General features: G+C 32.3%; 1 non-coding gene across 1 annotated transcript; it reads right to left on the bottom strand.

The window, feature by feature from the left end:
• Nucleotides 1-51,637: 51,637 nt before the first annotated feature.
• Nucleotides 51,638-51,744, bottom strand: LOC126019907 (U6 spliceosomal RNA). The gene has a single exon (XR_007499517.1). It is a non-coding gene; the product is annotated as a U6 spliceosomal RNA (small nuclear RNA).
• Between the last annotated feature and the right edge of the window lie 18,256 nt (nucleotides 51,745-70,000).

Raw genomic sequence — 70,000 nt, 5'->3', positions numbered from 1 at the left:
GACAAAAATTTTTATTTGTAAATATTTTTTATAGAATTTGGAGAGTTAAGGAACTCAATACTTTATTTTTAATATCGATTCTGAAGTTATATCAAGGTTTTGACTTAGTTACAAACTGGGTGGGCATTTTATTTATTTGTTTCTACTTAGATTTCTTTTCCTTTTGATTCAGGATTGAAAAAAAATGAGCTAATGTTTAAAACTTTTGATATAACAACTTTAAGTTTGTAGTGGCTTTATAGAGTTTTTAAAGTCGATATCAGATATCTTATCAAGAATGTTTAGCAAGATTATTTTTTGGATTCAATATTTATCCTGAGGCTGTTTATTATCTTTAAAGCACTGACTGGTTTGAGAGAATCACAAGAATTATTTCCACTTACTCTGAATTTATACAAACTAAATAATTCCTTCCTTCCTTTCGTCCTTCCTCTTTCTTTTTTCTTTCTTTCATTCTTCTCTTTGTTTCTTTCTCTCTCATCTTTCTTTTTTCTTTCTCTCATTCTTCTTCCTTTCTTCATTCTTTCTTTTCTTTCTTTCTTTCTATCTTTCTTTCTTTTCTTTCTTTCTTTTCTTTCTTTTCTCTTTCTTTCTCTTTCCTTTCCTTCTTTCTTTCTTGTTCATTTTCTTTTTCTTTCTCTTTCTTTCTTTCTTTCTTTCTTTCTTTCTTTCTTTCTTTCTTTCTTTCTTTCTTTCTTTCTCTTTCTTTCTTTCTTTCTTTCTTTCTCTTTCTCTCTCTCTTTCTTTCTTTCTCTTTCTTTCTTTCTTTCTTTCTTTCATTCTTTCTTTCTTTCTTTCTTTCTTTCTTTCTTCTTTCTTTCTTTCTTTCTTCTTTCTTTCTTTCTTTCCTTCCTTCCTTCCTTCCTTCCTTCCTTCCTTCCTTCCTTCCTTCCTTCCTTCCTTCCTTCCTTCCTTCCTTCCTTCCTTCCTTCCTTCCTTCCTTCCTTCCTTCCTTCCTTCCTTCCTTCCTTCCTTCTTTCTTTCTTTCTTTCTTTCTTTCTTTCTTTCTTTCTTTCTTTCTTCTCTCTCTCTTTCTTTTTGTTTTTCAGTCACACGCAGCAGTGCTAAGGACTTACTCCTGGCTTTATGCTCAGAAATCGCTCCTGGTAGGCTTAGGGGACCATATGGGATGCCTGGATTCAAACCACCATCCTTCTGCATGCAAGGCAAATGACTTACCTCCATGCTATCTCTCCAGGCCCAACACTCATGAAATTTATAAATAATTTACTCAAAGTTTTTTAAATTACAACCCAAAAGTCAGTTATGTACATCAGCAGTTTTTTCTTTCAGATTTATAATTTTTGTTTTTGTTTTTTTGTTTTCTCCCCTAATTGCTCCGAAGACTGAAAATTGGAGGAATCAATGTGATCTACCTCACATACTTCCTTTTTTCTATAGGCAATAGCCTTTTGCTGTGTTAACATGCTGCTATGAGTATTTGGTTCCTTTTTATTTTTCAAGATTACCAAATATATTTAGAGTGCAAATCCTATAGTACTCTAATTATAAAGGACTTGTTCTATCACTCTTACTAAAACTCAAACTTGTTCATTTATCCCAACTAGATAATTAGGTTACTTAACATTTTTTGGGTATACCCAATAATGCTCAGGAAGTTACTCCAGGCTCTGTCCTCAGAAATTATCCCTGACAGGCTTTGTCGACCATATGGGATGATAGGGATTGAACCCTGGTAGACTTGTGTGCAAGTTAAATACCCTGCCCACTGTGCTATTTCTCTTGCTGGAGAGTTATTTAATTTTTTATAGCCTATGGCACTCCAGAATTAAATATCAGTCAACTTATAACTTCTTTAGGGCAACATAATTCTACTACACCTCTTATAGAAATGTCCTCTTTAGCAGAGGATAGGAAAACCCCCAGTTCTGCAATCTGTCCTGGCCTGCAGGACAGGTTATTTTGTGGGTATAGAGGGGTCCCAGCCTGAAAAGAGAATGGGGAGAAAGAAGGGCCAAGCAAAAAGAGGCTTGTCAAGGCTCTAGTTTATTGATAGGTACAGGCTCTTTTTAAGCACAATTTTATAGGGGGTGGAGAGAGAGGAGGATAGAATAGCCTGCATTACAGAGGTAATCTTTACATGCCATCTTTACATAAGGAGCACAGGAACACCTCAGGATTAGTGAAGTTTCAAGGATGTTACAAGCTTCCTGGAATGTATGTCTGATAGGAAACTGTGATATTTCTTTGGGCTCAGAGGCTAGCCAATGCCTTAGGTTATATATTCTGGCTATACAAGACTGGTTTGTCCTGCTGAATTCCATATTGGTCTCTGACAGCAATCAGTGATGTATTAAGCAACACAAAAGATATTTGGTTTCTCCATCTAATAAGGCTTTATGCAGTTATTAGAGTATTACATGAAGTTCTTAGAGATGAGGGCAAATCCCTTTGCAGATTAGATAAACTCTCTACAATGTTTTTCACAGGAGCTTAAATTCTCTTGCTTTGGAAAGTCAGTTGATTTTCCACGTTGCATTTTATATACCCTAAGTACCATATAAATCTTGTTATTGGGACAAATGTATGTATGTTTATCAATTTCTGTTGTGAATCCATAGAACCTATTTAACATTAAAACACTTATTTTTGCAAAGAATTGTTATTTAAACTATAATAATAATAATAGTAATAATAATAATAATGAAAATAATAATGCTAAATATAATAGGGCTTTGGAAAACCAGTTGTTTGATAGCTTCTGGAATAGAATCCTGACTTTATCTCATTTTCCTCCTCATTAAACCCAAAATACACAACTTACATACCCCATACCTACACAGTTAAAGGCTAATGATGTGTGCAATTTGAGCAAGTACATAGACTTTAAATGCACACACATTTTTAGTACTGCCCCAACTGTGTTACTCATGTCAAACTACTTAAGAAGAAATCTGTATTTAGTTAGCACTTGACTTTCTATTTTTTGAGACTTCTCATTATCAAGATCAGTGATAATTTTATTGCTTCTTTTCATCTGTGATTTTTAAGCAAAATAACCTTGTCTAATTCTTCTTGTTATGAATTTCAGAAAAGTAAGTAAAATATAAGTGCCCTGTGAAGTTAGTTTACAACTTTGCTACTACATTAGGAATTTTAGGGAGCTCTTAAACATGTAGTAGAAAATGTATTGCAGACAATTAGTTAAGGGGCTCTGGCAATGTGTATTGTAAAAAAATCCAAGAAATCACTCTGAAGACATGAAAACATTTAAAGTTCAAGACATGTCAGAAAAGTCGGAGATGGAAAATTCCAGACCCAGAGCATCAGTGTGAACTCTTGGGAGGTAGAAAGGACAAAGGCTGAGATAAAGGACTACCATAGGTTCAAAGTTTTTCCCCACAAAAAACCTTTAATTAACTCCTACTGCTGATAAGAATTACAGACCAAGGCAGTTATGCAAAATATCTCTATATAACCCATTTCCATCCTCCAACTCATTAACTGCTCTCTTCTCTCGAGAGAAGTTCTTATTCTTTCTATGTAATTCTTTATCTACTTCATTTTGTTGTTGTTGAGGACAGGAGATGGGCACGACAGAAAGTGAAATAAATGAGCAGATATTAGTACATACTTTTCATTTCTTTTTTAGGGTCACACCCAGTGATGCTCAGGGGTTCCTCTTGGCTCTGCACTCAGAAATTGCTCCTGGCAGGCACAGGGGACCATATGGGATGCCGGGATTCTAAACACCATTTGTCCTGGATCGACTTTCTACAAGGCAAAAACATCGTACTGCTGTGCTATCACTCAGAGAACTGGATAGTAGGGATTAATTTCTAGCATAAAGATTAAGTGGAATTCAGAGTCTATCTACTCCCTGTTGGAATTGGTGAAAGGCAGGTGTCTGAACCACAAAGGATACTTGTAATATATTTATCATACTACTTGCAGTGATTTCCTAGGTGTCTGAGGTGATGTTCATAGTTTTCACTGGTGACTGCAGAGTCACTTAAGTACATTATATTTACAATGGCATTAAACTTGCATAGTTATCTCTGTAGATACCAGAGGCCATACAATGCAAATAAACCTTTTCTTTATAGGTAATACATTAAAATTAACAATATTCATTTGCATAACATTTTATCTAAACACAAAAATCTTAAAATTGGTGTTTAAATGTTCACATGCTTAGTGATGTGTTATAATCCAAATATCACACCGATAAAAATCTCTTAAAATACAATATAATAAAATTTTTTCAAAGTTAAAGAAATGACATATAACCATAAAATCCCCTTTGTCAATTAGCCAATTCAAATGTATTATTTTGGCTTGCAACCTTCTAATAGGGGATCAGACAGGGCATTTACTTAGATATATATCTTTGGCACAAGGTTTAGGTAGGCATTCATCACACAGATGGGATGAAACTGCTTTCTTTCATTAATCAAACTGTCTTAGGGCTTCATTTTGACTTATATTTTGTGGTGTCATATTAGATGATGCAGGAGGCCCAGTTGGGAACCATAGAAGAAATAACAGAATTGATTTTTGGATCCTTTCCATTTATTAAAAGTAAAAGACACCAGGGTCAGTATATTCATCACATCAAGAAATGTATAAGACTATAATTACTTGAGAAAGTTTTTCTTAGAAAAGACATCTCTCAGGAATTACATTTTTTCTAAGTTAATATAAAAATATAATTACTGAAGCATTTATGTTTTCCTTATCTTTGTATCTCAGTGGTTTAATGTGTTTCAAAGGAGATCTTTTCTTAGCATGACTAGCTACAAAAGGACAGTGAATTTATTATCAAGAATATAATCTAAGTGTTAGAATCTACATCATTTTATATTAAATGTACTTTGTAATTTATATTTAATAATATATATCAAACATTAGAATTAAAATTGAGAGTATTAATTTTCAAATAAAATTTAACATATTTACATGTGTTTACTAAATCATAGTAGTTATTAAATTGAATGGCTAAATGATCAACACAGTAACAAGAGATGTCTGTGACAAGATATTAGTTTTTAAATTTATAAATTCAAGAAATCAGTATTTAGAAAAATTGCTGATTTTAGATATAAGGGATATTAAAGTTACAGATTATTTAGTCTTCCTTTGTAAATTTACATCCTATTACTCATGTATTTTTAATCAGCACTAGTTGTGAATATGTTTATTCATTATTTAAAATTATGAATTATTTTCTTGGGTGAACAAGTGAATATTTTTGTTTTGTTTTGCTTTTGTTTTTTTGGGCCACATCCAGTAATGCTCAGGGATTACTCCTAGCTATGCACTCAGAAATTACTCCTGGCTTGGAGGACCATATGGGAAGCTGGGGATCAAACCAGGGTCCGTCCTGGGTCAGCCACGTGAAAGTCAAACACCCTACTACTGAGCCACTGCTCCAGCCCCAAAAGATGGTTTTATGTGAAAGCCCATATAAAGCCTTTTGTGTAATAGAGACTAACATATTTACAAAAAAAGGTGATTCACAAAATTTTGTTTTTTTTTTGAATGTTAATTGAGTGTATTTATTTAGTTGCACATGTAGTGTTAATGTCACCATTAAAATGTAGTTCTAAATATTTGCCAAAACTCAGAGGAAAAGAGACATTAAAAGATAGCTATTTTACTAGAATAAAGATCATAGAGTACTATCAATGATTTGCCTTTAATTATTATTTATAATATACTTTGCTTAGAAATTTGAGCATAAGACAGTGGATGGCTTGCTTTATATGTGACTGAACCCAGTTCAATCCCTGGTCCTTCATATGTTCCTCCGAGTACTACCAGCAGTGATCATATATATATAAAGCCTTGAGTAAACCTAAGAATTCCTGGGTGTGACCAACAAACGAAGACTATTAATAATTGCATTTTGATACTTTATAAAAGCAGTTTTGCATTTTTATAAACTGTACATTTTTACATTATTCTACACATCTTTTTTTTTTTTACAAAGTGGTTCAAGATTGAATTCAAGTCATCCAATGGTCCAACATCCATCCATGCAATATTACACATTTCCCACCACCAATGTCCCAAGTTTCTCTCGTGACCTCCCCCTTTCTGCCTCTTATATTCTCTTCTCTTTCTTCTTTCTCTCAGGCACTGTGGTTTTCAATACTGTTACTAAGGAAGAATCGTGTATATCACTTTATCTGTGGGGAGTCATGCATATCACTTTACCTGCTTTAAGTACCCAGTTCTTATCCAGATCATCAGTTCCAAGTATCATTGTCATAGTGGTACCTTCTCTTGCCTAACTGTATTTATCCCTTCTGTGTGGCAAGCTTCCTACCATGTACTAGTCTTACTTGCCCCAATATTGACTTTGAGTATAATTAACATTTTATTTTTATATATAATTTAAATATATATATAAGTGTATAAACATATGTATAGATATTTCAAAAGTATATATATATATATATATATATATACTTCAAATGAATGTGATCATTCTGTATACCTACTCTTCTGACTCACTTTTTCAGCAAAATCCTCTTCCTATTCATCCACATATAATCAAATTTCATGACTTAATTTTCCTAGTAGTGGCACAATATTTTATTGTGTGTATACATACAATATTTTCATTATCCACTGATTATTTCTTAGATTCTTTTCAGATTCTGGCTATTGTGAACAGTGCCGCGATGAATCTAGGGTGGAGATGCCTTTTCTTTATTGTGTATTTGGGTCTTTAGATTATATTTCCAGGAGTGGTATTGCTTGATCATATGAGTTCAATTTATAGCTTTTCAAAAAATATTTTTATAGTATTTCAAAAAGGTTGAGCCACTCAACATTACCACAGGCAGTAAATGAAAAGTGCTTTCTCTCTACATCCACCCAGCACTGATTTCAAGAAATTTAATGTATTTTGATTCGACTATGCACACTAAAATAAGGTATTAAATTTATGTTTTTGCATGTAGCTGACTACTTTTCCCTGGTTTAAGAGGCTTTCTTTGCTCCACTGCAATTTCTGGCTCTTATATCAAAGATTGATTGATCTGAGGGTCATTCTCAGAATATTCAAGTCCATTCCATTGATTTGAGGGTCTGTCTTCATTCCAATACCATGCTGGCAAACTCTATTTTGATGACAAATTTCTATCTAAAAGCAATTACAAGTGAACAAGGATTGTAAATGTTTTATAAAAAAATTGATGAGCTATGTCAGTAAGTGGAGCATTCACTGTCAGGTACAAAACAGAATGACTTTCCTAAGAGAACAATGTGACATTGGGTGGCAGGACTTATGCCGAGTGCTGGGAAAAGAGATAATTATAAGAAATATTGGTCAGTCAATTATCAACTAAAAAGCAAAGCAGAAAGAAGAGATGCATACACATACATGCTGTGGGCAATGCCAGGATATATCAGATCATTTTTTGTGGCTCCTATTATAGCCCTTTTTTTGTAGTGAAAACTGACAACTGGATTCTGTTACTGCCAAATGCAGTCAATTGGAGTTTGGGAAACTTTTTGATAAACAATTTGACCTTTAAAATCTTCAGTATAAAATATACCCTGGATAACTGGCCTTGTTATAATAACAAGATATCTGTTATTTCTGCTCTTGGAGTCAGTGACTGAAATTATAACTTTGTATGTCTAGAACACTCAAACAGGAAACAATTTACAGGGCATGATGGCTCAGTAAAAAAAAAAAAAAGAAAAACACAAACCTTTCTCACTAACAGAATGAGGCATAATTTTTAAAGTTTCACATGTGACTCCAATACGAACAGAGTTTGGAAACAAATGTACTCTGTGTTCTCTTTTGAGTCTCACAAACTCCAGAAAATATGTCTGAATGTGTATCTGTCTTTTCAGATGACTAAACAGATGTTTAAGCTATGTGTAGTGCTGATGCATTATATAAATAAAAATTACTAAGTCAGAACTTACCTATAGGTGTTTTACCTCGCTAGGACAAAAACATAGCACATTTTAATTTTAGATCAAAGTAAAAAATAAAATGTTTAACTATTTTCACCATACAAATTGGTGTGAGTCTGACTCTTTAGCCCTTTCCTCACTTACCTTTGAAGGAGTGTTTATTTAACAATTATTGCCTAAGGACAGTAAATATAAAATACCTAAAATTTAAAGTATGGGACAAAGAACAAACATTATGCCAGACTTTTCAAGTTAAAATTAGTGATAATTTGCCAAGATATTTGTAAGATTTCATTTTTTTTATTTCCAATAGTTAATGTAACTGAAGCTTGGATGAATTTTGGACATAAATATTTTGAGTTGCACTTTTTTTCCTTCTTTGTTCAAGTGTGCTCTGCTATAATTTGACACAGTACACATATATTCAGAAATGTCACTCTGGCTGTAGTGATTTCGTCTGTCAAAAGAGGTTTTTCAGTAAAAGCTTTATATATATATATATATGTATTATGTATATATATGTATTTAATTTGTTGCTTTAAAATAAGTTTCTACATATAAATAGCAGACCTGAAGTTTTCTTTTTATTATTTTTAAACTAACAAGTTGTTTTGCCTGTTAGATATCTGCCTTATGTGATTTTATATGCCACAGAATTTATTGTTTTGATATTACTTTATAAATATATAAAGAGGGGCCAGAGCGGTGAGGCATCTGCCTTGGTCAGACTGCAGTTTGATTCCCTGGAGTCCCAGATGGTCTCCCAAGCCAGGAGTGATTTCTGAGTGCATGGCCAGGAGTAACCCCTGAGCAACTCTGGGTGTGGCCCCAGAACCAAAAATAATAATAATAAATATATAAAGAGAAGTTAAGCTAGTAATGAAGCTACCAAATCAATGAAATACAAATAGAGATATCAATAATTTTATAAAATTATTCCTTCAAAAATAGTTTTTCATCTATGGTCCCAATATAATATATTTTATATTATAAAGTTAATTTATCACAGAATAATATGAAGATCTGTTACCGTGATATTATTTAATATTTCCAATATATAAGTAATACAATACTATATTGCTTTCAATATTTTATAAAATAGGTTACAAAAAGGTTATATTTGTTTAATAAATTATGCCAATTTCAATATATATATATGTATATTGATTTCAGATCATTTTTAAGTTTGGGATTTGAAGAAAATCTAGGAACAGACCAAAATAGTATATATAACATAGGACAGGATATCAATTACCTTAGTAAAGCTTTGCTTTGCACATGGCCAATACTATGGTCTATTAAACCACACCAGCTATGATTCTAGAGCACAAATTCATAAATAAGTTGAGTACCACTCTGTGTGGCCCAAAACAAACAAAAGTATTAGTTTGTAGATATATTTAAAAAAATTTGTTTCCCTGTTCTATCAATTAATGAATCACTAGTACTTAATATATATTGCTAAGAAATTTTCTACTTTTAGTTTTATAAGCTTATAAATGCATACATTCTAAATATAAAATCATTTTATATTTTACTATTAGATTTAAATTATTTACTAAAATCATAAAATTTATTATTAATACTTTATTCAATATTTAAATATTACTTGTATGTTATCTTGATTAATTTGTTGTTTACTATTTTACTATTAAATAGACTTTAATATATATATTTTTGGAGGGTCACACAGGCAGTGCTCAGGGGTTACTCCTGGCTTTATGCTCAGAAATCACTCCTGGCAGGCTCGGGAGACCATATGGGATGTCGGGATTTGAACCACTGTCCTTCTGCGTCTAAGGCAAATGCCTTACCTCTGTGCTATCTCTCCGGCCTCAACTTCAATATATTTTAAAAACTTTATTCTAATTATTAGTGGGGTTTATGTCTTAACAAGATTGTCATTTCTGTTGGCAAATGACTCAGAAAGTTTTATTTATTGTATCCAGATTCACCCAATTGTTGTCATTATTATTTTTCAAGAACTCACTCTTGACTTTTCTTTACCTAATACATAAAAAGATACCTAGTATGACTGGGGGCCATACCATGCTGTTTTAATAACTATTACTTTGTAATTCAATTAATATTTGGAGAAAGTGATGCTTCTCATCTTTTTCCTAAGGGTATCTCTAATTACTCATTTCTAGTTTCTCTAGTTACTTTACTCATGGGTTTTTATTGTTCCAAATGAATTTCAGGAGTGTTTGATCCACTTCTTTGAGAACGTCATGGGTATTCTTAGAGGGATTGCATTAAATATGTACAATGCTTTGGGAAGTATTTCTATTTTAAACATACAATTAATTAATTTTTGATAAAGAGGCAAGAAAAAAATGAGACAAGAAAAGCCTCTTTGACAAGTAGTGTTGGGACAACTGGACAGACACATGCAAAAGAGGGAACCCAGATCTCCATGTACAAAGGTCAAATCAAAATGTATTAACTAATTTGATATCAGACCTGAAACTATAAAGTATATAGAAAAAAATGGAGAAAACACTCCATGACATTGAAACTAAAGGCATCTTCAAGGAGAAAACTTCATTGCCTAAACAAGTAGAAATAGAAGCAGAGATAAATAGGACTACATTAAACTGAGAAGCTTTCACACCTTAAAGGAAACAGTGACTACAATACAATCACTCACAGGATGGGAGAAACTATTCAACCAATACCCATCAAATACCGGGATAATATCTAATATATACAAGGTACTGACAGAACTTAACAAGAATAAAAGCAACTAATCCATCAAAACATGGAAAAAAGCAATGAACAGAAATTTCCTCAAAGAAGAAATACAGATGACTAAGAGGCACATGATAAAATGCTCCACATCATTAATCATTAGGGAGATGTAAACAATGAGGTATCTTTTCATGCACAGAGACTTGCACACATCACAAAAATAACAAGAACAACTAGTACTGGCATGGATGTGAAGAGAAAGGAACTCTCATTTATTACTGGTGGGGACACCATCTAATCCAGCATTCTGTTAAACAATATAGATATTCCTCAAAAAATTGGAAATTAAACTCTTATACAATACAGCAATACCACTTCTAGACACATAACCTAGGAACACAAAAGCACAATATAAAAATGCCCTCTGCACTCCTATATTAATTGCAGCTCAATTTACAATAGGCAGAATCTGGACACAACCTACGTGCCAAACAGTAGATGTGTAGCTAAAGAAAACAGTCCTATATCTACACAATAGAATACTGTGTAGCTGTTAGAAAAAATGAAGACAGGAAATTAATCTATTCATGAATGGATTCACGATTATGTTAAATCAAATAATCAGAGGGAGAAAAATAGACTCAGAATAGTCTCACTCATCTGCTGGATATAAGGAAAATAAAGGAAAGTATGGTAATAATACTGAGACAATAGATATGAGGGCCAAAAGGACCAGGTCCTGAAGCTTATACCCAAAGAGTGGTGAACACAGAGAAATAACATTAAAAATTACCATGACAATGATAGTGAAGGGAATAAAAAAAAATGCCTGAGACAGGCAGGGGACTGGTAGAACGGAAAAGGGGGACATTGGTGACTGAGAAGTTGCACTGGTGAAGGGGGTCTAACATTTTTAGACTGAACCCCAACTATGAACATGTTTGTAACCATAGTGTTTAAATAAAGACATTATTAAACAAACAAACAAAATGAGAACTAGTGATATTTATTAATTATTTAACATATATTATAAAATGACAATATATAGAGTATAACTGTATTTTAGCTGCCTTTCTAACCATTTTTATGAAATGGTTAGTTAACATTAATATTTACATTCTTTTTTGGCATGCTCATAGAAGCAATATAATGCTCTGACCATCTTCTGAACACAGAAAAAAAAAAAACTAAACTATTTACAGTCTTTAAGAATGGTGGTGTAGGGGCCCGGAGAGGTAGCACAGCGGCGTTTGCCTTGCAAGCAGCCGATCCAGGACCAAAGGTGGTTGGTTCGAATCCCGATGTCCCATATGGTCCCCGTGCCTGCCAGGAGCTATCTCTGAGCAGACAGCCAGGAGTAACCCCTGAGCACCGCCGGGTGTGGCCCAAAAACCAAAAACCAAAAAAAAACAAAAAACAAAAAAAGAATGGTGGTGTACAAAGAGTGATGAATTTAGTTAGAGAAATAACTACATTTTGACCTGTCCTAATAATGAGAATGTATGAGGGAAATGGAGAGCCTGTTTAGAGTACAGGCGGGGGTCGGGTGGGGAGGAGGGAGACTTGGGACATTGGTGATGGGAATTGCACTGGTGATGGGTGGTGTTCTTTACATAACTGAAACCCAAACACAATCATGTATTGTAATCAAGGTGTTTAAATAAAATAAATAAATATATAAATAATATATATATGGTGGTGTAATTGTTAACTATTTTCCTATCATTTCTCCCTCATTTCTTAAATATATTTTGTCTGTCTTGAGAGATCGGTGTTGAAACTATACAGGACTTATTCTATTTTTGTTCCCGCCCCCTTCACTCTTTATTTTATGCTTAGAAATCACTTCATTCTTGGCTGTGCTAGGTTTTAGGATTGAACCAGGATTGGTTCTGTGTAAGCAACATGCTTTACCCACTGTACTATTTCTTAGGCATTTTCATTGTTGTTTTTTGTTTTGTTTTGTTTTAATTGGTGTTAGTGGTCTAACTAAATATTTCCATTGTTGTATACTTTATTTTGGAAAAAATCACTGGATTGTTGTTATCGCGCGGTATAAGTTGGGAGTGGTGCTCTCAGAATACACATCTTGCTTTGCTCAGGATTTACTCCTGTTTCTGAGTTGAAGATCAGTCTTGGCACAGTTTGGAGAGCCATAACTGATTCTGGGCATTGAATTCAGACTAAAATTCTAAAATACTAAAATCAGTAGCTTTGGCACAAGAGTATTTCTCCTGTTAAAGAATTATTATGTTAGGAATCTATTATTTTGCCACATTATAAAATTTAAAACTGTACCCATATTGTAACAATATTGACATATTTTAATAAATAATGAATTATATACATTATTTTATTATTCTTTTTCAAATTCTGTATTTTTTAAGATAAAATGAATAAAATTAAAATAACTCAAGGTGTCTAAAAATGAATCATCATGTTAAATGATTGAGAGATTATTACATGGTAAAACTAGTTAAAAACTTATAAATAATAAATTCTAATCTACACTTCTTGTAACAAAATCAGGATAATATACAAATGACATTGCTGTTTGGATTCTTTGCCATTAGAGTTTTTACCAAAAATGTTTTAAAACCCTTTTCCCATTCTTGGCATGTCTTTGATTTGTTATTTTCTTGTCTATTTATGTGTGTTTAAATATTATAATTCCTTTCCATTCTCTGTGATTACTTTTGCTCAAATATACCTATAGACTTAGGTCATTTTTAAGCACCTACAATGAAAACTTACTCAACATAATTTATATTTTAATATACAGTGTTATTTTCTCTATAGCAATTTCTTATATGGAATATATCTTTCTCTATTGATTGCTATAAATTCTATAATTTTATTTTGCTCACTGGTATATTTGACTATTCTTTTGTCATAATATTTTATAATTTCAGAAACATAGAACATTATATTGTGGGGAAGGAATCCCACTTGGTTATGATTAATGGTCATTTTCATGTGCTGTTGAATTCACTTGCTTTAATATATTGAAAATACTTGCATATTTTTTTTTTTTTTTTTTTTTTGGTTTTTGGGCCACACCCTGTGACGCTCAGGGGTTACTCCTGGCTATGCGCTCAGAAGTTGCTCCTGGCTTCTTGGGGGACCATATGGGACGCCGGGGGATCGAACCGCGGTCCGTCCTAGGCTAGTGCAGGCAAGGCAGGCACCTTACCTCCAGCGCCACCGCCCGGCCCCTTGCATATTTTTAATCACTATTAATTTGCAATTTTATTTTTCCTGATGACATTTTCTGGGTTAGGAAATAAAGTAACTTTGGCCTCCTAGAATATTTTTGAAATCATTCCTCTAGTATTTTGGATATATTTGAACATTACTGGCATTGTGTTCTTTAAATGTACTGCAGGGGTAACTTCTGAAGTCATAGGGTTCTTTGTTTTTAGGAAGCTTTGTTTTTATTGTCTTTTGGTTACTGTGTTGAGTTCTGTTCAAGTGCCTACATTTTTTAGTTTAGTATTAAAAAGTTGTATGTTCAAAATGTGTCAATCGCAACTTTTATTTTTATCTAGATAAGTATAGTTTTATATTATTTTACATTATCCATTCTAACTTTTCCTCTTTAATTTTTAATTATTACTTTTGCCTGTTTGTGATTTTTGATTCATACCTGGTGATGCTTAGGGATTACCTATATCTCTGAGCCCAGGAATTACTTTTGGAGTGATCTGGAATCTGGAGACCATGGCATAGAGGATGTCAAGGATTAATCCTGAGTCTGCAGTGCCCCACCAATGTACTATCAGTCTAGCCCCTCAAATTATTTTCATCCACATTTTTGTTTGTATGTGTGTTGTATATGTTTGTGTGTGGGAGAGAGAGAGAGAGATAGAGAGAGACAGAGACAGAGACAGAGACAGAGACAGAGAGTGACAGAGAGAGACAGAGTCAGTTCTTGAAAGTGAGCCCAGAGGTGTATGTAGGACCTCAGGCCACTGCAAGTAAAATTTATCCTGGTGACATGGCATTGATGATGTGATGTTTCAGCCTGCTTGTGCTAAGGAACAGTAACACTATATAGCCTTTGTTACTTGGGTGGGAGGGCATACTATATATCAAATATCAAAATTCATATCCTTACACAAGCTATCTCTCTGATCATATTTTTGGTCTCACATTAATTATATCACTCTATTTCCAAAATAATTTAAAGATTTTTAATGTGTTTTCTCTGTTGAAATTAATGTGAATTGTTTATTTTTATATTCCCTTCAAGTATATATATATATATATATATATATAACTTAATACTCACCTTGTCTATTTCTGTGGGTTAATAAATCTACATATATTTTTCTATTACTGCTTTTACTGTATTGAATATGGTTTAATAGCTTGCGATTTGTTTTTGTTATTCTCAGTTAATTTTATAATCTCTCTTCCCCTCTGGCCTTTTTTGGGGGGGAGGGGGAGGCCATATTAAAAAATGCTCAGACTTACTCCTGACTGCAGTCAAGCAGAACTCCTAGCAGTGCTTCGTGAATTATATGGGGTGCTGGGGATCAAACCCAGTTTGTTCACATGCAAGGAAAGTACCCTACTTGCTATATAATTTCTCATACCTCATTGGTTATTTCTAGGCTGATTCCATTAGGATAAAAAAAAGAAGCAGCCATGCTTGTAAACAGGGTGCTTAAATAAAGATATTAAAAAAAGACTCGATATTAAAACTAATTTTGCATTTTAAAACATAAAAAATTTAGAGAACATTTAGTGTTCCCTTAAGAATTTATTTCTATTTCTTTGTGGATGGAAATTAAAAATGTATATGTAATTATATCCCATCAATTACTTTCTCTAATCTTTATATTTTTTACATAAACTTTTCATTTAAATGATCTGTCCAATCCTGAAAGTGCTATATTGATGAACACTGTAATTATTGTATTACAGTCAATGTTTCCTTGAGGTAAGTTACTAGCTGTTTTGAATGTTTTTCCATATCTGGTGTTTAAATATTGATGACCATTATATCTTGTTTAAGGATTGCACCTTTCATTATATTATATATAATGTGCACTGTTATTCCTTATAGCATTTTCTAGCTAAAAGTCATTTTAAACAAATATGAGAATTGCCATTTCTATCCTTTTCTCTGCAGTAATAGATTTGATCACCTTGTTCTACCATTTATGCTGGTGTGTTTTTTTTGTTTTGTTTGTTTTGTTTTGTTTTGTTTTTGCTTTTTGGGCCACACCCAGTGACAATCAGGGAATAATTCTGGCTAGGCACTCAGAAATTGCTCCTTGCTTGGGCGACCAGATGGGACGCTGGGGAATCAAATAGTGGTCCTTCCTAGGTTAGGGAGTGCAAGGCAAACACCCTATCACTTCAATCACTGCTCCAGCCCCATTATGCTATATGATATATCTTTATATCTGAGTCTTTATATCTACCGTATTTAAATGTGTCTCAGGTCTTATTTATTTTTTCACATTGAATTAATTGATTAAAATATGATTAATTCTTTAATCGTATAACCATTAATTTTATGAGTTCTATGTATTCATTCATATTATAAAGTGATTAATAGTTATATAAACATACCATGTCCATAATGTTAAACATGATGCTCACTTATTGACATATTTTCTAGTTTTATATTTTTTCTTTTTTTAAATCACATCTATCTTCATGTGTTTCATTTTCTACATGATTCTCTCCATTTTCTCAATTTTTTCATTTAAACATCTCTGTACTTACTAAATATGATTATTATGAATATTTGATTCTTCACATATTTTTGTGAATGTTTTTGGAGGTCACACTCTGCTGTTTTCAGAGTTTAATCCTCGTTGGCACACTAATGGTAATAAAATTCAAAGTCAGCTTTGAGTATATACTCTACTACACTATCTCTGGACATTATATTACACTTTTTTAATTCTAAGGTAATCTTTTTGTATAATTTAGAAATTATTTTATAGTTTCAGTCTCTTTGGTGATGAAGTCTTTGGTCCTGCATTTTTATTCTAATTTCATTGGTTTTTATTATTTTAGGGTGCATTTTATACACCCCACTGATATTTTTTATTATTCTAAATCATATATTATTATATATATTATATCATATTATTCTAAATCATATACCTATTAAGATACATATTTTTATAACATTTAGATTCATTTCTGAAAGTTTTATTTCCATTTAGTGACTGAATATGATCTTTCCTTTACCTATCTCTTTCTCCTCCAGTTAAAAGGTGTTATACTCTTGGTTCACAGGCTATTACGTTTCGGTGGAACTCTGTTGTGTGTGGGAGAGATATGATGCAGGATGGCAATCATTGTTCAGGGGAATTGTAGCCTGGATATTAAATATATTGTTATCCTATTTTCTTATGATCATAAATTTTCTCTGAATGCTAAAATCTGCTTTTATTTCTAGTTTAACATAAAATTGCATATGGCAGCAGTAAACTTGCACATATTTCCAATAAAGTCAGAAGATATCTCAGTTTTTCATGATTTGTCCAATCTTTATTTTTAGAGCCTAAACAACTGTGTATTAGTATGTTGAACTACTAGGATTTGATGTTTGCAAGTGATTATCCATGATAATATAGTGGAGGGATGTTTCTATAATCTTGCATGTCACAGACACTTCTGGGACATCACTGGGTAATCTAGGTAACTAATTACAGACATATATATCATTTTCTGCTCTGTGAAGAAGTCTGCTGATTCCCCAGAGACCTTCACTTTGGAGAGTATTGAGATAGTCTTTTGATAAAAAAAAATAGGAGTTGGTCCTAAATTAAGTAAAAAAATTTTGTGTGTGATTTGTACCACACCCAGTAGTGTAGTTTAGAGTTACTCCTGGTTCAGAGCTCAAAGATCACTCCTGGCAGGCTAAAAGTTAATGGGATATCAGGGATTGAACCTAAGTCAACCACATACAAGGCAAACAACTTACCCACTGTGCTTCTGCTCTGGCTCTAAATCAAGGTAATTTTAAACTTGTAAAAATATAAAAAGTTTATTCTATTTCCAATGATCATTAAAAAATTACCTTCCTGAAAATATTGAAAAAGCATCGCTGGATATTTTTGGCTTGTCTGCTTGTTTATTTTCGTAGGTCAAACCCATCAGAGCTCAAGACTTATTCTTGACCCTGTGTCTAGATATTCCTCCTGGAGGTTCTTAGAGCATCAAATGCAGTATAGGACTTTGAACTAGAGACACTTGCAAGTCAAACATCTTACAACCTTGTAACCTTATGATCTGAGAACATTTGAAGACACCAATTTATACCTTTAAAAAAAAAAGCAAGTTCTAAATAGTCCAAAATTTATTTCAATAGGTTATGGATTTTGACTTTTATTTTTATTGTTGTCACATTTAAAATATAAATACTTATTGCCAGTTATTTAGAATAAAATATAAGATGCTTGGTTTATGTGCAGCTTCTCCTGATTAAATCCGCAGTCTTACATATTATTCCACAAACATTGTCGATTATGATCTTTAAGCAGAGATCCAAGAGTAAGTTCTGAACACTCTTGAATGTGTCCTGCAAACAAAAAACAAATAAGAAAATATAATTATGTGATTTTCCTTTTCTTTTTTCTGAACATCTTCTCCCTAATAAATATAATAATATAATAATATAATAATATTCTTGATTGTTATGACATTGTGTCTTGTAATATTTGTACCAAAGATGGTAATATTAATTTTCATATTAATCTTTGTTATATTTATATCATAGGTTGAAAATATGTTCTCATTTGTTTATAGACTAGCAATCACTATTGATTGATAAGTTTTCCCAAAAAATGGTGGTAAAAGTACTGCCGTACCATTAGACATGGCTAAAACATAAATATTGATAATATTTCAAGCCAGGTTATATTGATAATAATAAAGGTATATTAAAACAAATACAAACAAATAAAAAATTAGAACTTAAATTTCTGTGCAAAAAGATAGTGTTTTAGCCATTTACATGTAATAATTTTACATGTATTTTAGTGGGCTCCTTTTTTGATGTAAAATATTTTATTGATAAGCAGGTATCTGTGTACATATTTAAAGATAGGTAAATACTTAGCAGAAAGCTAAATTATTATAAGCATTATTTGTTGATAATATTATTTTTAAGTAAATTAAAGTTAAATGTATAATCTAAAAGGAATTGTATATGATCAAGCATTACTAGATGCAGAATGTTTTTTAATGAAGCTAGAATTTAGTAGTACGATTATCATATATTTCTTAATACAGTTGACTTATGTTTTTAGTAAATTATGTTTGTAACAAAATTTTCATACTTGAATAAAGTTCTTTTGAAATACTTTATCTCTATTTCTGCACTAATCTTAAAAATTAAAGCACCATTCTATAGATAATGAAGTTTGTTTCATTGTGATTGAGGGTCATGTCAGGATAAAGTCAGTAATCAGTAAAATTCCACACAGAGGTGCTTGAAATTGCTAGAGAATGAAAGTTTAATAACTGGGAGATATTATAAATGTCGTTCCAGACCTGAGCAAACGAGGGACAGGTAATGATTCAAAGTGTATTTTTAAAACAACTTGTAGGTTGATTTATAAGAAATGCATTCATTTATTTTTTTAAATAATTATTATAGACCAATTCATTTAAAAATGCTTACTGAGAAAATGAAACGTGTCTGTTTGAACTAGAAGTAATAAAAATGAATCTTATTTGAAAGGCAACTACTTTCAGAGAAAACAATTCTTCTTATTATCTCAGCCTGAATTTGTAAGGCAATTATATTTTGCTCTTTGCATAATTGTGAAAAGTACAGATATGAAATTTTAGCTTTAATTTCAAACTTTAATTATTACTGTAAAGAAAAAATAAGCAAAGCGTGATTCTCTTAAGTGCGGTAGATTAAATATTCCTGTAAATGAAGGAGAGACAACAGAATACACAAAATAAAATAGTGGACTAAATATTTTCAGAATTAAAGGTACTTTAATCTATATGCTATGAATTGTTTCATATTACTATCTAATAAACTAGCAAATGTCTTAATTTTTTTTCTTTCTAATCTCCTTTTGCATAAAATGAGTCAGTTCTCCAAGATGATCCCTATGGTTCATGTTCACTCTAAGAAGTTGTGACTAGAATTTAGTCTTAAGGACAAATTGATTTTTCTCTTAGTATATCCTTATTTATTTTTTTTTAATTTTTTTCAGGAAAAATTTCTTTATTGGGTTCAAAGGATAGCTAACTTTTCCAAAGACACTATTTCTTAATGTGATTATTGTTTTCAAATATCACATTAGACATTTCAAAGAACAACTATTTTCCACCCTCAGGAATGACTATTCACATTAGGCTATATTTTACATACTATCTATGCAAAAAGAAACTCAAACTAATAATTGATAGGAAAGAGTTTGTGTTTTGAACCTAAGCACTTTTTAAAATACAGCAAGAGGTCAGCAGAAAGAGGTCCTGCCTGAGATATTCTTGGATTGTTTTATTATGCCACATAAATATGAATGCTTAAAAGGAGTTTAAATGGAGTTCCATGATGAAAAGAAAAATGACCTACTCCACTATCTTCTTACATTATAATAATATTTTCATCATAAATTATGTCTCAAACCTTTAACACATGCTTGGAAAGTTTGCTAATAAGACTCTATTCTTTAAGCACTAATAAGTGCTAGTTATTTAATAATTTATTTAGAACCTCTGAGAGCTTCACAAGTGGTATCATGTTTTGAAGATACTGAAGCCTATCAGTCTAGGTAGAATTCAAGAAATTCAAGAAATACCGGTAATAGAATTGCTTAATGACAAATGGCTCAAAATATAGTCTCTCTCAGTCTTCTTAAAATGGATATATATATAGAATCCTAGAAGTTGCTTCTCACCTAGAATCTAAAATTTTAACTATATATATATTTTATTTATAACTATTTATATATTTATTATAACTATTTATATATTTTAACTATATATATAAAATTTATATATAAATTTTACTATATGAAAAGTTTCACGTTCACATTATGCCTTTCAATATTAACCTATGTCAGTCTATGCCAGTAAGTGCCAATGTGTATCACCCTCTGGCAGTCTGTTATCTATGCCAAGGTAAACATGATGTCAAATTCAAAATCTTTGCATATTGAGCACTATGATGTAAAGGTTCTACAAAGAGCGAAGAGGGACTTAGTGAACAGACATTTAATATAGTAGAGACATTTTCTTTGAGTTTTGGATAGATTTTATCATGTTCTCAGAATGTTGATCAATGTTAATCTATCTATGTGAAGTAGAGTTCTTTTGACATAGAGATAAAGCTTGAAAGAATCTGAAATCAATTCTCAGGTGCAATTAACTAATCTTTGTTGCTCTTGGTAAAGAGAAATACTATTCTCTTAAATTTTAGTTTTAAAATTTGATTCTTGGTTACAATCTTTTCTGTATTTGTTTTAGTCAAATAGAACTAACTGTACACCTAGTTTTGTTTAGTTAGTTCAATGTGGAATTGACACTGCAAGCAATTTTTTAGCAATTTTCTTTGGAAATTTTGTTTTCTCTATTTTATTTTGGAACTGTATGCATAAAAGTGCATTGCAGGGAAAATAGCTGTAGGTATCTCTTGGGAGGCAAGAGAAAATACAGAAATATATTAGAATATAATTGGTTTTGAATGGAAGATCTAGATTTTATTTATTTTTTAATTTTTAGTTCACGTTGAGTTATGCCCAGTGTTTAATCTAGGCTCTGTGCTCAAGAATTTCTAATGATATAGGTTGTTGTGACTATATGAGTGCAAGAAATGAAACCTAAGCAAGATAAACAGGCTACCCACTATAATATAGCTCTGCATCCTAGATAAATTTTTGTTTGTTTTTGACACATTAGGCAATGCTCAAGGCTTATTCCTGGCTCTGCATTTAGGAATTACTCCAAGTGGTACCCCATAGACCATATGGGATGCCTGAGATTAAATCTGGGTGGGTAACATTCAAGATGAGTGCTTAATGTGCTGTATTGTCCCATCTCTAGATTTAATTCTGAGTTATCATGTGACAGTGTAATTTTCAGAAAATTTTCCCACTTTTCCTGAACTTTCTCATCTATAAATCAACATGTCTACAGGACTGTTAACTCTTAATAAAGGAATAATGGTTAACATTCATGAAGTAACTACTTTGTGAAATATGTGAAAATATGTAATTGACCAATATTCTATAAATAGATTTAAAAAAATTCCTAATTGTTGCAGTACATCAAGTATAGAATAGAAATAAGATATCCAAGCTAAATCCATCACTAAAACTTTGTTCTTAGTTAACATACACTACATTTTATCTGGGCAAAAGTAAGTAATAAAAAAATATTGGTTCCCTTTGTCAACCTATTCAGCTCAGACAGTATAGTGCCTTTATGTTACTATACTGCATGATGGCAAGTTAGTATATTGCAGCTTGGCATGTATGGAAACTGTTCCTTTAAGACTCAACAAATAGCTCTCTTTAAGCATTTGTTCTGTTGATTCTTTAACACTTCCCAATTTGTGTTCATGGAGTCCGGGAAATTAAATCAGGTAAATTCTGACCCTGGGCTAAACAGGGGCCAAAAGAACAATATTTGGGAGCCTGTAGGACTATACTTAAGGGTATTTAAGGATTATGTAATATTGCTATTAGACCCATTTTACATATGCAGTCATATTGAATGCAGTTCTATGTCCCTGCCTGACACTATGCAATCTTATTTAATAGCCAACATATACTCTCTCTAGATGTTTTGTTCTGAAAGGATCTTTAATGGCCCAGAAATGCATGACTAATTTTAAATTGCTGTAGGCAGCTTCTATCCTACAGCTCCAGTTGGACTTCAGTGAATCCTACTTCAGGGAGTAGGTTGCACAAACCATCAATATAATATAAAATATGATGAGAACACACAAATGAATTTTATGGGGACACACGTTCTAGCAAGTGTGTGACAAATTTTAATCTTCATGTAGGAGTATATAAAGGGTGAATACTACATCGTAGGCACGAAAGGAATTTCAGCATTGACCAAAAGTCGGAGTGTACAACAAAATTGATCTACAAAAATCTATACACAGAGGGGAACAGTTAGATTAACACTCTGGAGGCAAAGAAGGGAGATATGGGACACATGGTGGGAAAAGGGGTGGAGAGAGGACAGCCCTGGTGGTGGGAATGGCCCTGATTCATTGTCACTATGTACCATAAATATTACTGTGAAAGATTTGCTATTCACTTTGGTCACAATAAAAATTACTTTAACAAAAGGCAGGAGTGTAGAGAAAAACAAATATTTACAGTAGGCCTGCTGTTGTATTTGCATAACAAATATGACTTTCTAGGCTCAGATGGAAAGGATCTTATCTAGGAAGTCCTGATTTAGAAGAGAGAAAGTAGCATAATGAACAGGAGGGGGTTGCCTGATATTAGTAGCTGAACCTGTTTGACAGGCTCTATAAACTAGCAGTGAAAAAGTTGCTTTTGAGTTAGCAGAGGGCCAGGTCAAAGAAATATAAAATTTGTGGTTTTCTAGGGGCTACAATGACTCAGAGCTGAGTTCCTGACTTGGCTTTTAGATGTAAATAGGGCTGACAGAAGAAAAAAAATTGTCTTAGTTTAGTTTTGGTGTTGAGCATTCTCTGGCAAAAGAATTTGATTGAGGCCATATTTTGGTCTGTAAATTTACAAGGAAGAAATAAGCTAAATAATATGAAGGGAATATAATGTCAATATCAGGACATGAATTTCAGAAATATCTCTTCGGGAATTCCTCAACTTTCCACACAGAGGCAATGCTTCCGCAGCAGGCCTTTTGAGGCCTTATGAGGAATCCCGTGGAATTATTCAGTTCTTTGCACCAGGGAAATTTGAGGGATATATTTGGTGGGCCTACTGAATCCCCCTTTAATTTGGAGATATTTAGAAATTATTATCTATGGGGCCTGTGAGATAGCGCAGGTAGGGCATTTGCCTTGCATGCGGCAGATCCAGGATGGATCTGGTTCAAACATGATATCCCATATGGTCCCGATAGCCAGGAGTGATTTCTGAGCATATAGCCAAGAGTAACCCCTGAGAATCACTGAGTGTGGCCCAAATAAACAAAAACAAAAACACAAAAAGAAATTATTATCTATGATGTAGACAGTGTGTTCTCTAGGTGGCTGTGGCAAAACATTTTATAATCATGTCTATTGTGAAGAGTTGCACAATAAAACCAAACCAAACCAAACCAATCACCCAAACCAAAGCAAATCAACCAAACCTCTGTTCTTCAAGGTCCTGTACAAAGGATGAGGCAGACACAGTGAAATATCTAAGTAGTGATTTATCCTCAACAACAAATAGTCTTGTCTTTCATTAAATTTATTTTCATTTTCTCATTACCTGCAATCATTTATACTATTTTTTACATGAGTTAAAAGATTAAGTGAAAGATAAAATTTTAGGTCATTTGTGAACATGGGGGTTGTAGCTAAGGGTAAATAAGCAATAAATTTGAGATTATAGAAATGCACTGCTTTTCTTCTTGGTGGATTTCTCCCTGCCAAATTATCTTCTTCCCTGTCTTTGATATAACCCCTGTAAGTCTGTACTTTTGACCAATAAATGGTACCGGCTACAAAAGTTTTGTAGAAGAAATTGTATTTAAAGACCAACTATTAAAATAAAATATTTTTCTAGCAAGTTAAAGTGTTTTAAAAGCCTGACTTTGCTTTAAATGTATTCTGAACTATCCCTATATCGGTTAAATCTAAACTTTCCCTTGCTAGTATTTGCATGATAGTATACTTGAAATTCTTATGATCTTGCCCTAAATTTGCTTTACTCATGATTTTTCCCATATAGTAAAGCCTGAATTTTTGGAACAACTCCCACATACTCTAAAACCTTTTTGCTGTCCCTTATTACCTACACAACTCACCCAAATTTACATATTTTCTATTATGCTTGCTCTGTCTTCTACCTTTCCTTATGTACTTTTTCATTTACAATCAATCAGGGTAGCAGGTCTAGAGCAATTGCATTGTGGGAAATTTCTTGGCCAACTTGAGTTTTATCTTCAGCAACCCATATGGTCCCCTGAAGCTCACCAGTATTTATTTACAAGCACAGAGTCAGAAGTAAGACCTGAGATTAACAGAAAGTGGTCTGAAAGAAAAAAAAATAGAGATATAACATCTGTTCTCATAAAGACAAACAAAAATAGATTTGAGAAAGAAAGCATGTCACGACTTGAAATAGTTCTAAAAATATGCCCTGCATCCCCATGTGCAGTAATTTAAAGAACATCCCATAAGACTGTTTTAAACCTAAGCACCTGGCACTGAATTAAAGATATTTGTATTTCTCAGTGACTACAATACAGATTCACAGAACTCAGAAAACAGTTAATTGAGATTGCATATTTATTGCAAAAACTAGTTTTGAGTCTATAAATAAACATATATATGAAGAGACTCATAGGCCACAATGAGATCTGGAAGTGTCAGGGTACAGTAACTACTGTTGATTTAACTTTATTATGTCTAATCCTCCCATTTTGAAGTTGTTCACCAATCACAAACTAAATAGTTTAGGAACTAGGTAGTTTAGGAATTTTGTTTGTTTTTGTTTTTGGAGTCAAATCGGGCAGTGCTCAGGACTTACCTAAGCTCTGCTTTCAGAATTCACTCCTAGTGGCACTCTTGGGACTATATTGTGTGCTGGAAATTTAACCTGGTTAGCCACATGCACAACAAATGCTCTAATCACTATACTGTCTCTCCAGCTCAAGTTTATGAACTTTATGAATTTTAATTATTTTAATTATATAGATTTGAATTGTTTCTTTTACTCATTGTTAACTCAATATCTGCTCTCTTTTTCCTTCCCAGTATTTGTAGCTTAAAGTTTCAGATGCTCACCAAAAACTGGCTAATATTAGAAAAAATATGATACTTTTGACCAATAAATTGTACTGGCTACAAAAATTTTGTAGAAGAAATTGTATTTAAAGACCAACTATTAAAGTAAAATATGTTCATAGCAAGTTAAAGTGTTTTACAAGTCTGACTTATACTTATATAGTCTCAGATATCTTGCAATTGTATTTAGGCATCATGATTTGAAATACTATAATTGTATCTCAGGCATACAATGTTTCAGCCTTTCTTCACTATTAGAATATCAGTTTACTTAGATCAATACCCCAAGATCCTCTCCTTTTTTCCTCCCCTACCCACTTGTCAAACTAAATTTTTTAGGTAGACTCCAAAGAGCTGTTGTCATTGTCCATTTAAATCTCTTTATTGTGTTACTGCTTGTTTCACATGAGAGTGACCTTTTCCTTTTGACTGATTTAATTAAGCACAAAACCCTTTAGTTACAGCTATATAGCAGAAAATTACTTATTTCATTTTTATAGCTTAAAAATTGCACTGTGTATCTATACCACAATTTTTTTTATCTACTCATCTGTTTTTTGGACACTTGCTTTGTTTCTAAATTGTGGCTACTGTGAATAGCACTGTGATGAACATAGGACTGCAAATATTTTTCAAAATGTTTTTTTGGTTATGGAGATGATGTCAAGAAGTGGAATGACTGAGTCATATAGCAGAAAAATTTTATCTTTTAGAACTCTCCACACATTTTTCCATAGATGCTGAACTGGATGATATTCCCACCAACATTGACAAAGTGTTCCTCTTGCCCTGTATCTCTATCAGCACTAGTTGTTTCTACTCTACTCTTTTAATTATATGTATATATTAAATATATTATATAAATTATATACATATATGTTTATGTATATTCTTACAAATATAAGCCATAACAATAGTACAATGTGTAGTGAACTTGTCTTGAATGCTGTTGACCTGCATGTTTCTTCCATACCTTATGTAATCCCTCAGCATCTCCAGATTTGAAACCTTACCACAGCACAAGGAGTAAGATCTGGGAGCCCCTCTGGGCTTGTCTTAGTTTCCATTCCCAAAATTATAGGGTTTTATGGATGCAATGTTCCAATGGGAGACACTGCACTATAGGATCTGCTTTCCTCCATGTTGTCTCAGTATCTACCTCTCCAATCTTCTCCTCATCCAGCCTAGCCTCCTGTCATGGTAAGTAAGTAAACTAAGATCCATAGACAATTTATTAAGCTATTTTTTAAGTTCAGCATTTTCAGCACTGATTGTCAGTGCTTACTCCTCATTATGCATTCAAGAATAATTCCTGCTAAAACTTAGTTGCCACAAATTGTACTGGTGGTATAAACTGGGTCAGCTACATGCAATGCAAATACAGTAATAACTATAGAGTTTCTCTATCCTTACTTTCTCTATTTGTTGTTCCCTTACTATGTATTTCATATACCAAATATGAGATGGATCGTTCTGTGCCTGTCCCTTTACTGCTGATTATCTGCACATAGCACAATACTCTCCAAATCAACAGACATATCAAAATTTGCATGATCTTGCCATTTCACTTAGAGGAATAGTATTCCATTATGTATAGGTGTCATAGTTTCTTTATTCATTTATCTATTCATGGGAACTTAGGTTGTAAACTTTCTATTTTCTATAAACTTAAACATCTCATTTTTATATTATACACATATTTATTTTATTTATATCTCACATTTATTTTATACATATAAATTGTAAAATTATTTTATTTTAATTGCACTAGGCAAATTATTATTTAAAAGTTTATTTTAGGCACTGTGGTTTACAAAACTTTTTATAACTTGATCTAATATTTCAGCACTACACCCTCTTCTAAAGTGCTTTTTCCCCTCCATCTTTATTCTATAATCCATACCACACCTCAGACCACACCTTATTAAACTTTCTATTGATGAATAGTGTTTATGTCTGCTACATTTGGATACTTGTTATTTCCATACTATATTTATTTATAGTATGACATATAAGAAAGATGATCTTGTATTTGTTTTTTCTCAGTGATATCACTAAATATGACATACTTCAGATACATGTACATAGAAAAAAATGGAACTATTTTATGTTTTCTTTCTACAATAAACTTCAAATTTAGTTGACTGCAGAGATAGGTGCAGTTGCATCCCTTGAGCATCGCTTTGACAGTTTCCTTCCCTTTGAGCATTACTTGGAAGATTTCCTTCTCCAGAATGAAAATAAAATGTGTGAATACAATTATTTTTCTTCACTGAATATAGAGCAAAAACAAACTAGTAAAGTGAGCTCCAAATTAATTTTATGTAGATAAATTTTATGGGTTATATAAAACATCTAATATAACAAATTATTTCCTCACCATCACTTACCAATAATACTATATACATATAAGTAATCCAGCTGCAATTAGCAGGTTAATGTTCAAAAATAGATGGATGGGGCTAATGATATTTCATACTAAAATCTGAAAAAAATTTAGTTTATAAATTGTCATGTCTATAACTTTCCCTGAAACTAATTGTGAATAGAAATGATATGAAATAAATTAATCATATTCAATTAGTTATAAATAGAAGACATCTGGGTCAGAAAGAAAGTATGGTGTGTAGAGATCTTGTGTTGTTTACAATCAAAATTGGTTTGATTGCCAGCAGCTTGTATAGTTCAGATTTTACCATAATGTGTAATTCTTGATCTTCATCAAATAGCACTTCCGAGGATTGCCAGCTAACACCTCCCAACATAAAAAGGCATCTAGTGTAAAATAGTGGCATATGTAGAAAGTTTCATTTCTTCTTTTACTGCAAGTGACAGTAATGTTTGAGAAATAACTTTGCCGTCTTCTCTTCTTTTAAATTTCCTGTGATGTTCCACAATAACTGTGAACAATTTGAATATGTTTTCTTGTGTTTTAGATTGAAATTGTATAAATATTTGTTTACTTTAATTTGCTAAAAATTTACTTTTATATTGATATTGTTTGTTTTAAAAAAAAACACTTTAACAAAATGTGAACCTTTCTAATCACCTAAGAATGACTTCTTAGATCTTCATTATCTACTCAGTTTGGGACTTTTTTTTAAACAACTCATCCCTCTTAATATACATTTTTATAAATGTAGGAGCCTTACAATAATATCTACATTGATGCTAAGCATTGAAATAAAACTTAGATCCTTTATCATTATTTATTCTCTATATTTCACTACCTACTACCTAATTATTAGCAGATATTTAATACTACTATTTTAACAATTTACACCAAATCTTCTAGCCTTTTTTTTTATTTTTGTATTCACATGTTGAAATATACGTATACTCAATACTGTGTGAAGAATAGATTAAAGCACAAAAATTTTCATAAAAATATTGAATGCTTACATATAAGACTTCAAATCATAAACTACATAGAAAAATATTCAGTTATACACTTCTGAACTATGAGATAAGGATTAACTGACTCAGCTCCATAAGCAATTGAAACTATGCAAATAAGTGAGTAGATACATTAAATATAAATATTTTAAACAGTGAAAGGAACTACTACTGTTACAGAAGAATAACATTCTAGTATTTGGGAGAACTCATTTGTATATTTTATATCTGATAAATGCTTTATGTATAAAATATTTAAGGAACTCACAGTTCACTTACAACTATTTTAACTACTGTATATAAAAAACAATGAACATATATCAAAAGATAATTAAAAGGGATAGAGCATGCTCCGTGTATATGGTTTGTTTCTCAGCACTCTCTAGAGAGAGATAGGTACCCACCTCCAGTAACTTCTTTTTTTTTTTTTTTTTTGGTTTTTGGGCCACACCCGGTAACGCTCAGGGGTTACTCCTGGCTATGCGCTCAGAAGTTGCTCCTGGCTTGGGGGACCATATGGGACACCGGGGGATCGAACCGCGGTCAATCCAAGGCTAGCGCAGGCAAGGCAGGCACCTTACCTTTAGCGCCACCGCCCGGCCCCTCACCTCCAGTAACTTCTACTTTCCCAAAAGCATTGTGTGACCAGGTTCAAGCACCACAGGAACCAGATCACTAGACTGAGTACTCTAAGAAACAGGCTTCTATATTCCTTGAGCACTACTGGGATTCTACCACACAGAGATCATAAAATGCTGGATAGATACTTTTCTAAATAATTTGTTATATTTCATAATATAAAGCATGTCATATAAAGTGTTCTCAATGATGCATTGTTAAGGAAGTGCAAATCAATCTGTAATAAGCTAACACCTCACACTAATGAAAAGCAGTTTTATAAAATAAATACTGAAACAGTGTTGGTAAGGGTGTGGAGAAATTAGCAACCCTGGTATGCCATTGATAAGAATGTAAAATGATACAAATATAGAAAACATTATGGAGATATTTTTTTAAAAATATGAGGAATTGAATTTCCAGTGTCGTCATTTATAGGCATTTATCTGACAAAGTTGAAAAAATTATTTGAAGGAGTTCTTGCATCCTGATGTTTAAAACAGTTATCATGCCAAAATATTAAATCATCTTAAATACCTCAATAGATTAATGAATAAAAAACTGTAACATATAAACCTAAAGGAATATTATTCTGCCATTAAATATATGAAATTGCTATATCTTTAGGGAGAATGTGGATAGACATTGAAATAACTTAATTCAGTAAAATCAGTAATGAAATCAAAGAAAATTGCTAGATGGCTTCTACTAACATATAGATTATAAATAAAATTATTAGAAACAACAATGTAAAAGAGCGAACAACAAAGTGAACACTTATATCATGAAAGTGGTCACAGAAAAATTAAAAAGGATATTAGAGAAATGTAGGGAAGTATGTTTTTGGTGATGAGATTATACTTGAATATGCTGGGAATAGAAACTAGCATCTCAATCATGCAAGGAATGCTTGCTCCTGAGACACATCTCATATCCCTTGAATCTCAGATATACTTATAAAAGATTACCTTTATATTTAAATAGTATTTGTATACTGATAATAATTATAAAAGAGAGATATGCAAAGGAGTATGTTACAGTTAGATTTGTGGCATTTAATTCAGTGACTCTAAAAAGTGAATTTAAAATGAAATGAATTAGAACATGTTTGTGATCTAAATGGGGAAACAACATTATCCAAACATACCTGGTGTGTTTGCCAATTTTATTGTTTATCAAGTATTACAATATGAATGAAAGACATAGAAGAAAGTCATGTGATCTGTTTCATTGGTTCTGAGGCCAAACCCTACAGCACTCAGGTTACTCCTGGCTCTACCTCAGAAACCACTCCTGGCAGGCTCTGGGAAGCATATGGGATGCAGGGAATCAAACCTGTAGTTTGCAAAACAAATGTCCTATCAGCTGTGTGCAAGACAAAAAAAGCCTACTTGCTGCATTATAGATAGGACACCCAGGATTCATGTAATCTGATATTCAAGTCTCATTAACTCTTACAAATGCCTTTACTTTGTCAAAAACATTTCCATAATTTCAAAAAAAAATAATGCATGATTCTCAATGCTGAAAACTTCATTAGTTTATTATTAAAAAGTAAAATGATCTTTATACATAATCTGAATAATGATGCAGTAGGCTTTGCGATGACCATATCACAATTCTACACATTTCTGAAAGGACATTGTAGAAGAAAAAACAAAAAGATAACATTTTATACTTATTTATTAATGAATAGTTTTCTTGCTTGAACTTCGGTTTAATAAAATACAGTTCTGTTTCTCAGCATTTTGATATTGATTCCATTTTACTTCATCGTTTTAAAGTATTTCCAATCAAGAAAATCCAAAAAAGAAAGAAAATATGAGCCTAAGCACTTTAATTTTGCCATCAAAAATGTTCTTTCAAAAGTGTCTTTTGATCATTTCAAAAGTATTTTAAACCAATAATTGTGTACTTGAAAAAATTTCCAACAACCAGAATGTTGTGTTGCAGACAGCCCAAGAAAGTAAAATTTCTGTTCTACTTAAATTGTATTTCAGGAAAGTCATTGCATGCTATTATTACTGCAGTGCAAATGAAGTTGTATTTGGATATTCTCTGAATGTAAGACAAATTTTGTTTGCATGAAATTAATTAAAAGTTTATTTGATAAAAGTATGCATAAAATATGACAATTCATTTAGTCATAGCCTGTATCTGATTATTATTGTTTATTATCATCAAGCTCAAATTTATTTAAGGTTAATCATTTTAAATATAAATTATAATCATCTCTTGCAAACTTATAATTAAATCTATTTTATTATATAATTTACTATTCTATGAATCATATAATTATTTATTAAAATAGCTCATATTTAATTTAAACTTTAGGTAAAAACAGTATAACAGTAGATGCTGAAAATTACAGCTATGTGTTGCTTTAGTGAATTTCCCTTTAGAGAATTAAACTCCCTTTACATGGTGGATAAATCAACTATAGGACCAATATCCCAGTTTATCTACTGAATAGAAGTAAGATAGTCTTATTTTAATCAATGTATTCAATATATATACACACACACATAGGATACCTCATGAGGCTTAAGTTATTTTCAGATAAAATATGTATGAGAATTTGAAAGGAGAGTGATTTGAACTGATACTGATGAAACTGCAAGAGTGTTTCATGTATAATTCAAACATATGGATGTCCTGAAAATGTAACAAGACATTGAAAATTTTGGCATACCTCTGTTTTATAAAGGGCACATGGTAGAAAAATAGTTGTAAGTGGTTCTTTTTTTTGTTTAGTTTTTTTTGGGGGGCCACATCCGTTTGATGCTCAGGGGTTACTCTTGGCTAAGTGCTCAGAAATCGCCCCTGGCTTGGGGGGACCATATGGGATGCCGGGGGATGGAACCGCGGTCCTTCCTGGGCTAGTGCTTGCATACCAGATACCTAACCTCTAGTGCCACCTCTCGGGCCCCTAATCAAACTATTCTATTCCAAAATCTGGTGAATAATTAATAGCATACACTATCACAAATTAAGGGAATTCTGGTAGGAATGTGAAGAAATTTAACTGAATTCTCAAAAGAAACAAAAATGAGATAATTACAGAAATAAATTCTTTTTAATACAGATATTTGTTTTGTTTTTCTTTGTTTTTGTTTTTATTTTTGTTTTTGGGTCACACCTGGCAGTGCTCAGGAGTTACTCCTGGCTGTCTGCTCAGAAATAGCTCCTGGCAGGCACGAGGGACCATATGGGACACCGGGATTCGAACCAACTACCTTTGGTCCTGGATCAGCTGCTTGCAAGGCAAATGCCGCTGAGCTATCTCTCCAGGCCCCCAGAAGTAAATATCTTATAAAAATTTTATTTAAATAATTATAGGACAGGAGGTTTGAAAAGACTGCAATATACATATTAGAAGTCCAGGAGAGCTGATGTGTAATAACATTCAAATTATAAAGCCAGAGGAAATAAGGGTACAGCTGATGTCAATTTCTGTCTAGAAGAGAATGCACAAGACCAGGATCAGTGCAAAAAGAAAAAAAAAAGAGAATTGGTGTTATAGCTCAAGAAATCAGATAGGACAGCTACATAATTTTATTTTCTGCCTATTTGTTCTCTTCAGGCCTTTATCAAGTTAGTGTTAGGGAGGCAAATTTATTTTACTGAATCTGCTGTTTTATCTGAATACACTCATAGACAAGTGTAGTAATGATTTTATCCAAATAACTGAATTGATACTAATCTATTCAAATAAATATAAAGGCTTTCATAACTGAAAAATTGACAAGTGATTAATACTTATTCACATTAGTAAATGGGATAGCTTCAAATAAATAAAAATTTAATTAATCAATATTTTAACTGACTTTATTGTTTTTGGAGGGAGACACAGTCCATGTTGCTCAGGGTTTATTATAGGGTCTGTACTCAGAAAGCAAACCTGGCTTGAGGGAACCATATGAGATACCTGAGATTCAACCTGTATTTTCTGCATGCAAGATCAGCACATTCTCTGATATACTATTGCTCTGGCCCCAACCATTTTTATTCTTATTAATATAAGTCAATGACCTTTTTAATGATATACTATTATTATTCACAATCTTCTTTGTAATATACATGCATACTTATTTCCTTCATTTGATTAACTTTGGAAATAAAATACAGATTATCTATAAACATAAATAACTATGACTTATAAAATATCAAAAGGAGTAGGACATTAAGCTAAAACTTGATAAGTACATATGTAGAAGCTCATAGAATTATGGGTTAGATCTGAGGCTTATCAAAAATACGTTGAAGTAAATCCCTTGATTTTAAATATGAATTTTTAAATAATATATTTTGTGCAAAGTAAATATAAACTATAAATTTTGTTGCAGTTTTGTTTGTTTTGGAAGCTAAACACATATCCTAAGGACTCACTCCTAGATCTACACTCCTGGCCTGGTTTAGGACCATATCATGCTCAGAATAGAACATCTAAAAATAATAACAAAACACTTGACTTAGAACCAGGACAAAATGAGCCAACACATATCTGATGGAGAATAACCTTAGAAATTACTCTTTCTTGTCAGAGAGAGAGAGGAATAGATAAAGGATAATCTCATTCAATTTCACTCATTTGTGGCATATAAGAATAATAAATGATAGTATGGCAATATTACCCAGACAAATGAGATGAGAACCTGGATGACCAGTTCATGTGGAAGCATGCCAGAAAGAATTTTGAGTAGAGTTGGAATAGGAAAGATCTACTATGATGATGATAGTTGGAATTAATCATTCTGTACAAGAATTGGGTGCTGAAAAAGAAAAAGTGACATTCAAGACACCCCTTCATCAACAATAATGCAAATCACAGCATCAAAAGAGAGAGAGCAAGAGAGTACACATATCTACTGTATATTCAGTACACAGTTCAACTGTGGTATATAAAATGTCATAAGATACAAATATTTACCTTTGGTGGGGTAAAGATCTTATTGTGTCTTCTGTCTGAACTGTAAGCAGAGTATGAGATATACATGCACATGGGGATAAAATTCAAGCTGAGGTCACCCAAAAGATGCCATTCTACTCACTGTCACTTGTTTTAGGTCTCTGGTATGCTTCCAGTGTAAAATAAAATCCCAGCGGTTGTAAGATCATCTTAGGCACTGTGTTTCTAAATCCCTCACAGATGGGTCTGAAGAAGAAAGTTATTGGCAAAGAAATAATAAACCAAGCCAGTCAGGAGAGAGTAATGGAGTCAGTGGCTTCTCATGGATTCTTTCTAGTGGTGTCTCCCCAGCCAAAATTCAGAAATTCTTTTTATTTATTAAATCAATTTTCATCACCAGGAGCTGGAAGGATGAGAGTAATTCAGATGGGCTTTTACAAATCAAAAGAAGAGTTTTAAGGTAGGAGGAACAACTTTGTTTTGGGTTAATTGTCAGTGCCCCTATTTGGGCACCAGGCAAAGTGGAAGCCTCATGCTCCAAACCCAGGGCATTGGGAAGATGCGTGTCTGGAAACATACACTAACTCAGGAAGAAGTAATCCACACAAGGTTAAAGGGGACACAACGGGTTCAAAAACTCCCACACACAAGCCATTGCTCCTAAAAAGTAGATAGCTCAATGGTGGAAAACTGAAACCACAAGTGGTTTTCCCTGAGACTCGGGGTCTTTGGTGGAGAACAGGTGGTCTAAGGCACCAATTTCATATGTGCATTTTTTGTGTGACCTCAGTTTGAATTTTATCCCCATGTGCATGAACATCCACACTCTGTTTACAGTTCAGACAGAAGTCACAATAAGATCTCTAACCCACCAAAGGTAAATATTTGTATCTATTATAACATTTTATACACTACAGTTGAAAAGTATACTGAATATACAGTACAGTATACTGTACATTTAAAATTTTTTAATTTAAATTAAATATATATTTAGATTATATATTTAATTTAAATATAAACTACAACTTTAATTTTTAACTATTACACCTTTAATTTTTTCCCATGTTAATCTGTTGCATTGTTTCATTTGTTATGATTTTCATTTTGCTTTAGTATTTTGAGCTACACCTGCAGCACTCATTGTGATTACTGACTCTGTATTCAGGGCTTCCTTCAGGTAGATGTCAGAGACCCCTTTTGAGTTTTCAGGGGTATCAAACCTAGTTCAATGGCATGCAAGATAAACTTGCTATCATTCCAGCTTATTACACTTGTTATAAGATTAACTATTAAATCATAAAAGTTCAATGGCTGCCCAAAGCCATTTTGAGATGAGCTCTATTCCATTTATTCTGAGCATAATTTGATTTATATAGAAATTATTCATTCTTCTAGCCACTCCTGCCTCCAACTTAGAATTTCTAAAGTTTAATTAGTTGTGCAACTGGAGCCCCTCATTTGCCTCAGTCATTATTTCTTGATAACAAAACAGACCATCATTGAAGGATATAAACTGTTTGTCTGATTGGTTTTTAGATGTTTTGAGATATGACATTAATAGTACTTTGCCTCTGCATTTCCTGTTTGGAATTTATTTATTGGACCTCATTTTTTATTTCTTCTGTAAGAAAGATACTTGTGACCATTGATAATTTTGAGTACAATTTCATTTTTTTATTCAATCCACTAATAAATAAATGTCTATACTTATATGGCACTTATCTACTCACACATTTTTATTTGTTTTTGTTTGCTGGAGGTCACATCCAGTGATACTCAGGGGTTACTCCTGGCTCTACACTCAGAAATAACTCCTGTCAGGCTTGGGAGACCATATAAGATGCCAGGTATCAAACCTGGGTCTACTGCATGCAAGGCAAATGCCCTACCACTGTACTCACACATTCTTGAGAAAAGAAAAAACATAATTTTGTTATCAGATATTTTAAATCATTAGCAAGCAATTACTGCATCTCATGTGACTAAGGATTTGTAAAGAAAGCTCTGCTGTATTCTAATTTTTATAAAAATAAAATGTAACCAATAGTTATTTTATGTTTTTATAAAAATATATATATATTGTATAATTATGGTAGTTAGCATATAGTAAGCATATAATCCTTTACTTTTTAAATTGTTTTCACTGTCTTTATCATGGTATATAATATCATCATTGGTTTCATAATGTAAATACTATATATTGTACAAATTAAATGTTGATACATTTTTTTGTAAAATGGTCCTTATTAGTGGTACTTTCAGGTGCTTTGAGATTTTTTTTTGGCTAGCTTTCAATGCAAAGCTAAATTGAATTGCAATTGATTTCCTAATATATTCTAACATTTTATTTAAAGTAACAACCTATGAGATTGGAAATGTAAAAATGTTAATTTAATAAAATCAAGCATATGTTTCATCATATAATAAATCACAAGTTTATATGAAATTAAATAAAAAGTATATTATGTGAATGTTCAACAGTATTCACTAAAACAAAAACAAATTTGTTTTTATAATTAAATATTTAATATATTCATTTAATTCTAAAGTAATGCAGTGTAACTGATGGAAGTAAATAAAAGTTAAATTAATCTACAATTAATTTCCTAGGCATCTGTCCACATAATTTATATTAGAATACATTTTCATTTTTTCTTTACATAAATTTTTATTTTTATGAATTTTATGTAAATTTATAGAAATTTTTAAATTCTTTCATAAATTTCCCACTTGATAAAGTTTTTTTTTAAATGGTGTTTAAAATATATTTCAATGTAAAACTCAGATATTTTTATTTTAAAAGATACACCGTATTTTCCGGCATATAAGACAACTGGGTGTATAAGACCACCCCTACTTTTTCTGTTAAAATATAGGGTTTGGACTTATTTGATGTATAAGACTATCTCTCTTTTAATACACACCAAATGGAAATTAAAAAATGTAAGATTTGATTTCATATAGAAATTTTAATTCAAATGCTTATGTAATGTATGTACTTAGCTGGAAAACTGTCACTTATACATATAAGGCTATTTGTCATCAAACATGTAAACATAAAACAGTGATCTACATTGAGAGCAGTGATACGGCTCCTCCAAGAGCAGCTGGCTGGGGTGCAGTGATTAATACGACCGCTAGGTGGGGAAAGAGAGCCTCCTCTGTGTTACATAAAAGCTGAACAGAGGGGGCCAGATCACTCGACCCTAAAGATGGAATAAGTTTCAGCATGTGGTATAGCAGTGTATAAGACGACTTAATAGAAGTATAAATATATATATATTAAAATATACTTAATAGAAGTATAAAACTTCTATTAAGAAGTTTTTATGGGTTAAAAGGTCATCTGATGCACAGGAAAATATGGTAGTTTTATCCGTTGTCTATAGCAATAATTCCCCTCAAAATCTTCATCTTCATTAAAGTACTAAAATTTTACATCTGAAGTGTTTTGTTGTGATTTTTCTTTCTCTTTTCTTTTTTTTTTTGGGGGGGGGGGAATATGGCACACCAGTGGATTCTCAATGCTTACTTCCAGTTCTGTGCTTCGGGATTACTCCTGGTGTCATCTACTGAATTATCATTGGGTACCACTAGTTCTTTTTTTTTTTTTTTATGAAATGATACAAATTGATGCTCCTATTCAATGTTAATATACACTTGTATGTTTGTGTAAAACACAACTATGTATTAGGCAATTTTATTATGAAAGTAAAGAGGAATACAAAATTAGTCAGAATAAGAATATACAAATATATATATATATATATATATATATATATATATACACACAAAGATCATAAGAAGAGCAAAGAGATTAAAATAATTTCCTGCATGCTGTTCAAATTAGATTCTCAGACTGTATATGGTTCATCAAATACCAACAGGAGTGATACCTTAGGAGATGACTAGTATAGTAATTGTTGCAGGAGTTTTTATAGGATTAGCAAAAATGTGTGAATACATACTGTTTAAAATTGCATTTATCTGGACAGTAGTGATAGTTTATGCATGTATAACTTGCATGCAGTTCATTTGGATTTAATATCCAAAGTCCTCAAGTTCTCAAGACCCTCTCTAAGAGTGATCTCTGAGTACAGAGCCACAAGTAAGCCCTGAGCATGGCTGGGTATGTCCCACAAAAATATCTCATTTGTCTCTGTTAGATATTTTATTCAAATTAACAATTTATATGTATATTAATTGTATTATGATTTCATACTACCAGAAAATTTTGCCACTAACCAATCAATGATAAACTTTGGGTGAATCTCATATTTGTACTTGTAATATAAGATAAAATAACATAAAGTAATTAAGAAAATATAGCCTATCAAATCCAAGGAACATCTATTTTTTTTTTTTTTTTGGTTTTTGGGACACACCCAGCGATGCTCAGGGGTTACTCCTGGCTGTGTGCTTAGAAATAGCTCCTGGCAGGCACGGGGGACCATAGGGGACACCGGGATTCGAAACAACCACCTTTGGTCCTGGATTGGCTGCTTGCAAGGCAAACGCCGCTGTGCTATCTCTCCAGGCCCCGGAACATCTATTTTTTATCTAAACAAATTTATTACATACATGATTGTGCTTGGGTTTCAGTCATGTAAAGAATACCACCCATCACCAGTGCAACATTCTCATCACCAATGTCCCAAATCTCGCTCCTCCCAACCCAATTCCCGCCTTAGACAGGCTTTCTATTTCCCTCATACATTCTCATTGTTAGGGTTGTTCAAAACGTAGTTATTTCTCTAAATAAACGCATCCCTGTTTGTGGTGAGCTTCATGAGGTGAGCTGGAACTTCCAGCTCTTTTCTCTTTTGTGTCTGAAAGTTATTATTGCAAGAATGTCTTTCATTTTTCTTAAAACCCATAGATGAGTGAGACCATTCTGCGTCTTTCTCTCTCACTCTCTCTCTGACTTATTTCACTCAGCATAATAGATTCCATGTACATCCATGTATAGGAAAATTTCATAAATTCATCTATCCTGACAGCTGCATAATATTCCATTGTGTATATGTACCACAGTTTCTTCATCTGTTGAAGGATATCTTGGCTGTTTTCAGAGTCTTGCTATGGTAAATAGTGCTGCAATGAATATAGGTGTAAAGAAGGAATTTTTGTATTGTATTTTTGTTCGTAGATTATATTCCTAGGAGTGGTATAGCTGGGTCATATGGAAGCTTGCTGAGAGTTTTGATCAAGAATGGGTGTTGGACCTTATCAAATGCTTTCTCTGCATCTGTTGATATGATCATGTTATTTCTATTTTTCTTGTTGTTGATGTTGTGTATTATGTTGATAGAGTTACGGATGTTAAATCATCCTTGCATTCCTGGGATGAAACCTACTTGACCGTAGTGGATGATCTTCTTAATAAGGCATTGAATCCTATTTGCCAGGATTTTGTTGAGGATCTTTGTATCTGTATTCATCAGCGATATTGGTCTGTAATTTTCTGTTTTCGTAGCATCTGTCTGGTTTAGGTATCAAGGTGATGTTGACTTCATAAAAGCTATTTGGAAGTGTTCCTTTTTTCGATTTCATGAAAGAGTCTTCCCAGGATTGGTAGAAGTTTCTCTTGAAAGGTTTGAAATAATTCATTAGTAAATCCATCTGGGCCTGGACTTTTTATTTGGGCAATCATTTGATTATTGTCTTAATTTCCTCAATAGTGATGGGTGTGTTTAGATATGCTACATCCTCTTCCTTCAACCATGGAAGATTATAAGAGTCGAAGAATTTATCCATTTCTTCCATGTTTTCATTTTAAGTGGCATAGAAATTCTCAAAGTAGTTTCTGATTATCCTTTGGATCTCTACCATATCAGTAGTGATCTCTCCTTTTTCTTTCCTAATACGAGTTATGAAGTTTCTCTCTCTCTATTTGTTAATTTTGCCATTGGTCTATCAATCTTGTTTATTTTTTCAAAGAACCAACTTCTGCTTTCATTGATCTTTTGGATTGTCTTTCGAGTTTCTACTTCATTGATTTCTGCTCTCAGCTTTGTTATTTCCTTCTGTCTCCTTATTTTTGAGTCATTTTGTTGAGTACTTTCTAATTCTATGAGCTGTTTCATTAAGCTATTCAGGTATGCCCCTTCTTTTTTCCTGATGTGTGCTTGCAAAGCTATAAATTTTCCTCTCAGTACTGCTTTTACTGTGTCCCATAGGTTCTGATAGTTTGTGTCTCCATTGTCATTTGTTTCTACGAAGGTTTTGATTTCCTCTTTGATTTCATCTCGGACCCACTGGTTATTCAGTATTAGGCTGTTTAACTTCCAGGTATTAAAGTTTTTCTTCTGTGTCCCTTTGTATTTCACATATAATTTCAGGGCCTTGTGTTCAGCGAAGGTAGCCTGCAAAATTTCTATCCTCTTGATATTATGGAGGTAAGATTTATGTGCTAGCATGTAGTCTATCCTGGAGAATGTCCCATGTACATTAGAGAAGAATGTGTATCCGGGCTTCTGGGGGTGGAGTGTCCTGTATATATCTACTAGGCTCTTTCTTCCATTTCTCTTCTCAGGTCTAGGATATTCTTGTTGGGTTTCAGTTTGGGTGACCTGTAAAGTGTTGCCAATGCCGTGTTGAGGTCTCCCACAATTATTGTGTATTTATTGATATAATTTTTCAGATTTGTCAACAATTGTATTAACCATTTTGCTGGCCCCTTATTTGGTGCATATGTGTTTAGGAGAGTGATTTCTTCCTGCTGTATATATCCCTTGATTATTACAAAATGTCCATCTTTGTCCCTTACAACTTTCCTAAGTATAAAGTTTGCCTCATCTGATATTAGTATGGCCACTTCAGCCTTTTTATGCATGTTGTTTGCTTGGATGATTTTCCTCAAGCCTTTTATTTCGAGTCTATGTTTGTTCTGACTATTCAGGTGCGTTTCTTGTAGGCACCAGAAGGTTGGATTGTGTTTTTTGATCCATTTAGCCACTCTGTGTCTCTTAACTGGTGCATTTAGTCCATTGACTTTGAGAAAAAGAATTGTCCTGGAAGTTAGTGCCATCTTTATATCAAAGTTTGATGTGTTTTTTGGTCAGTCTTGTCTTAAAGTAGGCCTTTCAGTTTATCTTTTAAGAATGGTTTTGAGTCTGTAAAGTTTCTGAGCTGTTGTTTGTCTGTGAAACCATGTATTGTTCCTTCAAACCTGAAAGTGAGTTTTGCTGGGTGCAGTATTCTAGGCGAAGCATTTATTTCATTGAGTTTTGTCACTATGTCCCACCACTGCCTTCTGGCCTTGAATGTTTCCAGTGACAGGTCTGCAGTAAATCTCAAGGATGTTCCCTTGAATGTAATTTCTCTTTTCGATCTTGCTGCTTTCAGAATTCTGTCTCTATCTGTGCGATTCGTCATTGTGACTAGGATGTGTCTTGGGGTGTTTTATTCTGGGGTCTCTTTTAGTTGGTACTCTTTGGGCATACAGGATTTGATAGCATTTATTCATTAGCTCTGGTAGTTTTCTTTAATGATGTTCTTGACCGTTGATTCTTCCTGGAGATTTTCTTCTTGGGTCTCTGGGTATTCAATGATTCTTAAGTTGTTTCTGTTGAGTTTATCATAGACTTCTATTTTCATCTGTTCCCATTCTTTGAGTAATTTTTCCATTGTTTGATCATTTGCTTTAAGGCTTTTTTCCAATTTCTTCTGCTGTATGGAATTGTTATTCATCTCATCTTTCTGTGTACTAATTCTATTCTTGGCTGCTGTTAACCCGTGGGAAAGCTCAACGATATTTTTCTTCAACTCATCTACTGAGTTTTTCAGACATTTTATTTGTCCTGAAATTTCAGTTTGGAGTTTTCTGATCTATCTTCATATTCTCTTGATTCTTTTTAGTGTTCTCTTCTATACTTTCTTTGAGTTCTTTGAACATCTTCCATATTGCGATTCTAAACTCCTTATCTGAGAGACTGACTAGTTGGTTGGTCATTTTCAAGTCATCAGAGTTGCCATCTTCATTCTCTATGTCTGGCGCTGGCCTGTGTTGTTTCCCCATTTCACACTTGTATTGTGGGTTTTTTTACATGTTGTGGTTGTATTCATTGGCTAAATGATGTGCATGGCCGGGAAGTGAAGCAGCGCGGCGGTGCTCCTCTGGCTCCACCCTTTCTGGACTTGTAAACTCACCTCCAGGAAAGGCTCCAGGGAAGGCGAGCCATCTGCAGAAGGGCCACACACAGGATGAAAGATGAAAGATAGAGCACAGCACAGAAGACAGGCAGATAGGGTTGCTGGCATCTGAGTTCCAGCAGAGTTTAGCGGCTTCTCCTTTGTGGGATTGTAAACTCACCTCCAGGAAAGGCTCTAGGGAAGGCAAGCCATCTGCTGATGAGCCACACACTGTATGAAATCAGGCCAAAAATAGAGCACAGCACAGAAGACAGGCATAGGGGTGCTGGCATTAGAATTATTTATCCAACAGATTTTTTAGGAAAATAGAAAAATCTTGGTAAAAATTTTATATTACTATCAAATATAAGATCATATTTGTAATTATTATTGTAATATAAAAGAAAACTAAACTCAAAATGTTGGAGATCTTGAAAACACATATACAATGTGGTTCTATACATTTTTTTAAAGAATTAATCAATTAAAATTTGTTAAGGATTAATCAATTAAAACTTGTACTGTGATGAATAAAATATTATGTATGTATAAAGCATATGTAATTTTAAAATTATATGATTAATACTTGTAAATGTATTTATAATTAATAATCAGGAGTTACTTATTACAATTGTGTTCTTTATATTTACTAAAATTGGAGCTAGCCAAGAAAAATGATTTTTTATTGTGGTTTTTGGGTCACACCCAGCAGTGCTCAGGGGTTATTCCTGGCTCCAGGCTCAGAAATTGCTCCTGGCAGGCACTGGGGACTATATGGGATGCTGGGATTCGAACTGATAACCTCCTGCATGAAAGGCAACCGCCTTACCTCCATGCTATCTCTCCGGCCCCGAGAAATGATTTTTTATTTGAGTCATATTGCTTCTCTAGAATGGAGTCACTGATAGAAAAAAGCCATTATGACCTTGTGTTTATAGAAATTTGAAGAGCACTGCTAAGATAATATTTGTCAATGTTTAGTGAATACCTTTATATATTGAAGTTAATAAATTTTACTTAACAGTGACGTATTTTTAAAATTAATTCTGTTTCCACTTTACAGATAAGTTGACTAATTCAAATAGAATATTTAATAGTTTAACAAATAGTTTGTTATGTCTTAAGAAGAAAGTAGATAAGCTTATTCTAATTCACAGACTGCAGGAAGAAAAAATCATCTTACCAGAAGAGTTAATTCATTCCCAATTGACTCTGCAAAGGTCAAAAGGAGCTCCTATACCCAGAAGCAATGAATTGCCTTTAACACATTTGTCAGCATTTTTGTTATGAGGAAACAGCCTGAACGGTGTGACAGTAACTCTTATGGGAATTGCATGTACACTTGACTAAAATCTAAAATGTAATGTCACTTAACTACTCAGGTGTTCTGGGACTATTCCCAACTGTTAGTCTGTACATAAGCTTGCCTCAATCAATATACTCTATTAGGGGCACCTTTTGTAGCAGTGAACCATGAAATTGTATGACGATTTTCATTCTGTAGCTTCATTAAAAGGAAAGGTGTCTAATATGCATTGTGGTTAGAAATCTACAGAAAGTTAATTCTATTTAACACTTATAAATGTAATACATTCTACATTATTTTAAATTTAATAATAAAAGTTTTATTATCACTAGTAGGTCATCTGGCTTCCTTACTGGTTTGGTTGAATTTGTTCTAGAAACTATTGGCACCAATGCAAAGATTACCAATTTTTTTTGCAATTGACACACAGTTCAGTTTTGATATGCACAAGCTGCTTAGATCAGCTGTCAGAAAGCAGGTGAACTATTACTGAATCAGTCTGGTAAGCTATTCACAACCAAAAATCGTCCTTGTTTCTATGATGAATGCATCATTGGGTTTTACATGGTTCAGAAAATTATAAAGGCCTCTATCATTTTGATTGTAAGAAAATATACTTAGTAAAGTAAGTATTCTAAATTTAAAACAGTAGTAGTATATTTTAAAAGGGAATTTGACATGGAATATGTTTTGTGAATGTTGCTCTTACAAAACCTTCTGGGTTGAGTGATTGATAACTGCATTTTATATTGTACTTAATTTATAACTAAATTATAAGTTTTAATTTATAATGAAATTAAAAAGATACATGTAGGAAAATTATGTCCTTTTTTCTATATAATAGAACTTAGTCATTTTGCAAAGCAACTGATTCAATTATATCTTACAGGCAATATCTACAGACTGATATTTTTATTTATTAATATTTTGTGTTTTTTATGTTTTTTTTTTGTGGGGGCTACTCCCAGTGATGCTCTGGGGTTACTCCTGGATTTATGCTCAGAAATCCCTCCTTTATAAATAACAAAGAATCAGTTTCACTCACATGTGTTAACTTGTTCACAAAAGCCAGTACCTCAGATAAACAAGAAAAGGTTTTTCTATAATCCTCTAACTCTTTGTTCCAGACTCAATTTGTCTTCCAACTTCAACTTCTGTTGAAATTTTATAAGAAAAAACTCATAATAATAGGTCAGTCTAATATTTTAGAAAATTTCGTTCTTTCAGTGTGCCGTAATAAATGGATAACAATGATAAATTTTGTAGTACAGTAAAGCTTGCAAATTCTACTAGACATTTATTAGGACACACTGAAAGAACGAAATTTTCTAAAATATTAGACTGACCTATTTTGTTTAATAATTGTTTACTTTTAATATATTTAAGTAATGCCATTGCCAATTACATCTTTGCTTTTCCCTAACTCTTCGTATTTCCACTAGCATACTTAATATGAAGTGAAACTTTTTTTTGGGGGGGGCACACCGGGAACACTCAGGGGTTACTCCTGGCTATGTGCTCAGAAATCGCTCCTGGCTTAGGGGATCATATGGGATGCCGGGGAATCAAACTGCTGTCGGGTGGTCCTAGGCTAGCGTGGGCAAGGCAGACACCTTACAGCTTGTGCCACTCCTCCAGCCCCTGAAGTGAAGCTTTATTAAGTTCATGATTTAAGCTCATAATAGTATGCAAATTAACAACCAAAATTTTATATCCCCTATATTTTCACTATATTATATAGAAGACAGTTACTTTGAATATCATTATTTTATTTTAAATGATGAATTATTATTGTGTTTGTTTGATTTGATTACTATGTTTCACCCAGCAATGCTCATGAACTCCTGATTCTACCATCTGAGATCACTCATGGTAGAGTTTTTATGGGTCATATGAAATGCTGGTGATGGAACCTGGCTTTTCTAAATACAAGCAAAGCACCCTACTCACTCAGGACCATGTTATTGAAGGTTTGAAAGGTAAGATCATGTAATATCTGCTTATATGATATAAAGTCCTCGTACTTTCAGTAATCATTTGGTCAGGAATTAAGTACAAAGTGATTAAAACGTTTCCTTAGAATAGTAAGAAACTTTATAAATAATTTTGCTGACATATATTTATTTATATTGAACAACACCTCAGAATAAATGAGACCCTGAGTGAGAAGCTGATTTATGAAGTTTGCAGTATGTCTTTAAAGAGGAAATGCAGCAAAATCACTGGCTCCTGTAATTTGAAGACCATTGTTACAGAAGACAATACCATGGAAGAAAGTTCTTTATGTGGACATAGTTTATTGCATAATGTTTATTTATTTTTGAGTATTTTATAATATTTAATAAAATATGTATTTATCTCAAGAATAGATAGAAGAGATACATATTTATGTATAATACTGTCCCTTTTATTTTTGTAATCTATTATATGAGGAAATGTGGTAATTGGCCTGATTATATTGATATTGCATTAAATAAAATTAAGATCTCTATTCATTTAGGAAATAAAATAATTTAGTCATTCTGATCTAATAAGGTGAATTTCAAAATTTTATCTAGTGATCAGATGGTTTCTTTTCTGTTCACTTTGAAGATTCAACTTCTACAAATTAATTGTACAGCTGCTAACACATCAGTACATCTCATAACCACTTGAACTTAGAACTAACTGAAATGCTACACCCACAAAACACTCAGCCATGCCTAGGAGCTTAATTATGCTCTGGAAATGGTGAGCAGCCCTAAACATCTGAACTATAAAAAAACTAATTAATAATTTGAAGTCACCTCAAATTTCTGAATTTATGGATGTTTCATAATTAGCAATAACAAAAAATTTACAACAAATGTGACTAATAATGAATTGCCAAATCAAGAATTTGGATTAAGCCTACCTAAATCTTATTTTAGAGTGTCCATTATGTGGCAGACATTTAACTCCTCAATTTACTAGAAAAATAAATGGAAACCTACATTGTGTTAATGATGGAAAAATGTATGGTAATATAAACATGCAATTTTAAATATTATTAACTAGTCATGTCACGCAGGTTAGTCATAAGCACTGATCACAAAAATAAGCTATCAATTATTTTTATGGGGCTGGAGTAGTGGCACACACAGCTAATCTAGGATCAACCGCAGTTCGATCCCCCAGTGTCCCATATGGTCCCCCAAGCCAAGAGCAATTTCTGAGTGCATAGCCAGGAATAATCCTTGAGCATCACCGCGTGTGGCCCAAAAATCATAAAAAATATTTTTATGTGAATGCTAGTACATGAAAATTTATATATTACATAGGTAAAATATTGAAATTATATTGAAAAAGAAACCACATAGTGCTCTTTTAAGATATGAAACAATTTATCTTTTTATTTATTGTCTTATATTTTATTAAATTATTAAAGGATACTATCACAGAATATATTGTGAATATTGGTTGGTAGGCCTAGTCATCAATGAATACATGCCATCATTTAAGTGATCTATATATTACTGTGTATAATTTTGTATTATTTTGTGAATATATACTAGAATTATCTTGGTAAAGTTTGGGGAGTATTTGAGTTCGTTTGAGCACTTCTGAACACTTAAAAACCAAAAGATTGATTTCAGGGCTATAATTGCATAATTTAACAGAATAACATAAATTCCTACAACCTTCCTTTGGTTCTAAATTTTGTAATATGATTTAAAAATTGATATAATATATAATGCAATGTTAGAGAGAAAAAACAGGTAAGAAAAATATTTAAATATAATTTAATGTTAAAAGTGTCTGATGTGTCAATTTTATCTCTCCTTTATTTGAGGGAATAAGAAAAATAGCATAGATATAATACCTTCTTCTAAAGAATAGGTAATAATAATATCCTAAACTATGTGGCAGGTGTAAGTAGCAATAAAATATCAGAAACAAAAACATGATTTTGCATTAACCTTTTTTTTTTTATTTTTGGGTTACACGCTCAGGGGTTACTCCTGGCTCTATGCTCAGAACTTGGTCCTGGCAGGCTCGTGGGACCATATGGGATGCCGGAATCGAGCCAGGGTCCGTTGTAGAGGGTTGAATGCCTACAAGGCAAACTAATGTAGGGGCTCAGGCCCCTACATTAACGTTTTAAAGTCAGTTTTTCTACATTTTTTAAAAATGTATTTGAAGAAAATGTATCTCATAATTGACATTGTTGATCATAATGCATTAATTTTCAGATAAGTTTAAGTAAAGTTAATGAAAAAATACATAAGAAAATAAAGAGGAAGAGAAGGAAGTTAAAAAAAGAAAGAATAAATAAAAAGTACTGTTGCAATAACATTTGTTTTTTTTTTGTTTTGTTTTTTTTGTTTGTTTGTTTTTTGGGGGTCACACTGGCAGCGCTCAGGGGTTATTCTTGGCTCCACGCTCAGAAATCGCTCGTGGCCTGCTCGGAGGACCATATGGGATCCCGAGATTAGAACCAATGACCTTCTGCATGAAAGGCAAACGCCTTACCTCCATGCTATCTCTCCGGCCCCACAATAACATTTGTAAACATTATTGTATCTTCAATGAAATCATTAATACAATGGCAGAAGGTTTAGTAAGCTCTTTGTTAGCTTTCCATTCTATTAAATTAGTGTGCTTCTATGTAGGGATTGTAATTGCCCCATAAATGCCAGGGCGGAGGGTTCCTGCATTCATTACAAGAATCCCTGACGATATAGCCCCCAAACCGGCATACCTGGTGTTCCTAAAGAGAAGGGCCAGTAATAGGGCAGGACTATATGGAAAATGGTGATTACGAATAATGGGCACAGGCATGGCTTTGGCAGGGTAGGGGGTTCGCCTGTCCTTTTATCCCAAGATTGCCAGCTGTCTCCTATGTGGGCAGGTTTACCCAGGATCTTTTATGGGTTGGGTTGCATCTCATTTGAGAAAAACTTGAGTCTATTGAGCTGGACTACTTTGAAAATGGTGACTTCATTTGTGGGCATTGTTATATTGTTATAGCTGCCAGTATTCCTGAAAGAAGAAAGAATTGGGGGAGGATGTCCGGACTCGCTCTTAAAAGCCCTGGCACCTGAAGTTTAGTGAGATTGGTGTTCCTGAAAGAAAAACATATAATGATGAAGCAGGGTCATCAAGAAAATGGCATATGTGAGTGATGGTAGCAAAAAGCTTTGCTTCAGCCAAATTCAGCTCTTTTTAAGGTCAATTAGCTTTTTTTAAACTGGGAGTTAAATGATATTTGTATAGGTACAATTTTAGAAATCAATCACTGTGTTTTGGTAATACTCTATATTTGAAATTGAGTAATTAAATATAGACAGTGAAAATTCTGCATACTGTCTTTAAATATCACGCTCTTATACAAAATAAACTAGTTTTCCCTATAATCTCTTGAAAGCTATAATGCTGAGATTCTTTCTCCTCACTATACAACATATTATACTAACATGAATAAGGGTAGGAGAGAAAGTCATTGACAATTCTAGCAAGACAAGTCATCTGGAATTAATGATAACGTTTATAGACAGTCTAATGTCACCTTTTATTCTTTCCTAAATATGAGATTTATAGAATGAGAGTAAAGATCTCTCTACTTATCAGATGAAATTTAAGCAAGAGATTAATATAAACACTATATTTAAAAAATAAAAACTAGTGACTCGCCTTATTGCAAATAAGGCAACCTTGAAGGTGTAAATTACTTTTTATGAATTGGTAAATCATACATATATGTAAAATCATACATATATGTAACTGAGAAATATTTATTATTGAAGCTTGTAATAAAAGAGAAATACAAGTGAGCTACAGAAGAAGATAAAAAGAGGAGAGCTAATACAATATAGGGCAAAGGGTCATTTTTGACTGTGTAAATTATATTAGGGAAGGTATTTATTTCAGAAACTGCTGCTCTTTCTTTTTGTTTATGGGTCACATCCATCCAGTGCTTAAGGATTGTTCTCGACAGTACTGGAGATAAAGGGATGTCAGGAGTTTTACAGTGAATTATATATTGTATTTGTTTAACAGATAATAAGGATACATTTTTTGGCAATAAAATCCTGTGTGATTAGTGTTGCTATTTTAGAAGAAAATGTATTAATTATGTTTTTAAAAGTTTGCTTCTCAGGGTGAGACTAAAATACAATGGCCAATATAAAATTGATAGAAAAATTAAAATCATAAGTTGTATGTAATATTTAGTTGCTATAAATTAGTTTTATTAAATATATGCAATACAAAGTAGAAATATAAAGAAATTAATAATGTATAATAGAAATGTCTTTATAATAATGGAGAGTTATACCTGTTTCCTTTAATAGTCAATAGTATTAAGATGCTAAGTAAGTTTCTCATTTCTATTTATTTTAGTTTCCTTATAGTTAACATATTGATAACTGTACCAAGTATAGATTTATTGTGACCTTTAAAGAAAATAAATGTAGCAGAGTAGAACTAATTACTAGAACTAATGATTAGTTTTCAAATAGTATGATCCATCGCAATAATTTTATATACATTATTATGTAATAATTATCATAAATTATATAATATGAGAAACAAATATGTTGCTCTTGAAACACTAAGTCTGTACACTCCTTAGCTTAAATGCTTAACTGATAATTAGATTTTAAACTGTTTAAAATATTATTTTTAATTTTTAGTGCACATATATATTCTAATGTATATGGCATAGTTACAAAAACATTCTTATACTTGGGATCTTTAATATTTCAAAGTAATCAACTTAAAACTTTGAGTTAATATTCTATTTTAGGTGAAAGATATGATAAAACATATTTACCTATTCAAAATTAAAATTTCAAAATAATGGAGGTATGATTCTCTACTTAATGAGACTATATATATTAAGATAATTTTGGGCATTCTGTGTTCCCCCAAGAATTAAAAAGAGTAACTCCTAAATAGTTTACTAGAATTAGCTCTTGAAAACCATTAAAATTTGTACCACATCCTTTCTCACCAACTATGAAGAAAATTTTTTCCTCAAAGAACTTCTAGTTATGTGAAATTTACTGTTATCAAAAATACTTTAGACTAATCCATGCTTATTCATTAGAAACAAGAATCTTATTGAATACGTTTATGTAATTTAGATAGATTTACAGTTACATAGGTTTTCTCATTTACAGACTCTTCATAATGTCTTTCAAAGCAATTTTTATGTATAGCAAACTATTTCTTCACATATAGAATCTAAACGTAAGTGTTTATGTTTTGTTAGATCAATAGCTATGTACCATCTATTATCAGAATTATTACTGACTATTCTCAGATTTTTATTTTTCAAGTGAATTGATGCTTTCTACTAGTTATATTCTAAGTAATTTACTAGAATATTTATCCACACTAAATTATTTGTAGCCAATCACTCCATATTTATCCTATTATGCAGAGCCTTTATTCAAGAATTGACTTTTTAAGGGGACACACATGACAGAGTTAAGGGTTACTCCTGGCTATGTGCTCAGAAATCACTTCTGCCATTCTTGGGGGATCATATGAAATACTGAGGATTGAACCCAGGTCACCCTGCAAGGCAAACACCCTACCCACTGTGCTATTCCTTGGTTCCCAAATATTGACTTTTTAAATAGAATGTTCTTTTTTCAACAACTCTACCAAGCATCTAAATCTGTATTTGTTAATGAACAAAAATTATATTTCTTCACTATAAGAATGTTTGAGGTAAAAGTGATAAAATATAATATTTATTCCAATAGATTGAGAAAATTTGTACAATATGTATTGTCGTTGTATTCCTTGGATCATCCTTGAGCAAGGGCCATACTAATCTTCTCTGTATCATTCCAATTTTAGTATATGTGCTGCCAAAGCAAGCACTGTCTTTGTGGAAAAACTTTTTGTTCAATACACTTCATTGATATTTGTTAATTATAATAAATCACTTCATTAATAATTGTGTTTATTTATATCACAGATATAATGCTGTATACTCTGGTGATACAAAACAGATACTTCGTTCTTGGTACAATAACAATTTCATGGGAAGAATGTTATATTACTCCTGGGAGGTCTGTAGATATGAAGTGTACTGGATTATTATGCATATCCCCATCCTGAAGTTTATATCTTTGGCTTATATTTTGCCATAATTATATGGTTAATAAAAAGATAATTAACTATGCAAACACACTGAAATTATAACTATATTCCATAAGCCTACAGAAAAGTGTGAGATGGGTTCTCTCTACTAAGCTAAAATTTCTATAAAATCATTACGTAATTCTGAAGTAAATTTTTGAAACAACTCTTTTATATACTGTAATATCAAGTATTTCATCATTACAAAAATGTATAAGCATTTCCTTGTATATTTTTCTCACAATTTTGCTACAAATTGTTAGACATAATATGAGTATAGTTTTTGCTCAAAGCAGATTATTATAGAAAAATATTAATAGGTTCTCACTATGAGGAGTAACCCCTGGGAATTCCTAACTAGAGCTGAAAAGCATAGCTAAAGTACTAAATAGTAGAACTAAAGAAATGAAGATCATGTGAGAGAGAAAGAGTGAGAGAGAGTAGTATGCTGGGCATTAATATCAATATATGAATATTTTAGAGAACTATTTTAAATATTTATCATATGTATTTGAGGTACTCACAGTAGTGAAATTAAAGTGGCTTAAATTAATCTGTAAAAATAAAAAGAATAGACTACATTAATAGGATAACTTAGAAACGGTTCTAATTATTTTATTGATAAATCACATTTAATTTTGACAATAAATTATTTGGTAAATATTAATCTTTTTCCATTATTAGGATGTGAAATATCAGATGCAAACTATGTACTTACACACGTTCATAAAATATAACCATCGCAATTAATTTATTAATATAACATTTATTTCATATAACATAATAAATCCTTTTTCCCATGGTTCTCTTATGCTGTATAGTAGTCATAATTTAATAGACAACATCAGGTATATTAGTTTAAAATGATTGTGCTTTCAATTTCTTCATAATGTAACCTTTCCTTTCCTAAAGTAAATGAATAAAATTTGTAATTTTTTGTGCTATCTTAATTTCTACTTCTGTTAAGACATTGCTGGATAAATTTCCTAGGAATATAATATAAAGTGGTCACTAGTATGCATAGCAACTTCCTTTCCATAATATTTTGTATCACTTTGAATATAAAACATAGGGGTTTATTTTTAGTGAAAAATACAACTTTTCAAATATTATATATCAATATTTATTTTTACAAAGTTTTATTACAATAATAATAATAATAAAGTATTTATTATAAAAATTTATTAATTCTTCAGTCATTTGATGAGCATCATCTAAGTGACTAGGTATAAAATGTTTAAGAGGAGCCAGATTAGGGAATTTGCCTTGAACATTTATGACAACCATTTAATCTTCACCACCCAAGGCCTAGCCATGAGTGAGCAGAGAGCCAGAAGTAACCCCCGAGAACTTGCTTAAACCCCCTTCTCTCTGCAAATTTAAAGAGCACAATATATTTGAAGTGATAGTTAAATCATCTAAAAATTAGTCAAGCATAATAAAATATACTTTTTCCTTGACCACAACTTTTGAAATATATATATATATATATATATATATATATATATATATATATATATATATATATATATATATAAATCTTTTCATTTATAGCACACATTACATAAGCCTTCACCTAATGGCATAACCCATCTCAATATTCTCAGAAGAAATATATTAATAGATTACCAAAATAAAGGTGAGCATAAAAGAAAATGACAAATTCTTTTGGATAAGAAGATATGTGATTTGATAAAGAATTATAGACCCTTGCCCTAAATTATCCTACTAATGTAATAATAGCAATACTAAGAGATAGAGTATCTAAAGAGAAAAGACAAAGGGTTGATGAACTAATAGTATAATTTTATTTTCCTATAAATAAGAATACTTTTCTTTCACTTAAAATATAAAACAAATGATGCTAATGGTAACAATATCTAAACAAGTGGTAATTATTTTTTCTAAGTTTATATATTCTGATCTAATCTAGTCAAATTTTAATTAACTTCTATATAAGAAAAAATTAATTTTTTTATGAACAGGATATGGAATTCAGAGGTATGTCTTCAATAATTTAACACTATCATCTAAACAACAATGACAACAACAACATCAAACACATGAAATGAGACTGCATCAACTGATAATGCTTGGGGTTAAAAAAAGGCCTCTGGCTAAAATAAAAAAGCTACCTAACTGAACAAAATTTTTACACTGTATATCATATGAAGGGTTTATATCCAATATATAGAAATTGCACAATAATGTCTAACAATACAAAGTTAAATAGTCCAATCTGAAAGCTTCTTTTCCCAAAAATTTCATTAAAAAATTTCTGTAAATAATATGAAAATATCTTTATTGTCACTTATTGTTTAAATATGCAGAAGGGAAATCCAATAATATATGATCTCACATCAGTCAAGATTATTTTTTCGAGAAACACAGCACTCATGGGTATGCCAAAGCAACCTTCTTCACTTTTGGTAGATATGTTGTTTAGCTTATTTTCCATGAAAAACGGTGTTGAAACTGCTTTAAACAAACAAACAAACCCATAAAAAGTTTCCATATGATTCAGATATTTTATTCTTTTTTTCGTACCCCTGATATTTTATTCATTTTTTTGGAGGGGGGGTCACTCCCGGCAGTGCTCAGGGGTTACTCCTGGCTCTATCTCAAAATCGCTCCTGGCAGGCTTGGGGGACCATATGGGATACCGGGATTTGAACCACAATCCTTCTGCATGCAAGGCAAACACCCTGCCTCCATGCTATCTCTCCGGCCCCAATAATTTATTTTTAATGTCTACCCCAAGGTCACAAATATTAATTTTAAAAGGCACTGCACAAATTGCTTAGGAGAACACTACTCAAGAATCAAAATACAGAATAACTCTACTACCCACTGTAGAGATGAATGAATAAAGCACATGTGATATACATAGAAAACAAACACTCAGACAACTGTACAAAAATATGAAATCCTCTTTCTGCAGCTAGGATGGAAATGTAGGGCACCATGAAGGTATAGAACATCAAAAGAAGAGGCAATAGAAAAAATGCTGATGACATCGTTTGTACTCTACTGAGAAATAACAGGTAATAGATAATTCAAATAATAACAAAACCTTGTCTTTGAACTAAGATTAACAAGAACTGATGAGAGATAGAAGAAATGGACTAAAAGAGACATTAAGTCATTGGTCGAAAGTCCTAGGCAATTAGGTTGTGGTGAGATAAAGTAACTTTGAGCATGAAAACCATAAAGTTAATAATTTTGTTCCGATCTTATCTAAACTATTGCTCCAGAATGTAGGATAACAGCAACTCGAAGGAGGATGTGGAGAATGAGAAGCCAGAGAAAAGGACCTTCACAGGCATACACAAAAGAGCAACTTTATTCTCACATTTAAGCTGTTATCATTATGCAAGGCTAACAGAATTTTGTTGCAAGCACAGATTGTCAAGAAGTAGGCTAGCGGCCAAGAAAAGGAAGTGTATTAGTTGCCATAGCAGTATTTTGCTACAATGGGTCAAGGCACAGATAAAGCATTCATTGTGCTGACACATTGCTCAAATGCAATTCTGAGTTGTTCTCTGACTTTTTGCTGCTCCTCACAAACTGTTATTTAAAAAGTGGGGACAGCAAATGCCTGCTTGTGGAGTTTTCAATATAATCCTTGTATATCATAGTATCCTGATCCATAGACAGTAATACCCTGAGCTTAGAGCCCTTCCTTACTGGCTAGAATGAATAATAGCAGTTGAGTACTAGCAACTGTGTCCCCCACCCCCCCTCATCACCAATTTTCTCTAAGTGAGTGTCTCACTCTGACTGAATAAACATTCATGTATAGTATGATTTAGCCCTTAATGTTAAGATACAGCTAACAGATATTAAGTCAAGGTAGTTACTTTTTATCTTATAAGGCTAGGCATCTGTATTCCATCCTTATATATGCCAAATTACCATTTCTAATAGATTTTATATGTTTGAGAAAGACAAATATTCTCAAGAATTAATAACTATTAAAATTATGATTAAATTCTGACTCAAAACAGAGTAGTAAAACAGAAATTCAATTATTGTCACAACAGATTTTCAGGGTAACAATTTTAGATGTACACAGTTTGTTTCCTAACTATACTATATTTAATTTTAGAAATATTAATGTTTGCTTTGTCCATTACATTAAAAACTGGAAAATTAAGTATTAGATATGTCATCAAAACTAAAATGTTTTATAATAAACATCTTATTGTATAAAAGTCAGCATTGGCCTTTTCTATTCTAGAGAAGCCCAAGTTTTCTCTCTCTCTCTCTCTCTCTCTCTCTCTCTCATCTCTCTCTATTTATTTGTTTTTGGGTCACATACATCTGAACTTAGGCTCCTGACAGTCTTGGGGAAATCAAACCTAGGTTTGCCACATTTAAGGCAAACACCCTACGTACTGTGCTATCTCTCAGGCCCTATTAGCTTCTCTCTTGAACATCTATTTTTATCTTTTTTCAATGTCTATAAGTAAATCTTTTTCAATAAAAATAGTTTTGTTTAAAAAAAAAGTCAGTCTTGGAGGAAAACATCATTCTCAAATGCAGTATTTTCTTACGTATCTATCATAGTTCAAATATGATGGTGGCTGAAATGGCAGCAATAGCTCTGAAGTATATTTTTAAATACAATATTTATTAACTTAATATCAACATTTATATTTATAATGACAATTTATAAATTGTAACTAACTTCATTTTCATATCTTCACAGTAATAAAAAATTCTAGAACTGGTTCAGTTTACTTAAATATCGGGTACATTTTTAGTGCTCTACATTAGTGTTTTATTTTATATAATATGAAGCTATTAATAGTTTTCTACATTGCTAGCAACTGCAGGAAAACCATGACAAACACAAAGGAATGGAATCTTCCCAATGAGGCAATGTGAAAAGACTCATAACAGTCGATTCAATATTCAGGAACAGTTTCTTTTCTAGAGGAAATAAATGGAACAAGTAATAAAGATTTCTAAAAATGTTTCATGAGGAGAAAATTTTCATGAGGAGAAATATAATGCCAGTCTGAATGGATTTAGTTATCTGTTTAATCAGTTCTCCTGCACAGTGTGATATCTAAAATGTTATATTGTGTCTAAGCAACTGAATAACGGTAACCTCTTCCTATGAGTTTTAATTCAGTGTAAGTCTTGCAATGGACTCTTCAAAAGCCATTTTAGCCAGTGCAGGTCTACTCTGGGTTATTTTTTTTATTATTATTTAAAGAAACTGCATCACATAGTTGGCATAGTTGACCATAATACATTTGCTTCCGGATAAGTGAAAGCAAAGGTATAGAAAAACAATAGAATTAACATTTTTTAAAAAGAAAGAGAAGACAATGTTTTAAAAGATAAAAAGTAAAAAGCATATAGGAGCAAGCATATTTGTGAAAATTATTTTATCTTAAATGAAGTCATTAATACAAAGAAAGGTCTAGAGGGTTTAGTAATCTCTTGCTGTTAGTTATCCATTCTGTTAACTTGGTGTGATCCTGTAGAGATGGCAGCATTAAACAAATAATGTTGTCCATTCAAATAATGTCCAAATAAATAATGTTGTCAAATTCAAAACACTACTAATAATGTTACTTTTAGAGGTGTGTACAGAGCTGACAGGAGTCCTGAAAGGAGGAAGATATGGGGGCAAGGTACATGCAAACACTGCAATAACCCATGGTGATATCAGGCCATAAAATGGCATATCAACTTTTGTCAGATAGATGTCCCTGTAGAGAGGTAGGGCCATCATGATGTTATAGTGATTCTGGGTGATGTAGGCAGTAGAAGTTCTTTCAGTAAGGTGGGGGTTTGACCCACTCTCTCCTCCACATATGCAGTTTTCTGATGTGTAGGCTGGTGCACTCATGATCTTTTATGATTAAGTTTACATCTCATTCAAGAAAAAAGCGAGTCTATGGATCTGGCCTGGTTTGAATATGGCAACCACATTTATGGATGAAGCTATAGCTACCAGGAATGCCAGTATTTACTATAAACATGCACTTAGGCATTAAGAATGTTGGGTAAAAAAAAAGTCTATATTTAGTAATTTGAGAAAAAAAAATGCCATGCTGCTTTTTAAAATCTTCTGCCACCTTTTATATTTGGTCATCAAAGTATGAGTTTCCAAAATTTACAAATTTATTAAACACTTATTTCAAATATTTTATTTCTTTTGTTTTTGTGGAACACCTGGTGATGCTTGGGATTTACTCTTATATCTACACTCTGATATCACTTCTCAATAGGCTCAGAAGCCCATATACAGTTCTGGAAATTGATCCTGGTTAGTCAACATGCAAAATTAGAAACTTTAATGATATAAAATCACCTTGGTCTATATGTACCCAGATCATAAATTTGTTGGTAAAGTATTATATTGTCAAAACAACTAAGTCAGAGAGTAAGGTTTTATATATGAAATTGGAGATTATTTTCTTTAACTTGCTGAAGTTGCAAATGGTAATTATAAAAAACAAAAATAGATAAAACCCAAGGAAATTATGAAGCAAAAAAGCTTGATAAGCTTTTGATATCAGCATGAAAGAAGTACAACCTACCTTTCTGATCCTACTGGGACTTGCTCTGAATGTTTACTATGTTATTGTAAGCTTCCTAATAACCGAAATTTTTTTCTTGAATAAGATGAAAATCAAGCCATAAAAGACCATGGGTACACCAGCATAGACAGCAGAGAGCTGACAATCTCAAGAAGAGAGGCAGATCATTCCTGTTGGCTCCTTAATTATGGAATCTTAACGTGAGGAATAAAGATTATACTAAAAAATTTAATAGTATAAGTGAGGTTATTTATTAAAATTATAGTGTTTTTGACTTACAAATTCTTCATTGACATTCTAAATTATGCTGAATTTTAAGATGATAGAGTGATATCTATTTAACATATAAAACATAAGGAGATAGAACTTTAATAAATTTCTATATCGTAGAATTTACGACACTCTCATTAAGTTGTTTAAGAATATCTTATAATGCATAGAAATGAAAATAAATATGAAAGTTATCAACCTTTAAGAAGCTGTTGATGCTAGACTCTTTAAAATAATAATTATAAGGACATATAAAATAAAGTATGTAAATGTTTACTTTCTAATGAAATACTGAAAAGACCTTTCAATAATTTCCAATCATATTTTGTTTCATATACTATAATAAGCATCTTTTCAGAAGAATAAATACTCATCCTAAACAAGTCCAAAATAAATTTCCATTTTTTAAATTTATATTTCCAATAAATTTTTATAATAAAAATACTTACACATATAGAATTTTATCCCTTAAATGCTTACAAATATTACTAGAGTTTTTAATGATCAGAAAGCCAATATTCTGTGGATTTCTGTTTTTCTATTTCTGTTTAAAAATAAGGAGGATGTGTAGACCAAGCAATGTTTATGGCAAATTTCAGGGTCTAAAGTTATGATTATTCTGGCAATAAAAATTATTTGCCATGTAAAGTTAAGTGCATACAAATAACACCAGTGCCTAAAATTTCTTTTATCAAATTATTTGTATATAAATATTCAGTCTTCAATTAAAATCTATGCTAATCAAAGTATTAGTGTAATACTAAAAATTAGGGGTTAATAAGTGATAGAGAGATGTTCAAAAACACATTAAGTTTAAAAGAGAAGCTATAGAAATTGATGAAAATTAAACATTATAAAACATAAGGAAATAAACTCCCCATTTGAAGTGATACTGTTTTGCTCTTTTCAATTGCAACGTGATAAAATAATATAGTAATGGAGTACCATTCAAAAATCTCGCAACTCTAACTCCCACCCTGTCCATTCATTATCACAGATAAAATTTGTCTCATTCTAAAAACTATATGTAATTACTCCATATTAAATGAAAATCTCATTAGTTATGTTACAGTAACTTGTTGTAAACCCGGAATGCTGTTGAATTTAGGAGAAATAATTTTCTTTGAATTAGGTAGCTTCTACAATCCATGATATCACAAACCGTGGTTCAAGTATACATAAACAGATCTGTTAAGACTATCATGAAAGATTATTTCATGTAACATTTAGACTTCACAAAAAGGGTATCCTTTCTATTTTCACAGATGTTTTAAAAATGTCTAACATACATCAAGGACAGTGAGAGAAGCAGCAGTCTAATTTTTGCAACACTTTTGTAATTGTTTACTTTTGATTAGTGTACTTTCCTTAGGTTATTATATTGAACCGCTGTTATTTTTATAATAATGAAAAATCTCAGATGCATCAAACAAATTTATAAAATTTTAGGATGAGGAAATATTGTGCAAAGAATCGGTGTGCATGCTTTCTTCCCTGGCACCACATGATTCTACAAGCACAATCAGGAGAGACCCCAAGAACAGAGCCATAGTTGTCTCTGAGAAATTATACCTTTCCCATAGTAAGTTAGATAAATATGTGAAATCCATTTTTCTTTAAGTGTCATGATTTATATTATTTCTATTTTTAACTTAAGGACAAAATGTTGTTGAATTCTATCCACCACCCAAGTGACAATATTGGATTTTTCTTTCTTGAAGATCTGACATGTATCCTGCTTCAATTCACCACAAGTAGGCACATTCAGTAAATAGAGGAGAATTTATCATTTCTTTTCTTTGGTTTTTGGGCCACACCCGGAGATGCTCTGGGGTTACTCCTGGCTCTGAGCTCAGAAATCGCTCCTTGCTTGAGGGACCATATCGGATGCCGGGTGATCCAACCGTCGTCCGTCCCAGATCAGCCCCGTGCAAAGCAAACACCCTATCACTGCACCACTGCTCCAGCCCCGGAAATTATCATTTCTTCTCTTTTTTTTTTCATTTTTTTAATCTTTTGATTTGGGGCAACATTCAGTGCTCCTTGTATGTTCTGATATGTGGTTTAGTGGAAGTGAACACATGAGGTAAATGAAATCAAAGTTGAACCATCTAAGAAATAATTAAATTTTTAATGTTTTTTAATTTTTATTTCTTAAATATAAAATATACATACATGTTAAACAATGTAAATATTTAAAATTAAGTGTGTGGAGCACTAATACAATAAATAGGGTAATTGCCTTGCATCTAGCAGACCCAAGTTTGATCCGGGGCACCATATATGATCTCTAAATCCTCAGTGGTAATGATTGAAAGCAGAGCCAGAACTAAGAACTATCGTGTATTGTCCCTGTCTACCCCCACCAAAAATGTAAAAAGGCATTTGTGATCAAATAAAAAGTAAACAGTAAAGGTATTGAAGAAATAGTAATATGTTATATTAAAATATTTGATTTTTTTTTTGGCGTCCCTTGGTGGGCACAAAAAATTTTGGACTTCTACATGACATGCTCTATATTATTTAGGTGTATTAAATATATATACCTCAGGGATATAATAATTATTATACATATTTTACAGATGAGAAGTATTTCAGGCAATAGATGATCAAAATATATATACTAGCATTCAAGTATGTGTCTGCCTGATTTCAAACTGTTTTCTCTCCATTAAGTCATGACACTAAGTTCTTAAACATTTACAAAGTATTTACTTGTTCATTATGCCTTCTCCAGGATATTTAACTTTCTTTTATTTTATATCTACAGTGAAACTTTATGAATATACCTCAAATAGAGGCACTGATAAAATACACAAAAACTTTTTAGAAACAGAAATTTTCTACACTGTAAGCTAGTAGATATCTTCAGAGAAAATAATTTGAATCTTTCTGAAACAAAATTCTATCTCTAAATTGCAATTAACCTTGTTATTAATTTCTAAAATGCAGACTACAGATGAAAAGTTGTCATAAAACTTTGTCTCCTGATATAACGAGTTCTCTCTTATATTTTCATTTCCATATTCATCATTTATTCCATGAAACTTTTTTTTTTTTTTTTTTTTTGTTTTTGGGCCACATCCAGTAGCTCAGGGGTTACTCTTGGCTATGCGCTCAGAAGTTGCTCCTGGCTTGGGGGACCATATGGGATGCCGGGAATCGAACCACGGTGCATCCAAGGATAGCGCAGGCAAGGCAGGCACCTTACCTCTAGCGCCACCGCCCGGCCCCCCATGAAACCTATTTTTAAATATTTTAACTGATATTATTTCTCTCATAAAGGACTAAGTACAATCTTCTCTTAAAAGACTAGAGACAAAGTAGATGGCATAGTGGGTAGAAAAGTTGCCTTGTTTTTTTGTTGATGTACAATCACTGCCTACATCTCTATGGTTCCCTGAGCATAGTCAGGAGTCAGAATGAGCATAGATACTATAATAAGCCCTGAAAACCATTGAATATGGCCTAAACAAGAATAAACACAAGAATAAAGGAGAGAAAGATTTCCCACATGAATATTTACCTCCCTATAAGAATTTAAATTCTTTATATGAACTTGCTATATTTTATAGTTCATTTGGAATTCATTTTTTCAATAACAACATGAGCTTTGTAAGAATGAAGAGAAAATATATGGTGACTAACCAATGTTGTCACTTAAGAAAAAAAGATCAAAGCTATGTTCTTGATATTTTCAATAATGTTAATTGAGACCTTGTTATTTTTATGCTTTATGGCAAAGATCTTCATGATATAGTACGGATGTTTATTTTGCTTCAAGATTCTTGATGTTTAACTTTCCAAAGACAATTCAAAGCTAAAGTTCCCACTGAGTGAACACTTTCTGTGTCGTTCCTCTATCAAGTACCTTCTATAAAATTCACAATTTTTTTGTTCCTAGAAACAAAATGGGGCATATTTTCTAAATTTCAAAGAAGGATCCTGAATGGGTGCTTTATCCTTTTTATTTATTCATAAATTTATTGTCCCATATTATAAATTATTCTAAAATCATTAAATATTGCCACACAATCTCTAACTCCTAAATGTGAAAGGTAACAGGGATAGTTTTTCCTTTTCAATTAGGTTCATGTATAATTTTTCCAGTAACAAAATATATGCATTATCATTGAATTAAGATATATATTATATATTTTGAGAAGGTTTAAGCATATCCATTGTATTTCTGACTCATGTTCCATGAGAGGAATAAGAATATAAACTGTAATATGTGAGTCCTTGATTGCTTTTGCTCTCCCATTCCTCAGACATGATTGATGTTCATAAGTGAGGTTATTTGTCACTCCTCTGCTCATATTCTCTTTAAAGGTTGAATTTGCTGAGAGCAGTGAATAGTTTCCTCCAAGATTTTGTGATTGCTATGTTGGTCTCTATTACTTTCACCTATTGCAATGTTTCCTCGTGTTCATTTATCTCGAGAAATTCTCAATTGTGAAATTGAGAAATAGGTTATTTTAAAGGTGAATAAAATGAATTCTCTGAGACACAATAAAAATAAAATACTGTAAACTGTAGAAGTTATTTTTGTTTTTGGTTATGCTAAATTTTGCTGACAAAATAACTTGCGACTTTCCTATTCAGAAGTATGGTGTAACCCTCCTTTCTATGCATCTCTTCTGCCTTGGTTGTTTGGATAAGAGATTGTACTTGAAGTGACATTATAGGAATTCAGATCTAGATAGACTAAAGAAACTCTCCTATCAAAAATAAGTTGCAGTTAATCTAATATGCTAAGATAACTATTTCAAACACATATGAAATAAATCATTTAATGCATAATTCAATTATAAACTATAATTATAATTTAATTATAAGATAATTATATTTAACTTAAATTTACTTTCCTAAAGTAAAAAAAAATTGCAAAAAATGTCCTTATATTTACCATCAGAGAAAACGTCAGTTTCAGATTACTGTTCTCTGGTACTTACATAACTATGAAATGTCGTTGAAAGACAATAGAAAGCAAAACTATTCACCATCACTCTTTCAAAAAAAATGGCAAATAATATGGCAGTATATAATCTATCTTATTTTACTACAATCTTGAAATATTATGCTTTCAAAAATAAAACTGATTACAAACATTTTGTGTGAGAGGAAAAAGGTTAAAGAAGATAAAAACATCTTGCAGTTGAGCAAGACTCAATTCAATATATCTAAATTAAGTCTTCCTTGCATGTATCTAACTTTTCATAATAATGATCAAGTAATTTGTTAACTATTACAATTCATCTTTTCACTGATTACAAATTGAAACAAGTTCATAATAAGATTTAGAAAGTCAACATTATTAATTATATTTCTCTGTGAATTATAGACATTTAGAATGGTAACAACAAATGAAAAAATTATGTGATTAAATCGACAGTTCTTTTTGATACATAAATCAATGTATTATAAAACAACCTTGTGGTCAAATAAAATTAGTATAAATTGTTGAAAATTAAAATATTAGCATAAATGTGAATATATGTATATGATTTAGATACAATTGTAACAATAAAAAAGGATCGAGGATGATTTGACTACAAATTTCTTTCACTTTTACATTCAAGGGTATTTGAAATTTAGTTGCGTTAATAAAACTTTAAGTTATATCAAACCAATTTTCCATAAAAATATGTTGAAAATATGTTAAAAAATATGTTGAAAATCTGAAAATATGTATTTTATGGCTTAAAGAGTAGGAGGTTAGAAATTGTATTGGTACACTGAAGACCTTAAAAATTTCTAAGGAGGAACCATATTAAAATGAACACATATACAAAACAAGTGGGAATTTCTGGGTATCATTTTATATTATAGCATATGCAAATAAATAAATTCAGTTATTAAATATTTTCATGATATTAATAAATATAATTAGAAGTAGTCAACAACTTTACATGATTAAAACTTTTAATATAGAAATAGGAGGATCATCATAAACATAATAGACAACACACCATCTCAATGGCATCAAGATGATCTTCACCTCAACATAAAGCCATGCGGTTGAAAGTGTTTTCCTCTAAAGAGAGAAATACAGTAAGTCTAACTGCCCTATGTAGTCCTATTAAGCAATGAACTGAAAAATAGATCACAGTAAAGAAATTTTCAGCATTAATATTACATTAGAGAACATTTTTCCTAGCTTTCAAATCCTAATATATATCAAAAGGAAATCTTGAGCTAATGAAACTGTTATGCATTACAATTTCATTAGTGACTGCATAGTAATATCATTAGTCAGTTTCACTATATTATACTTTCATAAATCTTAAACTTCCCAAACACGGTATGTACAAAATAAAATTTATCATTTAGTAATAAAAACACAAATAGCTAAATTAAATTATGAGTAAAATAATTTATCATTTTAAATCCATTAAGAAGTAAATTGGGGAAAAAGGGAGAAAAGAAATACAGACAGAAGTACAAAGACGGTGGAGAGGTGAAGTGTGTCCTTTCAAATTAGTCATTTTTTTGGATTGTTACAGTAGAGGCTTTGACAGACCAATATTTTAATTAATATTAATATATTGAATAATTTTCATAATGTTTTTCATAAAGGTGACTCAATGTAAATTCACACCAATAGTATATGAATTTCTTTTTCTCAGTACCAACAATACACTCTATTTCTGTTTTTCTTAATGTAATCAATTTTTACAGGTGCAAGTTTACATATTGTTGCAGTATGCAAAATTTCTATGATAATATGTGAAAAATGCTTTTTTTTTTTTTTTTTAATTTTTTATTTTTAATTATGAGAACAAGGGTGCAAAGTAAGAGGACAAGGTAAAGTTACAGTGGAAGGACAATCACCCATAACATAATTCTCAGAAGTCCCCTTGCTGATATATTAACTTTGAAATTTCAGCCAAAGAACATTAAGATAAATAAGACAGAATCCATGTACAATTACTTTGTCCCTCAAGTCCCCAGATTGTAACACATTATAATATTTCTTAACAGTACACAAGGCAATCTAAAGCCATAAAACTTACGTAACTCCTTAAACATTACAGGCATAGTATTTTCTTACATTTCCATATACATGCATATTAGCTTAAGTTAACCTCAAATTTTAAGTGAGTTCTTTTTAAGGATTAGAGTCAAAGGAGCACAGTAAGAATGGTGTTAGAGTGGCAATTGTTGTTTGCATAGGCCCACCAAAATATGAGGAACATGGAAAGAAATAACCTTGGCCTAAGTACAGAGACCAGACCCCTGAAGTTTCCTGGCACAAGACCAAGTCTAGGCTCCAAGCAAGCTAGATCGTCCAATCCAATACATTGTCTGTAGTGCCAACACACTTTTATTTTTCACACAGTCTCTGTTGTTGGTATCATGTTTCTGTATTAAAGATCCTGGAATCTGCATATCTTACATTGAAGTCAGGACGTGGAGCATCCTCTCCTTTCACCTCACAATCAAAGGGCAATGCTGGGAGCCCTGTCCTGTAAGCCGGTCGTTGTTGTTGTTAAGTCTTCTCAGTGTTAAGGGAAGTCTCTTTTGAGCAGGTCGAAGTCTGAGCAGTGTAGGTCTTCCATGTTAGAGGATTGCTTCCAGGTGATGTTATAGACCAGCCTGGATGTTTCGTGGATGGCTTTCCTGGTTCAGGGGAGAATGGAATATGCCCTTTCTTCTGAGGTCTGTGCCAGGTCGTTATGTCAATGTTCAGGGTGTAAGGTCCCTTTGCACTACAAGGTTTGTGTGTTCTAATCTCTATTAGATAGGATCTTATTTGTATTTATACTATTTTCCCATTTTAATGTGCCTATGCAAATAAGAAGCAATGCCACATGGTGTTATTGGCGCATATGGGGGCCATAAGAACAAATACAATGATTCCATTGACATGATTCAATCATAAGCATTAAACTGGGGGACTCTTCCACCAAAATTCCTTGTTAAACAGCTCAAAAAGAGAAGATAAAAAGTGGTTAGAATCATCACTGTATAAGACAACATTTAGTAAGAATTATAGCTGTCAGAGAAAAAACACAAAATATTCTAAAGAAATACGTGTCCATTTTATGTATCTTGAAACAGTTTGGGGTTGTCATACACAATGCACAGCTTTGGACTTTGATTACAATTCTACACTACTGAAGTTAAAAAGAGAAAACTAGATTAGTGATGTTTGAGAAGGGGTTAGAGAGTTAAGGAGTAAAAAAGAGCTTTGTAGGGGTGTGGGAAAGGGGAGAATACAAAATAAACATTCTGTATACGGAAAACATAACATAAGAATAAGGGATATTCTGAATACATGAAATACATGAAGTACGCGCGGGGGCGTAAGCCTGATGTGGGGGGAATCATGCTCTCCTGGACAAAGGGGTCAGCCCAGGGTCCTATGGCTAGCTGTCCTGCCCAGAGCCCCCATCATACCAGTCAAAAGCCCACGAAATCCTGGCATGTGGAGTGTTCTGGTCCCAGCCGAGCCTCTGTGGTTTTTGGATGCCTAGGAAGGATTTCTCACCCCCTCCCCCCAGGGCCCGATTAACCAGGCGTGGCCCTGAAGACCCGCCTGGTGTGGGGGAATCTTGTTCCCCTGGACTAAGTGGTCAGCCCAGGGGTCCTATGGCTAGCTGTCCTGCCCAGAGCCCCCAACATACCAGGCAAACACACCAAGAAATCCTGGCATTCGGAGTGTTCTGGGCCCAGCCAAGCCTCTGCAGTTTTTGGATGCCTAGGGAGGAATTTCTCACCCCCTCCCCCCAAGGCCCGATTAACCAGGCGTGGCCCTGAAGACCCGCCTGGTGTGGGGGGAATCATGCTCTCCTGGACAAAGTGGTCAGCCCAGGGTCCTATGGCTAGCTGTCCTGCCCAGAGCCCCCATCATACCAGTCAAAAGCCCACGAAATCCTGGCATGTGGAGTGTTCTCGTATCATGTAGTTTTAATCGAAAAATGCTTTTAAGTATTCAACTTACTCACTATTTTTCTCAAGGTATAACTTCTCCCCAGGACTAATAATAGACTCATAAAAATTAATTCCTGAACATTTTGAACAATCATATCGGTAAAAATCCAGTCATTGCTATTTATGAATTAATAAAGATCAATTTATAATCAATTACATTTATATAATAATATGAATAAAATATATCCATATAAATTTTGCTTTTCAATTTTATCTGGTTACCTTATAAAAACCATCTTATTAGCAATGGAAGTTAAATTTCCTCATATGTGAAGATAATAAAACTATATTGCATGACAACTGATAGTTAATAAAATACTTTTGTATAATTTCACAGGTACCCAACTCATCTTACAATTTCTTCTATGTAAGTAGGCTAAAGCAATATAGTAAATCCTATGGTAAGATTAAAACTTTTCAGTGAAGTTGATTTATTTTATGCAAAAATATCCTCAGACATTTGAATACTAAAATAATATTCTTAAACCTGTGAGTGCTAGTAAGGTAACACATTTTTGTATTATGAATACTGAAACTATTTTTCTACATCTGTTTACATTTTTAATTGCATATAGGGATTATGTTATTCAGTACTGGCTCAAAGTGAATGCTGGATGTATTAGTTGCTTTCCTTGTCATAAGAGTAATAATGGCTCAAAAATAAGATAAATTTCTCATCCAAATTTATTGCTTTGTATTCTTGGAATTTCCATTTACTTATATTTCTATTGCCCATTTTTAACAACTGTTCCCAGTTTCTATTGTTATTTTTATTCTTTTTTTCATTGTTTGGGTAAAAAGTAAACCAAATGGTTATTATTTTAACTCTGGGAAATGAAATATGCCTGATAGATTTAATCTGTATTCTCCATGGCATATATCTGCCTTATAAAAATTAACTTGTATTTAATTATTACTTATTACTATCTTTAAAGGTCAGAAAAAATACAGACAAGTGATGGTTTAACTTTTCATACTTCTTACAATATTAATGATATTTAATGTGTGGTCAATACCAAACTTGACAGAGAAAGGCACAGTAAATCTAAGGATTGAAACCAAGATTCTTCTTTGGATCTATGAAAATTATCCTACTTAAGTGCATTCCCTTAAACTGCTGCAATCAGCGTTGGAATATAGCAGATATTGCTAAATTGCAGCTGTTGTGTTTACTAATGAGGACAAATCAGCTTTTTTGATCTAAGGGAACTCAAGTAATTGTATAATATAAATATATATCACATATGTATATATACATATATAATTACTATATTATTGCTATAATATGTATATTACTATATGGTATATATTTATATGTTATAATAAAATGTACCATAATAAATTGCATTATACATAATAAAATACCTTTTTATATATATCAAATAAATAAAAGGTTCTTAAGAAAGTTGCACTCCGAATGGAATGATAGTACAGTGCATAATGCATGCAGCCAATCCAGTTTAGATCCCTAGCATCCCAGAGTGTCCCATGAGCCTGCCAGAAATAACCTCTGAACTCAGAAACAGTAATATCATCTAATGCCATAAGGTGTGACCCCAGCAAAACACACACATGCATGAATCTCCCTGGTGACTTCAAAAGCCTTGATAATCTATGTCTACACATAGTTTGGTGGCTTTTGAGTATGTTTAATCTCTAAAATGCTAAATCTATTACAGGACACTAAATGGGTCATATCCTACAAGCAGTTTAAGAGTTTTTTTGTTTAGATGATATAATAAACATAACTTTTCAAAGTCCTAGCCATAGATTTTCATAACTTTTCAAAGTCCTAGCCATGGATTTTTATAACTTTTCAAAGTCCTAGCCATGGATTTTCCAATTTAGTGTTTATAAAATTTTCCAAATGATTGAAATAGGTATAAAGTTTAGCAAGGTGTTAAAATTTACTGTTCCTTTCTATAGGAGTTTGCCATTATGTATGTAATTTTTTATTATTTATTTATTTTTACAATATCTTTATGTAAGCACCATGATTACAAACATGATTGTAGTTGGATTTTAGTCATAACACACACACCCCTCAGCTATGCAACATTTCTATGCTAGTTGCCATCTCTAAATCTCTTATTTCAAATGGACAACCCATCAAATATGATGTGGATTCAAAAAAAATAAAAGAATTAAATTGCTTATTAACAGTTTGCTTCTTATTATGTAATGATTCTTTGTGAGGTAATATCTAGTTTTTTTCTTTGTTTTTATTT

Source organism: Suncus etruscus, chromosome 9 (genome assembly GCF_024139225.1).
Source record: "Suncus etruscus isolate mSunEtr1 chromosome 9, mSunEtr1.pri.cur, whole genome shotgun sequence".
Taxonomy (NCBI): domain Eukaryota; kingdom Metazoa; phylum Chordata; class Mammalia; order Eulipotyphla; family Soricidae; genus Suncus; species Suncus etruscus.
This window is presented reverse-complemented; position numbering and strand designations above follow the sequence as displayed.